Source organism: Eptatretus burgeri, chromosome 15 (genome assembly GCF_056783735.1).
Source record: "Eptatretus burgeri isolate ZD-2024b chromosome 15, Ebu_testis_v1, whole genome shotgun sequence".
Lineage (NCBI taxonomy): Eukaryota > Metazoa > Chordata > Myxini > Myxiniformes > Myxinidae > Eptatretus > Eptatretus burgeri.
Window position 1 is genome coordinate 14,167,243 of NC_140975.1, and position 60,948 is coordinate 14,228,190.

Genomic DNA, 60,948 nt, shown 5'->3' on the forward strand with positions numbered 1-60,948 from the left:
TCTCTCTCTCTCTCTCTCTCTCTCTCTCTCTCTCTCTCTCTCTCTCTCTCTCTCTCTCTCTCTCTCTCTCTCTCTCTCTCTCTCTCTCTCTCTCTCTCTCTCTCTCTCTCTCTCTCTCTCTCTCTCTCTCTCTCTCTCTCTCTCTCTCTCTCTCTCTCTCTCTCTCTCTCTCTCTCTCTCTCTCTCTCTCTCTCTCTCTCTCTCTCTCTCTCTCTCTCTCTCTCTCTCTCTCTCTCTCTCTCTCTCTCTCTCTCTCTCTCTCTCTCTCTCTCTCTCTCTCTCTCTCTCTCTCTCTCTCTCTCTCTCTCTCTCTCTCTCTCTCTCTCTCTCTCTCTCTCTCTCTCTCTCTCTCTCTCTCTCTCTCTCTCTCTCTCTCTCTCTCTCTCTCTCTCTCTCTCTCTCTCTCTCTCTCTCTCTCTCTCTCTCTCTCTCTCTCTCTCTCTCTCTCTCTCTCTCTCTCTCTCTCTCTCTCTCTCTCTCTCTCTCTCTCTCTCTCTCTCTCTCTCTCTCTCTCTCTCTCTCTCTCTCTCTCTCTCTCTCTCTCTCTCTCTCTCTCTCTCTCTCTCTCTCTCTCTCTCTCTCTCTCTCTCTCTCTCTCTCTCTCTCTCTCTCTCTCTCTCTCTCTCTCTCTCTCTCTCTCTCTCTCTCTCTCTCTCTCTCTCTCTCTCTCTCTCTCTCTCTCTCTCTCTCTCTCTCTCTCTCTCTCTCTCTCTCTCTCTCTCTCTCTCTCTCTCTCTCTCTCTCTCTCTCTCTCTCTCTCTCTCTCTCTCTCTCTCTCTCTCTCTCTCTCTCTCTCTCTCTCTCTCTTTCTCTCTTTCTCTCTTTCTCTCTTTCTCTCTTTCTCTCTCTTTCTCTCTCAGTATCCTGACAGTGGTTATGCCTGGATGTTGGTTATCTCCATACGTTTTCGAATGGTGTTTGTCTCCACACGTATCCAAATGGTGGTTATCTCGATACATGTCTGGACAGCGGTTATCTCTGGACAGTGGTAATATCCAGATTGTGGGTAGCTCCATACTTGTGTGGGTGGTGGTTATCTCCACACATATTTGGACAGTGGTTATCTCCATACCTGGCTTGGCGGTGGTTATGTCCGGTTGTGCCCTCCCCTCACACTGCCTTCCCTTGCCCTCCCCTCATGCTGTCTTCCCTTCCTCCACCCCTCCTCACTCTCCAACCCCCTCCTCACTCACGACTCCTCCCTCACTCTGTCCCTCACCTCTCCTCGCTCCCTTCTCGTCACTGCCACACTCCTCGCTCCCCCTCCTGCCTCGTTCCTCCACACCTCCTTGGTCTTCCTCCTTCACATCACCCAAACCTTCTTCCTCTCTCCCTCCTCTATCCTTCCCCTCCTTCTTACTCCCCTCGCACCTTAATATATCCTCGTCAGCGAAGCGAAAGGTTGTATTTGCTAGTAAATATATAATGGAACCACATTTATAATCCTCCATTATTCTCTTGTCTGTTTTTTTTTTTCATTTCTTAAATTCCAAATTGGTTCCAATCCCAAAATAATTTCCCGTACCCTAACCAAAACAGCCTTATATTTGGAACCTAATGAAGTTCCTTCTGAAAATCTACCAAAACTACATCAACTACACTTACCTTATCTACCCAATCATAAAGTTCTTCGAAGAACTACAATAACTTAGTTAAACATCACCTCGGTTTGGTAAATCCGTGTTTATTATCTTTCATGTTAATATTTATATAAATGGCTCCACATCCGATCCCTAATTAACATCTCCAACATCTTCCTTCCACTGAAGATAAACCAACGATTCTGTTGTTCTCTGATTCCGCTCCTGATCATTTTATGAAATAAAGATGTAATATTTACTATACAATCCTCCGATACCTGTACTGAAGATTCGTGTTCACATTATAAACATTTTTATGATTGTTATTCATTATTTTACAATAAAAACGATAATCATCATTTTGTGATTATAATGTGAAACATTCTTTGTGAACTTACCATTGACCTGAAGATTTGTTTCTTTCCCTTTCCTGACTGTAAATCCCTCATTTTCTCCATTTGATTTTGTCCATTCAAACCGACACAGGAACCGTCCCTGATCCTCCGTCTTCAGGTGACTGATCCTCACCGTCCCATCACCTGATCTTGGGTTACCTACAGGTTCGATCCTCCCTTTGAAATCTTCTCTTGTCTCGTTTGATGAACTGTTATAAACTACATTCTGTTTTGGGTTTTCTCTTATCCTTCTGTCTTTGAACAACAACAAACGTAGATCTTTGAGGATGTTTAGATTACTGTGATTAAACTGACAGGGAAGAATCACATCTTCGCCCCGCACACCGATCACCTCTCGTTGTATACAAAGTTCTATTACAATCTCTCCACCTTGACTCTCAATTGTACAGTTATCCGTGTCCAGGTTTCGTGATTCTGTGGGAAATGTAACCAACAATATCAGTTACAATAATAAACAAGACTATATACATTATGTATAAACTGTACAAACAACGAAGGTGAATGAATACAAAATAATTATCATCTAAAAATAAGTTTCGGACTTTCATGCTTGATAAAGATAAATGTGTCACGGTATAGTAGGATAATTTAGAGGTTTACATTCTCGTCCTTCTATCCTGCGTTCGAATCCAGACTCAGGTATAAACTGTAATCCCGTATGTGTGCCGTCCCTCGCATTGACTTCTTCAACATGGAATCCCGTTTTACAGGATGAGTGGGTAAACCTTAATGACCCCACGGTGTCCTCCTTGAAGAGGAGGTGAGTTATCACCGGCACCCTGAACAAATTACAAATTCTTGCCCCGATTGGCTGCCTGGAAGGCAATGGCAAACCACCTCGGATAATGCTTGCCAATCAACTGTTTCTACAGAACCAACTCAATGTGAGGAATTTGGGACATCATCATCAGCCGCATCATCATTATCGGTATCGTCGTCGTCATCATCAGGAAATGTATTCAAAACGTTCAGAATTCTCTAAATAGTGAAAACTTCAGAACAACAACCAGATGGAGATTATTTTGGTGAAGACAAAGACTTGAATGTTTGATCTAAATCCGTCTGTCGTTGACCATCAGTTTATGATGTACGTGTCCTTTGGGGTGGAGAGTGCTGTCGGTGTTGGAGAGGGCCATAGCTACAAAAGGAAGAATTGGAATGATGAGAGGAGAGACAGAAGGATGAGGCACGGTGGGAAGACTGGGTGAAAGAAGGGAACATTGGGGAGGATGTGGTTGGTATTCTGTCACATTTATAATACAAATACATGGTGATCGTGATTCTCCGGTTTTCCTGTACTACTCGGTTTATCCACTCACTTTGAGGATACTTTGTTTTGAATGTAATATTCAACCCGTTTTTCAAACAAAATGAACGTTCGTAACAAGTGCGGGGTCGTGGAGGAAATAAGAAATGTTAGAAATAACTTACCGGTAAACACAGATCCCGAGATCATGATCATCAGAGCGGGATAAATGAGAGAGGTCATTGTCCGGAGGGGAAATCAGATCCTCGAGTTGGTGCTGATATGAGATTGGTATCTGAGGTCAGAGACTATGAACCAGCACTAAATTCCAGATCCTGATATCAAACACTCCCGGTAACACCAATAGTACTTTTGGATAATTCACTTCCCATCCAATCAGAACGTTCCACAATCTCCTCCTACAATGGGAGTGGATCCTGAACGATATGGAGGATGTTTGAACAACCAACAAATAGATATTTACACCACACTCCACTTACACTTGAACACATATAGATTATCATTAATTTCATATAGTATGAATATAAACTTTATCCACAATAATAAAATTATGTATATTAATTTTAACCTGTATTTCTCAAAGAGGAGGAGGAGGAGATTGGGACCATACTTTGTACAGAGTGTTGGTGCTGCTTCAGCAGTTTCTTTGGCTATTGGGCACAATCCGGGACGGGTCACCACTCCGACACAGTGTACGAGCATGCTGACACTCATCTTGCCGACCTCGGAAGGATGACATTTCTCAAAGAGGAGTTCTTATTATCTCCATGGTTTCACATTAATCATATTATAAACTTGTGTAATGATGACAAATGGGATCACATGACACATAACCCATCCCAGGTATTAAACAGGTATGTATTTATTTAATACAGAATGAAAAACGGTGACCCGACAATCTCAACATATGGCCGGCCATCTGCAAAGTACGGCACAAAGAAAAATACTCATTTAGAAATGGTTGTTACAATTCAGGAATTAAAGTACATATTTCATATAGTTATGACAATCCGAAGTTAACACGTAAATATAACAGACGTGATATACCATTTATGAGGAAAATGATAACATCATTCCATCCATCCAATCATTCATCAGTCCCATACACTGCACAGTTTCAGTGTTCTCAAAGCAGTCGCTGGGAAATTGAGCACAATCGTGAGCATAAACACAGAATACTAGATTTGCTCAATCACCCCAGCAAGCTGGAACTTGGCACTCACTTTTCCAACCTGGATGAAGGATGACAGGCTGAGTCAACCCCACCTTGCATTAATGCGAGCAGGACTTGAACTCAGTCACAGGGATCCCAAGGCCACCACCTTAACAATTAAGACAACACCAGGTATGGGAATATTATCACGCAGTTTAACATCACAATGTGTCAGAAATATTGATGGGAGATACACATCAAGTGAGCATAGAGAACATATACACAGTTTACTGAAGGGGTTCACAAAAATCACATTCTTTCATTACACATCAATTCACTAATTACAGGTATGAAGATCTAAATATCTCATGCCCTAATATAGCAAGTCTGGCATTTAAATCTATTTCGTGAATGAATTAACACAAATATCCGCATGTGAGTGTATATATATATATATATATATATATATATATATATATATATATATATATATATATATATATATATATATATATATATACATATATATATATATATATATATATATATATATATATATATATATATATATATATATATATATATATATATATATATATATATATATATATATATATATATATATATATATATATATATATATATATATATATATATATATATATATATATATATATATATATAGATATATATATATATATATATATATATATATACATATATATATATATATATATATATATATATAAATATAAATATATATATATATATATATAAATATATATATATATATATATATATATATATATATATATATATATATAAATATATATATATATATATATATATATATATATATATATATATATATATATATATATATATATATATATATATATATATATATATATATATATATATATATATATATATATATATATATATATATATATATATATATATATATATATATATATATATATATATATACACTGTATCAGATTATACCTGACACACACCTGTTTCAAGTACATCGTTTGTTCACATCAACCAGTCTCCATTCCTATCATCAATCAACGTTGTGATTCTGGGACCCAAGAACCTGGGAATCTGAGCACTACCAAGAGCCATATCTATACCTGCCGCCATTAACACGTGTTGCCAACAAATGAGGAACAGCAACTGATGGTGACCTTTATATTATGAAGATTGGTTTCACGAGGTATGATTGTACCAGTTATGGGGAACTATCAATCTTGCCGAAGGTTTATTTAATTAACTTTTTACAGATCGTCCATGATTCAGCACCTCACCTGCTCCTGTTTCATCATGAAGATCCACCGATTATATATTGACCATAATTGTGGAGTTTAATTCCCCAACTCGCAAAGTCGAGAAATGGTTAAAAATTCGTCTTGATGTATTTGTGAATATAAAGATAAATCACCAACTGTGATGTCATATCATTCCGAACCTTCACACAGGTGGATTTAATTCCCCCTTGAATTGAGATGTTCGTTCCAGCGCCAACTAACTTGATTTAAGTGTAAATTAATTATTGTTTTTTTAAACTATTTCGTTTAAACAGCCAACCAGGTGAATGAATTTTGGTCAAATGATCGATTACGTTATTTAAACTGACAGTGTGAACTGAAACTGGTGATGAGGTTGATGTTGTTGATGAGAAATTTTCTGAGATTGTTACACCAACGAGGGCCAGTTAAAAACATAAAGGGGGAAATTAAACATAAACGGTACAGGTAGGAGGGGAATCTACCCCATGTCACTTGTAAACACAGTGAGTTGTTTCAACACCGTGGAACTGTAATGTAAAGTGAACAAACTCAGTTCTGATGATATCGTTACATTTTCAGATTCCTTTCAGCAAAACTGGACAAGCAGTCACAGGATAGCTTGATCTTAAAGCATAGTAGTGTGTCAGGACCATCCACAGTATCGAACAAAAACAGCAGAGGAGGGAGGAAATGAACAAACTCTGTTGTGTGTTTGAAAGTGTTGCAATGTTCCATTTATTTATTTATTGATTTATCTATTTTGAATACAGAAGTTCAGGCCCAAGGAGGAACTAAACGATTGATTGTATCAGCTTCATCAGCAACAGATGGTCGATTGGGGAACATGCAGGTAAATTAAAAATAGGGCCAATACCCCTGGGCGCTCACCTGGTAGGGAACCACTGATAATGAGGAAACCACTGGTCGTCATGAATGACCCCCAAAATGTGTAACGGAGAATAAAGTAAATACCTATGCATTTTATTTTAAATGTGTGAACAAACTTTGGTACATCATTGGTGATAAAGGTTGTGGTAAAGTTTAATCGAAGTTGTGGGTGTGGTTTCAGAGAACAAAGAAAATACATATTTTGGGGGGAAAACATCCAGTAGAACCCAGAGATCCCAATTTATTTATTCTGTGAACAAACTTTAGTACATTACGGGTGATGAACGTGGTGGTAAAGTTTCATCAGAATTGTGGTGTAGTTCATGAGAAGAAAGCAAATGCATATTTTGGGGGGCAACCCCCCCCATTCACCCCTGTAGCCCACATTAGACCCTAATTTTTTTTGTTGTGAACAAACTTTAGTACATCACACGTGTTGAAGGTCGTTGTAAAGTTTCATCAGAATTGTGGTGTATTTTCAGTAAAGAAAGCAAATTAATATTTTGGGTGGCAAATCCCCCACCCCCTTAGACATCCTTAGACCCTGATTTTTTAATGGTGTGAATAAAATTTAGTACATTACTGGTGATGAATGTTGTGGTAGTTTCATCAGAATTGCATGTGTCGTTTCAGAGAAGAAAGCAAATACCTATTTTGCAGGGGAACCCCGGTAGATACCTTTTGGGCCCGATTTTTTTTAATGCCATGAATAAACTTTGGTACATACACGGTGTTGAACGTCGTGGTAAAGTCTCATCAAAATCGTGTAAGTAGTTTCAGAGAAGTTGCAAGTGTTTGTGGATATACGGACGGGTGGACGGACGAACAGACTGACAGAAGGATGGACGACATGCCATCCCATAAGCTCCCCGGAACTATGTTCCAGGTGAGCTAAAATTTAAAGCAGAAACACCTTTTTATTTCCTGGAGGTTTTGGAAACGAATTTATGGTTTATAAAGAAACCTTTATAAAGATAAATATATCTTTAATAATTTATAAAGATAAATTTCTTTATAAAGAAAGAAATTTATGGTTTAGTCTGTCTGCTTTTCTGACAGTCAAACAAAATTTTTGATCATTACAAACAGGAAACTTACCGTTTTTACGGATGTCATGAAGGACACAAACAATATGCACATGTTCAATAAGGTGGTGTCAAAGACGGTGCATAAATGGTGGTAAACTTCCGAAAAACAGTTTTTGGGTTTTTCTTCTCGAGCTTTTAAAATCTTTATTTCAACTGAATTATATATTTAAACACTGCAAACCACAAATCTCCTACTTGGCACTTTCAAAAACCTTACATTTAGCACTACTCAGACAACATATTGATACTGTCTAACACTTTGAGGGAAGAGTAATTCTGAGAATCAGCATTCACGCCTTCTCATGCTTTCAGGGCAGAGTAACTGTGTGAGATTCTGTATTCAGACAAATGTGGTGGCACCTTGCGTTGTTTTGCTCTCAACGTTGGGGAATACGTATTGAGATTCAGACAAAATCACGGCTCATAGAAAATGTATGTTGTGCTAGGAAACAGAAAAGAAGAGTTAAAAAGACTCTTCCCATGTTCCTTTTCTCAAGACTGTGTGGTGTAAGGTGTTCTAGGAACTCTATATTTCCTTTTATTTGAATACTAGCAAATACAACCCATTGCTTCACTGATTAGAATATTAAGGGGGAAGGTAAAAAGGAGGGGAGGGAGAAAGGAGAGAGGGTATGGAGAGGGGAGGGAAGGAGGGAGTGACACCGATGAGGGGTGGGGGAATGAGAAAGGAGTGCAAAGGCAGCATGAAAGGAGGGCAAAGGAAGGCAGAATGAGAGGGGGGCAAGAGAGGGCAAGGTAAGGTAGTGTGAGGGAGGGTCCGTCTGGACATAACTACCATCCGGATATAACCAGCGGTCAGACACTTATGGAGATAACCACTATCCGGAGAAAACCACAATCCAGGTGTGTACAGAGAGAACCACCATCTGGATGACGGGTATACTAAGGGGGGAGAGAAAAAGAGGGGAGGAGAGAGAGGTGGAGGAGTGAGGAGGTATGTAGACCGAGGAGTTGTATGGGAGTGAAGAGGGGTGGGAGAGTGAGGAAGGGTGGGGAAGTTAGGAGGGGTGTTAGATGGGAAGGCAGCATGAAGGGAGGGAAGAGAAGTTTGAGGGGATGGGAGGGGAAGGCAGCATGAGGGGAGGACAAGGGAAGGAAGCATGTTGGGAGGGCAAGGTAAGGCAGTATGAGGGGGAGGGTCCATCTGGACATAACCACCATCTGGACACCTCCTGAGATAACCACCATCCAGACACATACAGAGATAACCACCATCCAGACATAATGACTATCCGGATACATGTGGAGATAAACACCATTCGGATCCGTGCGGAGAGAATCACCATCGAGATATGTGTGGAGATAACAACCATTTGGGCACAACCACTGTCCAGATATGGTCAGAAACAGAAAAAGAGAGAGAGGTGTGGGAGGATGCTGCACTGATTAAGGAGAGGGTGGAGTGAGGATGGGACAGAGGGAGAGGGGTTGACATATGCGTCAACATATGTCAACCTACATATGTCAACATATGTCAACATATGTCAACCTACATATGTCAACATATGTCAACATACGGAGAGGGGTTGAACATTTGACATATGCGTAAATGTCAGAAAGAGAGATAGAGATAGAGATAGAGATAGAGATAGAGATAGAGATAGAGATAGAGATAGAGATAGAGATAGAGATAGAGATAGAGATAGAGATAGAGATAGAGATAGAGATAGAGATAGAGATAGAGATAGAGATAGAGATAGAGATAGAGATAGAGATAGAGATAGAGAGAGAGAGAGAGAGAGAGAGAGAGAGAGAGAGAGAGAGAGAGAGAGAGAGAGAGAGAGAGAGAGAGAGAGAGAGAGAGAGAGAGAGAGAGAGGTGGATGTAGTTGGGGTAGGGGAGTTAGCAGAGAATATGTTATACTTTATGAACAACACACACACAGACACACACACACACACACACACTCACAAAGAGAAACATATAAACTTTGTTAAGCACACCGAGTCATATCAAATTACCATTTGCTTCAGAAACAGTCACGAGGACAAAGGAAAGCATGAATGCTCATACCTGCTGAGGTCAAAAAGTCAAAACCTCCAAGATACGGGATGAAACTTTGCCACCACGGCGCCCATAACCAAGCATCCAGGCATACACACATATCTGCAGAGAGCCCGTAAATTACAGATCCATATATACTCATATATGTACCCCTAAATTGTAGCAACTGCCGACTGTAGATCCAGATCAGGACAGGAACTGTACCGCCATTAACTGTGGCTTAAGCACTCAAGCAAGCACTCCAATTAAATGGTTGATAAGGATGGCTGGCTTGGCAAGCGCTAGTTTGGACATTCTGACATTCTGTCAGAATGTCCAAACTATGTCCAAATTGGACAAATGAACACTTTTTTTTTAGGAGTCGGGACTGCTACTAAGTTCAATTCTGGAAATTAAATTTTGTAATTCTGCTTATTTCAAGAGATTCCCGAGGTTATGGCATGTGCGGAAATGAAATAACACAACAAATGCTGGTGTCTCCGGGCATTTATAAGCATTGCAATGTCGCCAGATATTTGTAGCAATGGCGAACAGGCACTTGATAATATGAGTGAGGAAATTGAAAAAAAATGTTTTTCACAAATAAATCGTTGTGGCCTGTTCCAAGTCAAGGCATGGTTGAGTAGACAAAAAACATGGCAGCTTAGACTCCAGCGAGGTAACCCAGGATATGCCTGAAGAGCTCATATAGAGCGAGGTGGTTGAGGATGGTGCCTGATGAAGGATATAATAAAATAAGGTCGTTAATTATCTTCAAAATGGGAGTTTTACTTAACCCAAACACCCAATTTTCACTCATGTACTTCCTTGCAGTTCCTTTAGTATGTATGCTTAGTTGCAAGCTGCTGGGTTTCATGGTTTTGGAGTTATGGAAGAGACACACACAAATTTATTAGTGCAGATTTAATCTCACAAAATCCCTCTGAAATGGATTGAAACCATGGTGTTGTTAATTTTCAAATCTATAAGTTGTTTTAGTGAAACTGCATTCTTTTTGTGGTGTGATGCAATAAGAGCTGTTGATGTGTATTGTTCACGATCTATTCAAATCCTCAAGTAAATTAATCACATGAGAAAAAAATCTCTCCCTTAACCCAAAATTCCCTTTTCAAGGAAAAAAAAAAATCCGAATCTTCTTCATGTTTACCTGTTAATTGTTTATTAATGTGCAAAGATTCAGAAAATGAAAAAGTAAGAGAAAAGCCAAAAGGTATCATAAATCATTCATTCACCAGAATATGTAAACGTGATTACAAGATATTATTTAATTTACATGATGTAACTAGGCATTTTTACATGTCACTTCGATGTATTTCATCAAAAGACAGCATTTTGTACTTCACAAACATTTCTGCTCTATTCACGCTATCATTTGTCTGAGGTCATCTTCCATCTGTTTGGAAGTCAGCAAACATCACCTTCATCAGCCAATTTCTTCTTCTTCTTCTTCTTTTTCTTCTTCTTATTATCATTAGCCACAATTATTCCCACGTTCTTACAAGGTTGGCCACAGGACAAGTTTGGCTCAAGTCTTTTAGGAAACAGCTCGCCAGGCCTGACTTTCAACTCAGGTTAAGGCACAAATTTATAATTTGGCTAGGGTGCCAGCAATAGCTCGCCTACTCTTCGTGAAAGACACTGTGGGATCTTTAATGTCAACCATTAAATGCCAGCAGTCAGGACACCCAGTTTAATGATGGCATTTGAAGGTTGAATGTCCAAGATTGCAGTTTATATTTGTGCCAAGATTGGAACCTCGGCGAGACAGCTTTGTGGCAAGTGTGTGCACCTCCAAGCCATCCTCCAACCCTCTTCATCACCCATCCTTGCTGCTTGCATATTGCACTCGAAAAAAAAATTTCTGCGAAGCACTTTATTGTTTGCTTTGGTTTGAACCTCCACTTAAAATTCGTAAAATGAAACATTTTGAAAATTTTAAATTATTCTTACTCAAATTTCAACATCACCGTAATGCATATTGTTAAGTTGTTGAAACTTTCTTTATCGATTTTTCATCAATCAGATTGATTCATGTAAATAAAGTCAGTATGATTAGGGAGAATGGTATGCAGAGTTGAGTTTCATAGAAGAGCGAGAATTCGGACACTGAATGGATCAGGACAGAACAAGACAAAAGTTACAGTTCAGATGGGGGGGGGGAGACATCAACAGCAGAGTTGAAGGCCAAGATGGAGGCAGAGCTTGACAAACAATGGCTGTGGGGAGGAATGAGGGGCAGGAGAAGATACCTAAGGTGGAAAATATGAATGCAGAAGGAAACTTTCATGGGAAAAACTGCAAATTTAGAAGGATGAGGAATTGGTAGGGGGAGTTAACAAGCTGGGGAAAGATCATGTTTTTGGATTGGAGACGATCTGAAATGATGGTGAAGAGCTGTGTTGACGATGTGGAAGGAAGAATGAGATTGAAGAGAATGTGGAAGATTGAAGAGAATGGTGAAATTCTGTGACAAATATCAAAAGATCAGCATGTTTTCCATTGGGTCAACGTGCATGCTCATGGCCTGTTCCCATTTTTTGAGGTTGACTTTCCAAACTTGGCTTGACTAGAGTCAGAAAAAGCACTTCTAGTCTGGGAGGTTTGTGATGTGGTTCTGATCCTGGGCGGGTCACATTAAAGACAAAATTGGTACATACTCTTTGGCACACAACACAGAGGATGGAGCATGGAACATTTGACATATGCGTAAATGTCAGAGAAAGAGAGAGAGAGAGAGAGAGAGAGAGAGAGAGAGAGAGAGAGAGAGAGAGAGAGAGAGAGAGAGAGAGAGAGAGAGAGAGAGAGAGAGAGAGAGAGAGAGAGAGAGAGAGAGAGAGAGAGAGAGAGAGAGAGACAGAGAGAGAGAGAGATTGGAATGGATATTGTACCCACTGAAGTGAGGTACAGGTTGAGTAAATGAAAGAGGAGACATACACGTGTAAGACGGAGAGATCTAATTTACAATTGTCTCATACACTTGGGACTCAGAGATGTGGGAAGTCTTTGTCAGCCTCACATAAGTCTTGCCGTCACTCTGGTCCTGTCGCATGGATACAAGAGTTTTCAAAAAAAAGATTATTTTACAAAATCTGTGTTTAAACATCAGCCAGTATATGTTTGAATATGCATCAATAGCACATCTTTTATGAGACATAGTGAGCAGTAATTATGGAAGTGAGTATTTACCTCCATCACCAGGCACTTTTAAAAATATAGAGAAAAAGAACCACAGAGAAAGGAGAGATTACATGAGGATGAGGAGGAAAATGAGGTTGGCAGGACAAAGGACCCAGAGAAGTAAAATGAAAGGGATAATATGGAGCTCCTTTGTCCTGTCAACCTCATTTTCCATTGTTACCTTCATTTTCCCTCTACCTTCCTATTCTTTTTCTATTTTTTTTTAATCAAAGCCCTCTCCCTATACATTTACATATGTACAATGCAATCTACACCCATATTTGTTAAAATGAATATATCATGCTTTGTTAAATTTCTCTTAAAAAAATTACATTTTAAATAAAACTTTATTATTCACAAGTTAAAATTCACCTTTAGATAACTACCATGAAAAGTGTGATTATTGAACTCGATGATAAAGTGCAGGTATAAATGCAGGAGATTATGTAAATTCCATTATGGGTTTGATGAATGAAAATGACGGAGAGAAGAATGTTGGATTGATATATAGTGTTCAAGTGTAATGAAACATTGAATGGGGCTCACCTGCTCTTGGATATTACTTGTCCCTGTACGACCTACTCTTCCTGCATGATAAACGGCAAGATGAATCAGCAATTTGATCATAAAAACAAAATGCAGAAAAAATAATGGATTGGGGAAATTGCTGTGATTGGGGTCACAATGGGTTGGGGAATGTGCTGGGATTGGGTTGGTTGATTGAGCATCTCCTTCTCCTCCAAAATGTCACAAATATCACAGAATCTCAAAGAGTCTCTCATAACCAAATCCTCCTGCCTGGCTTCTCATGCCGATGTTGTTTCTTTCTAAAGGCAGAGGGTGTAGACAAGTTCCTGGCATTTTAAATCTGGGTGCTCCTGTGCGGGAGGAACACGTTAGCCATGAATGGCTTTCTGCCGAAGACAGGGCCAACTATGATGTCAAACACGGAGAGGTAGTACTCGTAAGCCTTGGTCGGCAATCTGCCTAGAGGAGGGACAACTCTGATGTAAAACCCGGGAAGGTGGTTCTTGTAAGCCTTGATCGGCAATCTGCCTCGGAGGGGAATAACTCTATCCTTGGTCGGCAGTCTATAAAAAATGGGGGTACAGGCACTATTGGAGATAGAGGCACAAAACGGTTTGCCATGTTGCTTGACAAGCAAACCCCTCCCAGCCCTTTTTGTACGGTGAAGAGACAAAAACCTTTGGAACAAACTCCTGCTTGTTCCAAATGTGGGGAAAACGAGGAATGAAACAGTTAAGGTGAGCAGTGATTTTTTTCTTAGTATGCATCTTTTTTCTTAGTATCTTAGTGATTTTTTTTTGTATGATTTTTTCTAAGTTTTCTTAGTATGCATGCAAAGTTTCAGGCTGCTAGGTTTTATAGATTTGGAGTTATGGAGGAGACACACTGACACACTGACACACACACACACACACACACACACACACACACACACACACACACACACACACACACACACACCATTTATTAGTTTCGTCTAGAAAAAAAAATTATATGATTGCGGATAGCATCCCCCATCTCAATCTCCTCATGTCTCACCAAAGTATATTTTATCACTGTCCCCAAACCTGCCATGCTGTCTTTATTATATTGTCTGTGCTGTTTTGTCACCCTACTTCCTCCGGCATGCTGATAGTCTGTTGTACCTCAAACTTTTGTCTCCTATCTTTTCCATGAGTCTCAACCGATCCATTTGAGTGCTTCATTTGGGGTTGTCCAGGTGTTGAGTCCCAAACATTTGGAGTGGTATTGAATTTCAATGAAAGGAACGTGAGCTTAAAAAGAGATGGGATTAATGAGGTTTGCTTTGAAGCAATTATAGGAAACCATCAAGTTTGGCCAAGTTTCTAATTGACATTTTAGGGATTATTCACCGGGTTAATTGTAAATGATCTCCATTTGACATGATCGAGTTACCATGTTCATTATTTGTACCTTCATTTATCCTCAGTGGATATCAAGGCTTCTCTTGAAGGAAAAGGTGAAGTTGTTGTTGTTTATATTTGTTACATCTTCTTCACCTTTTTTTTCCATTGCTGACATGAAATTTCAATTTTATTTATTTTCTCTTCCCTGTATTTCCGAGAAAATCATTGCCAAATAACTAAGAGTTTGTGTGCATGGTACATGTAGTTGCAGTTTTAAACTGGTGTTAAAGGGGAATCCAAACGATGATTTATGTTGATGAAGAAAATATCAGGTAAATGTCACAATAAACGGTTATCTGACAGCATGGTTGTGTTAAAAACTGACAGCACAGTTGGCATACAATAAGCAGCCCAGCTTTTCCTAATTGTGTCGACACTGCCAGTTCCGGTCCGACAACGCCATGGTCTGTGTTGTAAGTTTAAAAAAAGATCAGATGTATCCACAAACAACTGCACAGAACAGATTGATCATGGATTAATTACTGTTGTGTAATAACCTGTCCAACAACAACAATAATTAAATAAGTTTGTTTATTTTAATAACTGGTTTTGCATCCATACAGAAACAACAAACATTTCAACAAGTTACATTTCACGCTTCCTTGTTAGTAAAACAATTTAATGTTGTAACAAAAAGAACACTTGTGGGTCGACTTTGCGTGATCCTCAGAACACCAGATGAAGAACATTCGGACAATTTGGCAACAAATGTGAAGTGATCGATTATGTTGATGAACTTCCTTTGCGATATCTCAACATGAGGAATAAGTTCATATTTCACACTCAAAGCCTGTGAAATGTGATCCACACTGATCTTGAAATTATACAAACATAGTGACGTCAATGCTAGCTCAGAAAGGGTTAAAAAGAAACAGTGGTTTTAGACACCTGCAATTTAATCGGTGGATGGAGGTTATGTTTTCATCCCTGCCTGTTTATTTGTCTGTCTGTATTTGAACAGGATATCTCAGGTTATGGACAGATTTGGTGGACAGGTTGGGTGTGTGCCAAGAACAAATTGATTGGATTTTGGTGAAGATCTAATATCTGGATCCAGATATTAGAATTTTCAGTGATTCTTCAACATTGAGTGAAAGGGCTTAAAGCAATATATCGCCTGATACTTCAAAAAGTTGTGGACAGATTCAGTGAACTTTGGTCAACAAGTTGGGTTTATGACAAGGAAGAATTGATTTCGTGTTGGTGAAGATCCATATCTGACAATTTCTAAGTTATATTTTTGATTTAATCAGATGCAGCCTGTAACTTCTTTGCTGGATCTTTTTTGGGGTGCGTAGCCATGCCACTGATGCAATGCCCCCTATTACCAACAAGTGGAAGTCCATGCATTGCGTGTCGAGCCATTGTGCGTTTATGATGCAACATAGATGCGAAAACAGGAATCTGTATCTAAGACAAGGTTTTGATGAATTAGTGTTGTGAGATTAAGATCACAGAGTGAGTGACATGTAATGCAGGATAACAACATCAAATTCAATGTTTTTTTTTTTAAATCAAATGCTACTGACCCTAATTGTACATAAAGCAAATGTGTTCTAATAACAATAATTCCAGTCATACTTTCATACATTTTATTATAAATTAATAAAATACCAGCGGCATCCCCATACTTAGTCATATCTAACGATCGACACACAACAAAACAAAAGTTTCCAGAATTCACTGAGCATTAAACTTATGAAGAAACTTTTCTTTTTTTTTTTAACTGACGAGAAAATGGCGCTGGGCCTGGGTTAAGGCTCAGAGTCCGGCGCTTCGCGCCCTCACCGCGGCGCCCTTTGCACTCCTCATCGCTCTTCTTTTGTTTCTCTCTTCGTTATAATAGCTTTCCTTCTTGCAACTCTCTCAACCTCTGCTCTCCCCTTTTCCTTACTCGTCAATGAGACGATCAGGCCACATAAATATTCCGGCCTACAAGGCCTGACAAAACAACAAGATGGCGGCTTGTAGGACAAATCGTACGTTCTGGCGACATGACGTGCACATCTCAGAAGAAGGTGTGAAAGCAAAAAATTACGTCATCGCGTAATTTGATCCGGGATATCACAAACGTAATTATGATGGAAGATAGATGCGAAAACAGGAATCCGTATGTTAGACAAGGTTTTGACAAAACAGTGTGGTGGGATTAATTAAGATCAGAGAGTGAGAGGCATGTGAGTGAGTCGAACATAGATGCGACGTAACGCTGTGACGTAGGGCAGACGGACAATGAAAAGGAGACTGTGACGTAGAGTAGACAGACAGGACACCAAAATTTTGCCCCTCATCCCAGTGCTTATTTGATACTCGACACGCAATTAGCTGGTACTCATTTTTGCCAACCTGTCAACAGGTTGACAAGCTGTCAACATACCTGATGTTAATTCATCAATGTGACAGGGACTTGAACTCAAGACACTAAGATATTTAGCTCACCACCTTAACCTTTAAGCCAACACCAAGCTTTTCTTTTTTGTTATTCTTCACTGTTGAGAGATGGGGCCAAAAACGATACATAGCATGATATCTCAAAAAGTTGGGGATGGGTTCTGACAAAACTTGGTGGATGAGTTGGGAAAGTGACAAGAACAAGTCGATTAAATTTTAGTTCAGGTCCCGATTCAGATCTGGCCTATCAGTGGGGTACAAAACGTAAAATGTTCAGCCTGGTGGAGGTAGACGCTCCACCGAGTGCTCTTCTAGTTTTTATTGTTTTTATGAGTTCTCTACCTTTGATTTGATAATTATTGATTCAAAATCCTACATGTTTATTGATCATTTACCTAAGCACCATCTCCTTACATTCATCATTTTTTTTACTTTACATAACTAATTATAATGTGAAGGTGAAGAAAAAGGCCACATCCATATTCATTCAGGATGACCTCCTTTCATGAAGGAAGGAGAATGGTAAAAAAAAAGAGGGTTTATTCAATCGGGTCTTTAACTTCTGAAGGTTTAGGTTGTTGGTAAAACAGAGAGAGGCAGTTGAAAGCAGAGTATTATGGTATGAGTAAAGAAAGAGGAAGGACATTTATTGGTTCTGTCGAAATGTAGGTTCACACAATAAGAATGGATAGCTGATGACTGGTCAGTGGAATGAGGAACTACGGCAACCTCTTGATTTCCACCATAGTTGTGTTCTTGAAGACAGTCGTGCAAATGAAAACTAATTTCCCCACAAGAACTAATTTGAGAGGTGGAGGTTAGGGGGAGTGCTGCCTCAACCCACATTGTATTGTCCTATTTCTACTAATACAGTGGTTTATTTCATTTAAATTAAAATGTTTATTATATAAACAATGAAAATTTGTGGAAAAATTCAGCCCTGTTGCATTTAAGAAATTCTAACAATTAAATCTAGAAAATGAAAGAAAGGGGATGTTAACACTACATTTGCTACTGCTGCTGATGTCTTGTTGTTTCTGGAAGTGGTGGAGGGGAATGGAGTTGAGGAGCTATAGAGGAGGGGGGGGGTTTATCTGGGTCAGATGAGCTTGGTTAAGATGGCGACAAAGATGGTGTTGCTGATGATGGTGACAGGGGTTGAATTGGAGAGGGAATGAGATGCGGTTTAGCACTTTGACCACTAGATGTTGAGGGCTCACTGACATCGTCCTTTGGATGTTCTTACCTTCTTTTTTTGTGAAAAAAGGTAAACAGTCAATTGAGTTGCCTCAATTCCCTTTTCTTTATAAATTAACTTGAAGCAGCTGAGGTCTGCTTGGACATTATGGGCCACTCTTGAGCTGCCTTCCATGTTCGGGTCATCATCGTCGAAGACTGCAAGACCCATATTGATGCAGCGGAAAGTCTCCACCTTGCTCTTTCTACTGAGAATATGTCGTGGCTCAATCTCATCACTTTCTTTTTCTGATTCCTCCACCTGGCATTCCTTCTCCAGCAGTCAAAGATCCTCATTTGAGAGCTCCTCCTGGTATGAGTATAGCAACTCCTCCACCTCACCCTCCTCCAACTCATCAAAGGTGACAGTCTTGGCCATTTCTATGATGTTATATCGTGTTTTTGACATGTCATTAATCACGCTGAATCTCTTGAAGCCATGAACAAATTGAGTGAAAAGTTTCCCCCATATACCATTCATACAGGAACGGGTGACTTCCTTCCAAGACTCCTCAACATTACATCGAGTAGACTTTATTGTAAAGGACTTCCAGAGTTCATCTGCAGTCATCTGATTATTATCAGTTAATTTCACCACGTTTGCAAATGTTCAGCAGAAATAACATGCGTTGAATGTAGAACTCGAGTCTGTGGTTGATCAGTGCCCCAGACGAGATACACTTCTAGTCTTGGGGGATTTCAATGCATCGACTGGAACTGATAGGGATGGTTATGAGGTGTGTGTTGGTCCCCATGGGTCAGGAACTATGAACCAGAATAGCACTAAGTTCCTTGACTTTGCAAGAAGTCATGGACTTAGGGTGGCTGGTTCATGGTTTCAGCGCCCGCAAGCTCATCGCTGGACTTGGTATTCCAACGCTGGCGGTGTGGCAAAGGAGATTGACCATGTCCTCATTGACGGTCGTTGGAGGATGATCCAGAACTGCAGGGTCTACCGGAGTGCTCAGTTCCTCAATACTGACCACAGGCTTGTTGTAGCAACTCTAAAGCTGCACCTTAAATCCTGGAGAATGGTACCATCCCAGCATAGGCTGGATGTTGCCAAGCTCAGGGATGAGAGAGTAGCTGAGGAGTTTGCGAACAGGCTGAGTGGACACTTGGGGGGTCTGGGTGCTTTGGGGGTCCTGAAGAGTTGTGGAGCACCTTCAAGACCACCGTCCTTGATGTTGCCGGTGGATGCCTTGGAGTTCACCGCAGGGCAAAGAAGAATTTTGTCTCTCAAGGGACACTGGATACCATTGACCAGAGTCGCAGGGCCAGGCTGAATGGCAGAGCTGAGCTGTTCAGGGAGCTGAGGCGTAAAACTGTACGTGCACTGAGGGTGGACAAGGAGGCCTATGTGCGAGGAATCTGTGAGGGGGTAGAGCATCACCTGTGGACAGGTGATTCTCGTCCCGCTTACAGGGGAATTCGCGCATTACGTTCATCCAAGCCCATCCCTCGGAGCACTACAGTTCGAGCAGAGAGTGGTAGGCTCTTGACAGAGGAGTCTGAAGTGAAGGCCCGCTGGGCCGGTTACTTTGAGCGGTTGTACCAGGCTGATCCCCCAGCTGTCGATTTGGACGTCAAGGGTGTTACAATCCCTGTTGCTGACCCTCGAATCAACTGTGGTCCACCATCGCTTGTGGAAACACGGGCTGCGGTGAACCAGTTGAAACGGGGCAAAGCTCCAGGGATCTGTGGCATCCATGCTGAACTTCTCAAGGCTGGTGGAAATGCTGCACTCGCGTCGTTGCATGCAGTTTTGTGCTCTGCCTGGAACACAGGCATCATCCCAACTGACTGGAAGAGGGGCCTTGTTGTCCCTCTCTGGAAAGGGAAGGGTGATCGCCAAGACTGCAACAACTACCGAGGGGTGACGCTGCTCTCAGTGCCGGGCAAGGTCTTTGCTCGGATAATTCTTGATAGGGTTCGCCACCATCTGCTTGTGCACCAGCGTCCAGAGCAGTCAGGCTTTACACCAAAGAGGTCAACGATTGACCGTATCCTTGCTCTTCGTGTCCTCACTGAACGCAGACGAGAGTTTCGGCAGGGGCTGCTTGCAGCCTATGTTGATCTCTGTAAAGCGTTCGATTCAGTGAATCGGGATGTCCTCTGGAGGATTCTTGGTCTTCGTGGGGTGCCACCGAAACTGATCGATCTGATGTCTGAACTCTACTCTGGTACTGAGAGTGCTGTGAAGTGTGGTGGTACCGCCTCTGACTTATTTCCAGTTGTTACTGGAGTTCGTCAGGATGTGTACTTGCCCCCACACTTTTCAGCACTTGTATGGACTGGATTTTTGGGAGGATGTCGGAGAGATCAGGAGTTGCGGTGCATCGTTTGGCAATGTCAAGATCTCGGACCTTGATTTTGCAGATGATGCAGTCATCTTTGCGGAGACTTTAGACATCCTCTTGGGGGCCCTCGAGGTGCTGAATGAGGAGTCGGAGCCGTTGGGATTACGGATTTCTTGGGTCAAAACAAAGATCCAGGCTTTCGGTGACATCTTGGATGCTGCTGTCCTGTCTGTGTCTGTTTGTGGTGAGGATGTTGAGGTCGTGGATAGATTCACTTACCTTGGCAGTGATATTCATGTCTCCGCAGGTTGTGAGCCGGAGGTCAATAGACGTCTGGGTCGGGCCTGGGGAGTCATGGATTCACTGGATCATGGGGTGTGGCGCTGCCGGTACCTGTGCGGGAGGACGAAAGTCCGAGTCTTCAGGTCCTTGGTACTTCCAGTCTTGCTCTATGGGTGCGAGACTTGGACTTTGACCAAGGATCTGAGACGGAGACTTAATTCCTTTGGTACCAGGTCTCTTCGGAGAATCCTTGGCTATCGCTGGTCGGATTTTGTGTCCAACGAGCGGTTGCTGAGAGACTCGGATGAGATTTGTTACCTGCATAGTCCGTGAGCGTCAGCTGCGGCTGTATGGACATGTGGCTCGTTTTCCTGACGCTGATCCTGCTCACCAGATTCTCTCAGCGAGGGAGTCTCATGAGTGGATGAGGCCAGTGGGCCGACCACGTGCCTCATGGTTGCAGCAGGTTGACCATCATCTCAAGGAGATGGGGATGGGCCTGGCATCTGCCTGGGGGATGGCCAGACGGAGGCCCCCGGAGTACCGGCGGAAAGTGGACGCAGCGACGCGCTGTTCTGGCACATGCTCCCATACCTGACCTGAATGTAGAAATCAGTCCCTGCACACTGGTGGAATTAGAGATGTCATGCTGGGTGAAAGAACACCACCTTAATGTTTTCATTAAGGTCCTGAAAGGATGATCGATGACCTGAGGAATTACTGAAGAGGATGAAAATTTTGAAGCTCAAATTCTCCTTCTCCCAATATTCCTTCAACTCAGTCGGAAGCTGTGAGCTAAAATATTCACGAAAAATTTTACCTGTTAACCAGCCCTTGGCATATGAATACCAATAAACAGGCAAACATTTCGTAACATATCCATTCAGAGCCCTGGGATTATCTGAATGGTAAACCATTAACGTTTTCAATGTACAATCGCCTTCAACGTTACCTCCCAAAAGAAGTGTGAAACAATCTTTCGCTGCTTTCAATCCAGGTACGGTCTTCCCTTCATGGGAAATGTACGTCCCACATTGCATCCTCTTCCCAAATCGGCCTGTCTCATCAATGTTGAAAATTTGTTTTTGAGAATATCCACCTCCCTCAATAATGGCCTTGAGAAACGCAGGAAACTTCTCAGCGGCAACGCTGTCGGCGACAGCAGCCTTTCCGTTCATTTTTATGTTGTGATAGTTGTAATGCTTCCGGACGTTTAAAAACCACCCTGAACTCACGTTAAATGGCTTCACTTCACCTTCATCATTTATTAAGTCTTCATAAATGCTTTCTGGCCTTTGCTTGTATCACAAGCATACTGACTGGCACATTCTCCTGGTTTTGATGTTCAATCCATGTGCTGAGCATCCGTTCCATTTTTTCCATAATGGAACTTCCAGCACACAATGTCTTTGTCGCACTCAGTGATGTTCCACATTTAGAACTTTCTTTTATATTTTCCGCAATGTTTCTTATTGTTCGCAATGTGGACTCACTGAGGTCTAATGCACGCTTCATATCAGCTGTATGATCACCTCTTTCATACCGTCCTAAAACATCCATTGTTATTTCAATCGTGATGGCCTCTCTCTGTTTTTTGCTCACACTCCTAACCTTGCTTCTCCACGGAAGATGTCCAGTCATAATTGCAAGGGTTATGCTTACTGTTGCAGCACAATTTGCATGCATGACGCTAAAATGGAGGGTTTCCGGAAACTGGGAGAGGGAAGGTGATGGAGAGGGAAGGCAATCTAGCCAATCCAGGTGTTATTGCAAACATGTTATCATGTTGTTCAGTGCGAAAATTTAATCACATCATTACTCACATGCTCGAGTCGTGCAATTTGAATAGACATGAACATAAATTTTAAAAATGGTAGAAATGACAAGCGCACACCATTTTAAAAACTCTCAAACAAAACACGTGTTAAAAGCAAGCTTTCTGTATTATGTATATAGGTTGATGCAGACGAGAGAAACTGAAACTGAAAATTCTGCAGAACGGCCATGGGAATGACAATAGAAGAGGAATAGAGAGAAAACGGCTCTAAAGGGGCTGTCACACCTTGACGTTTTAGCCAGCGTATGCCGACGTATGAAAAATTTGGCGAATACGCTGGCACACGTCGAATACGTTATCGGTGAGTTTTGTATACGTTAAGAGCACGCTGAAGCACGCTGGCATACGTCGTAGTACGCCGAGCTCGTCAACAAATTTTGGGCATGCTCAAAATTTGTCGACGTATGCCAGCGTATGACTCACTCGTTCCGCATACACTGGCCATAAGTTGTAGGCACGTTACGCGATCGTTGACACACGTCGCCACATGTTACTTGTAAGTTACTCATAAGTCGAAATACGTCGAGGTAATGTTTAGCGTACCCGAAACTTATTTCTAACCTTTGAGTAATGTGCTTTGAACCTATGTGTAACGTATCTCCAATGCATATTGATGGATGTAGACATATTTGACGTCTTCCGGATGACCATGTAACTTACTGAACGTGTTTCTAACTTACAGCTACCGTATAATGGCGTATTGGCAGCGTTTAGGCGAATTGCTATATAAAAATGGGGTTCACAGGAGGAACCCGTCAGTGTTCCAGACTCCATGGTGAGTAGAGGTCCATGTCATCCGAAAGATGGAGGATCCGGCAAGGCTGAGACGACAATACCTACTAGCTGTCCTCCAACATCAACATGACCTCATCGATTTGACACTGTACCAGTTGCGTGCCAATAGAGGCAGGAGAAGAAGAGGTGAACGGAGGAGAAGGAACTGGGTGAGACCATGGATCGGGAGGCGATGGCATTTTGGCATGTATGACCAGCTCATGGTGGAACTCATGGTTTGGTGGAACCAGCATCCTCTCCGTCAGAGGGTGAGTGTGATGAGGAGCGTGTAGGTGATGATGGATCCTCCTTCTGTCCGTGTCCACGCCCACGGCCAGGAGACTTCTTTGCAGCATTCTTCGAAGTTTTCTTCGGCATGAAGGTGATGTTGACACTTCGATGTCTAATGCGGTTATGATTTAAATCGTTGAGTGGCAGCCTTTTAATGGGCTACACCACGTGATCGTCGGCGATATGCTGCCGCACGCTATGTATAAGTCAGACTATCGTTGGGCATATGTTGTGAACGCCGACAACACGCTAAGCATTCGTTGGTATAAGTTATCGAAACGTTCTGTGTACGTTACTAATATGTTATGCATACGTCCATCACGTTATTATATGCCCAAAACTGAAAAAAAATTCAATAGTTCAGTGTACGCCAGCATTTTATATATATTTTTATACGTTGCCATATGCTGGCTAAATCGCCAATGTGTGACAGGGGCTTAAGATACGTTCGATGCTGAAGGCTTACATCACATGAGCTTTGCAAGCAAATCAAATAAGGTAACTTTCACCCAATTAGGGATACAAAGAACATGTTGGAATTCCCCCCCAAATGTGTGAGGAATATTCTATCAAGGGGTGAACCTGAGTTTTACAAAGAGTTAACAGCTAGGAAGACATAAATATTTTTGGTGTTCAGAAAAGAACTCCCAAAATTAAGGAAGCCTTTCAGGTGAAAGGGAAGTCTTTCAAATGGAACTCAGATGGATCTTGCAGAAGCTAGACCAAGGGTCCTCAAAAGGTGGACTGCAGTCCACACACATCCAGACTGCAGGCATCATGAGCCTGGACCATGGAGCTAATCCTAACCCTCACCCCCTTCTTCTATTCAATCTGCCCCCAATTATGGGTTAATGGCGTTTTGTGTTTATCCATTCAGAACAACTTGATAAATGATAAATGCAGGAAGGGATTAATGCAGCAGGTGATTACTGTGGGATTAACACAGCTGCCTTGATGGTATTACAGTGGCCTGCAAAGGTATTCACCTCCAAACATCTAAATGCCACATTTAAATGAATTATGGATTCTGTCGAAACAATTTTTCCAAATGTACTTTTTTATTCAGAATTGAAGAGTTCAAACTAAACACTGTTATAGTTGGAGGAGGTTATATGTCAAGAATACTTGCAAAAAGCATGTACAAATCAAAATTCACTGGTTGTAAAAGTATTCAACCCCTTCGTTCAGTAGTTGGTGGAAGCAACTTTTGCAGCAATGACTGCAATGAGTCTTTTTGGCTTGGTCTCTACCAGCTTTGCACACCTGAGATGGTGAAATATTTACCCATTATTCACGTGAAAATTGCTTTAGTTCTGCCAAGTTTGATGGGGATCATCAATAGACTGCAATCTTCAAATGTTGCCATAAATGTTCCATTGAGTTCAAGTCAGGGCTTTGACTGTGCCACTCAAGAACATGTTCTTCTCATTCAGCCACTCCAGTATGGCTTGAGCTTTGTGCTTCGGATCATTGTCCTGCTGCAATGTGAATCTCCTACCCGGTTTCAGATTCATGGCTGATTCAAGCAGGTTTCATCAATGACTCTCCTGAACATTTCATCGTCCATTGCCCCTTCTATTTTGACAAGCTTGCCAGTCCCTGCTGATGAATAGCAGCTCCATGACATGCTGCTGTCTCCACCCTGCTTAACAGTGTGGTTGGCATTGACTGGGTGATGTGCAATGTTCGTCTTGCACCAGAACTTATGCTTTGAATTTATACCAAAATCTTCAATGTTTGTCTGATCAGACCACAAAACCTTTCTCCACATACCTGCAGTATCAATCATTAAGATTCTTTTTCACAAGCTCCATATGAGCTTTTAGATGCATATTTTTCAGGAATGTCTTCTTTCTTGCTAACCGTCCATAGATGCCAGCTTTGTGATATCCAGAGTCTCCGCAAAGATAAATGCATCATATGCAAAATCAAGGTCAGAGATTTTGACATTCCTAAATGATGCACTGCACCTTGATCTTTCCGACATCCTCTGCAGAATCCAGTCCACAAAAGGACTGAAAAGTGGGGGAGGGGGGGTATATGTGTACACACACCTGATGAACTCCAGTAACAACTCAAAATAAGTCAGAGATGGTATCACCACATCTCACAGCACTCTCAGTTCCAGAGCATTGTTTAGAGTATCAGATCAGTTTTGGTGGCACCCCACGAACACCAGGAATCTTCCAGAGGGCATCCTGATTCACTGAATTTAATGCTTTGCAGAGATCAACATAGGCTGCAAGCAGCCCCTGCCGACACTCTCGTCTACGTTCAGTGAGGACCTGAAGAGCATGGATATGATCCATCGTTGACCTCTTGGGGTGTAAAGCCTAACGGCTCTGAACGCTGGTGCTCAAGCAGATGATGGCGAACCCTATCAATAATTATCCAAGCAAATACCTTGCCATGCACTGAGAGCAGTGTCATCACCTGGTAGTTGTTGTAGTCCTGGCAATCACTCTTTCCTTTCCAGAGAGGGACAACAAGGCCCATCTTCCAATCAGTTGGGATGATGCCTGTGTTCCAGACAGAGCACAGACTGCATGCAATGACATGAGCACTGCATTTCCACCAGCCTTGAGAAGTTCAGCATGACGCCACAGATCCCTGGAGCTTTACCCCATTTCAACCGGTTCACCACAGCCTGTTTCCATAAACGAAGGTGGACCACAGTTGATTGGAGGGTCAGCAATTGGAATAGTAAGACCCCTGCATTTCCAACACGACAGCTGGTGGATCAGCTTGGTACAGCCGCTCAAAGTAACCAGCCCAGCGGACCTGCACTTGGGACTCCTCTGTCAAGAGCCTACCACCCAACGCTCTAAGTGTAGTACACCATGGGATGGGTTTGGACAAACGCAATGCGTGATTTATCCTGTAAGCAGGACGAGAATCACTTGACCACAGGTGATGCTCTACCTCCTCACAGATTCCTCACACATAGGCCTCCTTGACCACCTTCAGCACACATGCAGTTTTATGCCTCAGCTCCCCGAACAGCTCAACTCTGCCATTTCGTATGGCCCTGCAACTCTGGTCAATAGTACCCAGTGTCCCTTGAGAGACAAAATTCTTCTTCGCCCTTATATTTTAATGTAACAATATTTGAGCCCCATTCCATCCAATGACAATGATTGATCTAGAAGCCTTACTTATGTTCTGACACTAAGTTTGTGTAAGAACACCTACGTACCAAAACTACACACTCAGATTTAAGAAATGCTTTTTAAATATTATTTAAATTTATCTTCTCAATTCTGAATCCTGGATTGGGAGAGGAAAGCACACCAAATGAAGCAAAGCAAAATTAATCAAACAGAGTTGATGAACATTTATGAATGCATCAGAGAATTAATCCATGATGGTGGCACGACATAGCCATATATGGGTGGATGTCATCATGTTGATCTATCAATGGCGGAGGTTAAGATGTCTACTTTTGAACAACAGCATAGACACAGTTTTCTTCCTCGAAATCATGGGAAGAATGAACATGGTTGTCTGATTTTGTTGCTCGTGAATCAACCTTGATTTCATTCAGGGTGACATAGGTCACCTCACCTTCTTCTTTCTGTAAAAAAAATTCAGGAACAAATGTGAAATTAAAAGTCATAAATTATATGAATGCTCTTTATTTCATGCTTCCACCTTTGTCCGAGTGAAACAATGGAAATAAATGAGAAGTGAAGAGATGATAAAGCTTGCCTCTCCATAAAGAGAAGCAGCCGCCGGTATGCATACACCTTTTCAAAGCAGTACAGCCGGCTATTTTCGGAGATGAGTGGGCCCGTTGGTCCCTTGGACCAAATTTTAATTGGTCTTCACAGCCTTGTTGCATACCCACCTGCTGTACTGCTTGAGCATTAGATTACCTTTCACAAAGCCCAGGTGTGCTTGGGGACAGCATGGGGATATGTTTGTGATTATTTTTGCAATATGATACTACTATTCTTGTTATTATCGTAAATATTATTAGTATTAACTAATATATGCTTTGTTGCAATGTTATCATTACCTCCATCGCTGAAGGTGAAGGAGGTTAGGTTTTCATCCCTCTCTGTCTGTTTGTTTGTCTGTTTGTCTGGGATATCTCAAAAAGTTGTGGACGGAATCGGATGAAACTTGGTGAGCGGGTTGGGTGTGTGACCATGGTGAATTGTTTAGATTTTGGTGAAGATCTGATTCCGGATCTGGATACGATAATTATTTAATTTTTCAAGTGATTCTTCAGCATTGAGAGAGAGGGGGCCAACAACGACACATAGCATGATATTTCAAAAATGCATTGTGCCCAAAATATTCTCGTGGATCAGGCATTACATGACAGAGGTATGCAGTCTACTGAGTGCCCTTCTAGTTTATTTTGTAATCGGAATGCCATGCCGTGGTAGAATGATATATTAAGCTGCTTGGTATACCTTAACATGGCGTGTGTTTAAAACATGGGAATTCTAATGGATTTTTTGTAGTTAATTGGCCTAATCAACTCAGGAGGTCATAATGATCATTTTTGTGTTTCAAATTCCACATCAGAATGCTCTCGTGGAACTCCACAAATAACATGCCTTACACACACGCACACACTTCATCCATTTATAGGAGAGTCTTAAAGGATCTACAGGGTGTTTGGGGTCTTTTGGGTCCTTTGGGTCTTTCAGGTTTTCTGGGTCTTTTTTGGGTCCTCAGTGTCTTATGGGTCTTTAGAGTCTTTTGGATTCTCTGGGACTTTTGAGTGTTTTGGATCCTCTGGGTCTTTTGGGTTCTGATGAACTTTTGGGTCTTCTAAGGGCCTCAGGGTCTTTGGGTCTTCTGGGTCTTTTGGGTCCTTGGGAACTTTTGGGTCTTTTGGGTCCTCATGAACTTTTGGGTCTTTTGTGTCCTCTGGTTCTTTTGTGCCCTCAGGAACTTTTGGGTCTTTCATGTCCTTGGGATATTTTTGTTCTTTTAGGTCCTTGGGGTCTTTTGTGTCCTCAGATCTTTGGGGTTCTCAGGTCTTTTGGGTGCTCTGGGTATTTTGTATCCTCGGGGACTTTTGGTTATTTGGGGTCTTTTTGGGTATCTGGGTCTTTTGGGTCCTTGGGATTTTTTCGATTTTCTGGGTCTTTTGTGTCCTTGGGAACTTTTGGGTCTTCTGATTCTTTTGGGTCCTCTGGGTCTTTTGGGGCATCAGGAACTTTAGCATCTTCAGGGTTTTTTGGGATCTTCAGGGACTTTTGGGTTCTCTGGGTTATCTGGGTCTTATGATTCCTCTGGGTTTTTGGGGTCTTGAGGGCTTTTGAGTCATTGCGGACTTTTTGGGTCATCTGGGTCTTTTGGGTCCTCAGAGTCTTTTGGGTTTTCAGAGTCTTCTGGGTCCTCGGTCACTTTTGGGTCATCTGGGTCTTTTGGATCTTCAGGGTATTTTGGGTCCTTATGGTCTTTTGGGTCATCTGGGTCTTTGGGGCCTTGTGGGTCCTCGGTGTCTTTTGGGTCCTCGGGGTTTTAAGGGTATTTTGGGTCATCTGGGTCTTTCGGGTCTTTTGGGTCGTCAGGGACTTGAAGGGTCTTTAAAGGTTGAAGGGGTCTCAGTAGTCTAATCAGTCAAAATGTACATTCCAATTGTTCATAATTAATGAAGAGACTACGTAATTAATAGACACAAAAGTATGACACACACGCATGCACGCATGCACACACACACACCCACACACACACACACACACACACACACACACACACACACACACACACACACACACACACACACACACACACACACACACACACACACACACACACACCTCATACATTTATAGTTGATTAACGAAAAAAAAAAATATTTTGCATTTTTGCAACCGTAATTTAATGAACTTCGACTTCTCCCGATTCTTGTCATATCAGGTTGCATATGAATTGATATTTGTCACTATAATCGATTGCTGTCAAAATGTGATCTCAAACTGCAGAGTTTGCTGGGTTCAGAGGGTATCGGTATATTACACGTTTTCTGATCGGCTCATTGGGCACAGTTGCAGTTCGCCAGACTTCCGCTTCCAAATCTGTCACTCTTAAACTGGGCCAAGTGCCTACCTTAGGGCCCTGTCACACCTTGACGTTTTAGCCAGCGTATGGCAACGTATCAAAATGTATCTAAAACGCTGGCGTACGCTGAACGATTTATGTTTTTTTCAGTTTTGGGCGTATTCATAACTAGTTGAACGTATGCATAACGTATTAGTAACGTACACAGAACGTTTCGAGAACTTATACATAACTTATACCACCGAATGCTTTGCGTGTTGTCGGCGTTCACAACCTATGCCCAACGATAGTCTAACTTATGCATAGCGCGCGGCAGCAAATCGCCGACGATTACGTGGCGTAGCCTATTAAAAGGCTGCCGCTCGACGATTAAAATCATAACTGCACGAGATATCGAAGTGTCAACATCACCGTCATGCCGAAGAAAACTTCGAAGAATGCTGCAAGGAAGTCTCCTGGCCGTGGCCGTGGACACGGACGCAAGGAGGATCCATCATCACCCACACCCTCCGCATCACGCTCACCTACTACTACTGACATGGACCTACTATTACTACTACTGACACGCTCACCTACTACAACTACTGATACTACTGACATGGACATCTACTCACCATGGAGTCTGAAACACTGACGGGTTCCTCCTGTGAAGCCCATTTTTGAATACCAATTCCCCTAAACGCTGCCAATACGCCATTATAAGTTAGAAAGTTAGAAACTGTAAGTTAGAAACACGTTCAGTAAGTTCTGTGGTCGTCTGGAAGACGTCAAATATGTCTACATACGTCAATATGCGTTTGCGATACGTTACACAAAGGTTCAAAGCACGTTACACATAGGTTAGAAATAAGTTTCGGGTACGCTAGACATTACCTCGACATATTTCGACTTATGAGTAACTTACAAGTAACATGTGTCGACATGTGTCAACGATCGCATAACGTGCCTACAACTTATGGCCAGCATATGTGGAACATGTGAGTCATACGCTAAGCACATCGAAAATTTTTGAGCATGCTTAAAATTTGTCGACGAGCTCGGCGTACTACGACGTATGCCAGCGTGCTTCAGCATGCTTCAGCGTGCTCTTAACGTACACAAAACTTACCCATAACGTATTCAACGTGTGCCAACGTATTCGCCAAATTTTTCATACGTTGGCATACGCTGGCTAAATCGTCAAGGTGTGACAGGGCTTTTACATTGGTGAACAAAATGAAACTCGCTCGGCAAATTAGTTGAGCAGAAAGCAACAACAACAGCTACTGCAGGTGGTGATGGAGGGCTTCAACTTGAACTTAAAGGGTTCAATTATCATTGATTGGCGATCCCGTTTATTAAAAAAAATAGATGATCATCGAGATATTACTAAAACTTTCATCTTGTGTATATATATATATATATATATATATATATATATATATATATATATATATATATATATATATATATATATATATCTTCTTCTTCTTCTTTCGGCTGCTCCCGTTAGGGGTCGCCACAGCGGATCATCCGTATGATCCGCATAGTGATTTGGCACATGTTTTATGCCGGATGCCCTTCCTGACGCAACCCTGGTCGCCTCTTATGACACAGGGATATGGTACACCTATTTTAACCGGGGTATACACCGGCCCAGTACAATGGTACTCATTTTGCCGACCTCGGAAGGATGACAGGCTGAGTCAACCCCCTGGTGCATTAATTCAGTGGCCCAACGGGGCTTGAACTCAGGACCTTTTGGATCCCAAGCCGCTGCCCGAACCACTGTGCCAACACCAGGCTAATATATATATATATATATATATATATATATATATATATATATATATATATATATATATATATATTCCCAAAATACAGCCAAAACGGCACAAGATAGTGCAAAATTTTCCAGCCTACCCTACTCACCATTCTCCTGTGGTGTGCAGTAACAAGTTTCGTTCAAATCGGGCAACGAAAAAAATTATTAAAAAATAAATTCCCGATTCAGTCGAGTACTCTTCGCGAATATTTGATCATTGCAAACAATCTCACCGGTATAGTTCGCTGGAGCTATCTTTTTGTTTTTTTCTTGTAATTATTTTTTTCATCAACCGCTATCACAATGGGAACCCAACAGGTTCCCGGATCGTCTAGTAGTATACATAATTTGGCGTGGGGTTATGTGTGGTGTGGGTTTGTATGCAGTCTGAAACGGATGGACAGAATGAGCTGAAATTTAGTGGTTGTACTTCAGTTGCACCCAGGACAGTTTTACACATTAAAAAAATTAATAGTCGTGGGGGTTTGGATGCAATTTGTCCATTTAAATGTGTTTTGTGTAGCGTCGCTCCCGGTGGGAGAGCGTATTACAAGTCCCAGCGGTTTACACTGTTCTAATTGGATCTCTGCATGTAAACCTGAGAGAATCGTCAACCTTTGGCTAATTTACATGCATTCTCCATATTTTATGCACTTCAAACTCACTGGATGAAATAATTTGCAAAGTGGTGGTTGTGCTTCGGGTGTGCATGCTGACGTTCTCCAAAATTGGGATGGCCATCTCCAACTTAAATTTTTTTCTTTTTTTTCCCTAAAATGGAGACTTTTCAGAAGATGTGAGTGAATTATCATACATGTGGTGCATCACTGGACAGAACATCTTGAAAAGTGGATGCTATTGCAAAACAATAAATCAATCTCCCAGATGTTGCACACATAATTCTAAAAGATGCCAATCATATGTGTTATTCTATAATGAAAACTATAATCATCATAGATGTGGGGAATGCATTGAAACCTGCATGTCTGTTTGTTTGTGGGAAGAAATGAGTTGAAACTTGGTGGTTGTACTCGGGGTGTTCGTGGGAATGTTCTTAGTTGGGATGGCTATCAAAGGAAGAGCAGTTACGCTGAATAGAATGGTCGTGCTTTGTTGTTGCATATGAATAATAAATACCTAAAATTGAGAAAACTAACTTCTTCAACAAATCAAGTGGCCTCTGACCTCACCACCATTAGTGGTGGTGTAAAAGTATCCAATTTGTTTTTCTGACTGCTTTTGAATGGGGTGAAGGTGTAGGTGTAGAAAAAAAATGCTCGAGAAAGTAATTTAATAGCATAAACTATTGTGACAATGACTCAAACCTGATGGAGTGAATGATTAAAATGTAATGTCCACTCACCATAACATTTTAGAATTTACACCAATTCATATCAAGGGTTTGAAACATGCATTTATTATTCAGCATACAGGTATTTGAGAAAGTGTCGAGAGCCCTGATAAAGAATAACCGAAGCAGTGCTGTAACTATGGAATGAATGGTACTTACAGGATTCTGCAGAGGTGAAGTTCCTGAAATAAATCACAACAGTTAATCACAAATCAAAATCGATAAATGATGACAATTCACAGTCACACACTATATTTATCTCTGTTTAACACCCGATATTAAAATCTAACATTATATCATTCCCTTGCGGACTTCAAATATCTCACGGGGAGTTTTGAAGATAATCCGCCATTGTGTGTCCGAGACAAATTCCACATTACACTGCTAGGAAGGGAATGGAAACCCACCCAGAGTGTTTCAAGCTAGGCATGAGACTTGATCAGAAAAAACCCTTTAATGGGGGTCAGAGGGGTCGGGTGGGGTTATGACTTGGAGGATAATATAATATTGATAATCCTTGTGCAATAAATAATGTCAATTCGGCTTCAACAGTGAAAATGACATTTTAAAGGTCTGGGTGATCCTGAGTGATGGTGGTAATAACAATCACCACAATTAGCCATAAAATTAGGTGAAGACCAAAGAAGGTAACTGACACTTTCATCCTGGAATAGAAAACTAAATTTGTGAAAATGTATATCCTTTACAGTTCGTGAGTTACAGGTGAAACAGTTATGGTTTGGAAAAGGAACTTGGTTTTGATGGTTGGTGTCCAACTAAACACAGGTGGCAAGAAGATAATGACGTCAATCTGGAAACATCAACACGAAATGTTCTCATCATAGACTGATTGATTGTTTGATTTGAACAAGCGATAGAATCTTGATGAACCCAGTGCAAACTTAATGTGTGACTTATTAGAGGGTTCTTGTACTCGGAAGGTGGGGGTGGGGATTGCGGTGGTAGTGAAGAGAAGGGAATTGGGGATGTAGCGGAGGAAGGGATGAAGTATTTGCTGGACTTGCTTTCATAACCACAGGAGATGTAACATAATGTTAAAGTACGATATGACATATAAATGATGTGATGTAATATGAACAATATGATATGCTTTGATATAATATTTGTAACAGAATGAAATATAATAGTTAAAAAAACGTGCAGATTTGTCATGAAAAATGTGGATTCAGATCTTTCTTTCACCTTGGTTTTTGTATTTCTTCTTGGAGATAAAGAATCCAAGAGTGAGAAGAACAAGAAGAACAAGGCAGAGGAGAGTTGACCACAGAACTACAGTCCAGGAGACCTTTTGTGCATTTTGTTTGAAGTACACAAACTTGTGATCCGCTCCGTGTTTGTTCTGTACCAGGCACTTGTACTTCCCTTCAAGCAGATCGTTTGTGTTGATCAAACGACTTTTGATATTTTGTATTTTGTTTGGATACATTTTATCAACTAACATTTGGCTTGCATTCAGAAGGAGTCCTTGAGGGTTCCACCAGGTGATGTTTGGTTCCGGCTTGCCCTCGGCCTCACAGAACAGTTTCCAGGTGTTGCTGGAGTTCACGAACTCACTCGAGATGTTCAGGATCTTTGGACGCACTGTGGGATCAGGTTTGTACATCATACACTGTGGTACACGATATATACACTTACCATGACATGCAACACCATATAATAAAGAAAGGAATATTATTTCAAATTTGATTGTCATATGATATTGCAATGGTTATGGAAAAGCAGGTCTCTGGAGAGTTTCATCCACCGTGTAAGAAACCCTTTGTTATGGATATTTCATGAGTATGTGCACCAGGTCAGGTGCAATTATCAGTGATCTGTTGGATTTAGGGTCGGAGCGTGAGTGTCGTTTCCAAGAAAACCCTTCATTCACCCCAGCGAGCGAACTCTGAAACTGCTAACAATATCATAATTATTTTATTTAAAATAACATGGAAACTCCTGACCACAGACAAAGCTTTCATCCACAGCCTCATGTAGTACTGCTCTCCTCTCTGGGCTGGTGCTCCCACCTCTCACCTTTCTCGGCTTCAGGCTGTGGAAACCAAGGCATTTAGGATCATTGGTATCTCCCGCGTTGAGGCTGAGTCTTTGAGTCTCTCACTCTCTCACCACGGGCAGGTCTCTGGTCTTTTTATCTTCTACAGTCTCCTCTCTGGACTCCCCCGCCCCCTTGCTCTGCCTGTGATATGTCAGCCCCATATTTCAGTAGCGCGCTCAAGGTCTGCCAGCAAACCTCTTCTGGTAAAACTATCAAAATCACGAATCACTGCTCACCTTCACTCTCTCATTCCTCTTCTTTTCCACCTTTGGAATAAACTCCCTCACTCTCTTCAATCCCATTCTTCCCTCTAGATCTTCAAAACTGCTGTTCACCACCATCTGTTATCCCCCCCCCATCCAAAACCTCAATCTTTTCTACCTCCACTAATCCACCCCAAACCCACCTCCTTCAAATTCCCCACTTTCCTCCTGAAAGTCCCTGTCATGTATGGTCCTGAAAGTCCCTGTGGTGTGCATTTTGTTCACCCCATGTTGCCCACCCCCATCCCTCTCCCTTTCACAGATTCCCAAATATCACTGTTCCCCACTTTTTTCCTTCCCTCTCCCACCCCTCCTATCTCTTGCCCCCCTTGTTGTGTGTTGTGCGCTAGCTCTCATACGAGCCTCGCCAATGTATACAAAAAAACACAAAACGTTTGTCTCTGATAGTTTCTCCCTCTTGCATCGTGTCATCGCCATTTTGATTATTTTTATACATCCTCAACACCTTACATTTCGTTCTTTTCAAGTGTATCTGCCAATCATTTTCCCAATCCATTAAAGTATCCAGATCTTCCTGAATCTGATTTCCCCACTATCGGCTATCAACCTTCCCTCTAAACTTTGTGTTATCCACAAATTTGGAAAACAAACTCTTTACCACACTGTCCAAATCATTGATGTAAATTAGGAAGAAGAAGAAAGTGTTTTTTTTATCAAGGTTCTATGTCGGTGGAAATGGTAAAATGCATATAAATAAATAATGGTTCCTGAAATGCATTTATAATCCTGGATTAATATCTTCCTCTTGTTTTTAATCCAGAAATTCCAAATTGGTTCCAATCACAAAATAGCTTCCCATGCCCTCATCGAAGAGCCTTTTATTTGGAACCTTATCAAATTCCTTGTGAAAATCTACATGATCTACATCAACTTCACTTAACCCAACTACCCAATCAGAAATTGCTTGAGATAACTCCAATAAATTAATTAAATATGACCTCCCTTTGATAAATCCATGTTTATTATCTTTAATGTTAATATTTATATAAATGGTTCCACATCCAATCCCTAATTAACCTCTCCAACCTCTTCCCGACATTGAAGATAAACTAACGAGTCTGTCGTTCTCTGATTCCTCTCCTGATCATTTTATTAAAGAAAGATGTAATATTTACAACTCCACAATCCTCTGGTACTCACTGTTCATGTATAAACTCACTGTTCAAGTTCACATTATAAACTTTTTTTATTTTTTTATTCATTATTTTACAATACAAATGATAATCAACCATATTGTGATTATAATGTGAAACATTCTTTGTGAAATTACCATCGACCTGAAGATTTGTTTCTTTCTCTTCCCTGACTGTAAATCCATCTTTTTTTCCATTTGTTTTTGTCCATTCAAACCGACATGGGTACCATCCCTGATCCTCCATCCTCAGATGACTGATCCTCACCGTCCCATCGCCTGAACTAACGTTACCAACAGGTTCGATCCTCTCTTTGAAATCTTCTCTTGGCTCGTTTGATGAACTGTTATAAACTACATTCTGTTTTGAGGGGGTTCCTTTTGTCCTTTTATCTTTGGATAACAACAAACGTAGATCTTCGAGGATGTTTAGATAACTGTGATTAAACTGACAGGGAAGAATCACATCTTCGCCCCGCACACCGATCACCTCTCGTTGTGCACAAAGTTCTATTTTAATCCCTCCATCTTTTTCCTCAATTGTGCAGTTATCCGTGTCCAGGATTCGTGATTCTGTGGGAAATGTAAACAACAATATCAGTTACAATAATAATCACAGACTATGCACATTATGTATAAACTGTACAAACAATGACAGTGAATGAATGGATGATAATTCTAAAATAAAAATATGTTTAGGAGTTTAATGGTTGGTAAATGTAAATTGTGTAAGGTTAGGATAGTTTATAGTCAGAGTTCCCAAACCCATTGTCACGTCCTCAACTTGAAAAACCCTCCAAAAAATCTTGATTTTTGAAGGTGGGTTTTCGCGTCGAAAGCGTTTTCTCAAACAACCATTTGGGTCACGAGGCAAAAATGATTTAACATTTTGGTTCCTGAACAAAAAGGTTTGGGAATCACTGGTCCAGAACTTTGCAATTCTCCTCTTTTATCCTGGGTTTGAATCCCGACCAAGGTGTAAACTGTGTCATCCCGGTGTTAAACTAGCAGATTGATTCATCAATGTGTTTATCTGCTTTGTCAATCCCATATGTATCAATGATCACAGTTAAACTGAGATTCCCATCTTCCACAATTAGTTTATAAACGTAAACTTATCTTATCGTCCCCCATGCAAATCCTCGATCTTTTCTAACCCCGTTAATCCACCCCAAACCCACCGCCTTCAAATTCCCTGCTTTGCTTCCTGAAAGTCCCTGGAATGTCCATCTTCTATTCCCCATGTTCCCCACCCCATCCCTCTCTCTTCCATAGATCTCCTAATGTCTCTGTTCCCCAATGTTTTGTTCTTCCCACTCCCGCCCCTCTTGTCTCATGCCCCCCTTGCTGTGAATTGTGCGTTAGCTCTCATTCGAGCCACGACAAGGTATACAAAACAAAAAGGACCCCACGGTGTCCTCCTTGAAAAGGAGGTGAGTTATCACCGGCACCATGAACAAATTACAAATTCCCACCCGAATTGACTGTTGGGAAGGCAATGGCAAACCACCCAGGATAACCGTTGCCAATCAACTTCTTCGACATAACCAACATTATGTAACGAGTCTGTGTAGCACATCATCATCATCCTTATCATCATCCTCATCATTATCATGATCATCATCATTATCAGCATCCTTATCATTGGCATCCTCATCATTATCATTATCATCATCACCACCATCATCATGATCATAATCGTCATGATCATTATCATCATCATTATCATCATTAATCATCATTATCATCATCATTATCATAACCATCCTCATCATCCTTATCATCCTCATCATTATCGTTATCATCATCATTATTGGTATCATCATCATTATAATCATCATTATTATCTTTATCATCATCATCATCATTGTCGTTATCATTATTATCATCATCATTATCTTCGTCAACATCAACGTCATCGTCATCGACATCATCATCATCATCATGAAATCTCTTCAAAATGTTCAGAATTCACAAATAGTGAAAACTTCAGCACAGCAACCAGATTGAGATTATTTTTCTGAGGAGAAAGTTTTGGAAGTTTGATCTAAAACCGTATGCTGTGGGCCATCTATTTATGATGTATGTGGTCGTTGGGTGTGTGAGCATTGGAGAGGGCTTCAGGTACAAAACAGAAGGAAGAATTCGAATGTCAAGATGAGAGATGGGAGGACATCGGGACGGGGAACGGTGGAAAGAGTGGATGAAAAGAGGTAAAGATTGGGGATTGGGAAGGGAGGGAATGGGGGAGGAGTTGAAATTCTGTCACAATTGTGATGTCATAAATATATGGCCAGGGTTATACACTTTTTAATGATTGGTATATCCACACACTTTGAGGATACCTTGTTCTCAATTAAAGACTCAGCTCTTCTTTCAAACAAAATGAATGTTTTAACAAGTGTGGGTGTTGTTGATGAAAGCAAGACATGCAAGAAATAACTTACCAGTTAACAAAAATCCTGAGATCATTGTCATCAGAGTGGGATAAATGAGAAAGATCATTGTCAGGAGGGAAAATCAGATCCTCGAGTTGGTGCTGATATGAGATTGGTACCTGAGGTCAGAGACTATGAACCAGCACCGAGTTCCAGATCCTGATATCAAACACTCCCGGTAACACCAAGAGTACTTGTGGACAATTCACTTCCAATCCAATCAGAACGTTCCATAATCTCCTCCTATAAGGGGGTGGATCCTGAACGATATCGAGGAAGTTCGAACAACCAACAAATACATATTTAAACCAAACTGCACTTACGCTTGAACACATATAGATTATTATTTATTTAATATAGTGTGTTATAAACTTTATCCACAATAATTAAATAATGTACATATATATGTATTTTAATGTGTATTTCTCAAAGAAGAAATGAAATCGTGAAGTGTGTTCTTTGTTCTGAGAAATACAGAAAAGAGAAGGAACGAATAGGTTGTGTACACAGAGTTTGAGGAACTTGAAAAGGAAATGTTTTTACAAACATATTCCATTTAACCATTTTATATTTTTACATGTGTACCTGTATTACCAGGTGTACCTCAATAATACAAAAATGAAGTCTCAACATGAATCACTACATTATAATATTAATTCGCTTAGCCATATTTTGTGGACGTATCATGTGGATATATTGACGTCCTCACGAACCCTCAATTCAGAAACTTCGAGCGGAGCGCAGTTTTGGCTCGTTCTGATTATTCTAGATAATCAGCTCTCTCTCATCCGTCCAGGGTTTCACATTAAACTTTTTATAAACTTGTACAGGAGCTTGGACATAGATCACGTGGATGACACAGACATAAGGAGACATCAATGTACATTTACATGTTTGCAAGGACATGATTAGAGGACAAACACACATACAGTACTTGAGTACCGACAGAATGAGTCATGGTAGAGATTGAAAAATGAAGAACTCAAACCCTCTCTACTTAGCTTGTCATCTTCCACACCTTCTCAAGTCTCAGATTCTGTGCACTTTCAATCCTTTGTTTCATTTTTAGCTTACCTGGACTTTAGATCGCTTTTGCGATTGAGCAGTGTCCAAAGGTGAGCGAGTCAGTGAGTCTCGCTTGAACCAAACACACAATTTTGATGAAACTTGGCCACAAGATTCATATATGATGCCTAACGAATGTGTATTGAAGCATCAAAATCTACGCTCATTGAAGGGGTCTACATGGTGAGTTTTTGACTCCCCCCCCCACCCAAAACATAGGTATTTCCTTTGTTCTCCAAAACTACACTCACGATTTTGATGAAACTTGAGCACAACCTTCATCACAGGGACTTACCAAAGTGTATCGACCGCATCAAAATGAGTGCTCATTAAGGGGGTCTATGGGAAGGGGAGTTTGACCCCCCCCCCCAAAATAGGTATTTGCTCTCTTCTCAGAAAATATACACGATTTCGATGAAACTTGATCACAACATTCTTCACTAGTTATATACCAAAGTGTATTGCCTGCATCAAATTATGTGATACTTAAGTGAGTCTTTGGCTGGTGGAGCGAGAAGGTTCTCAAACCCCAAAATAGTTATTTGCTCTCTTCCCCGAACTACATAAATAATTTCAATGAAACTTAACCACAGCCTTCATCACCCTTGATGTACCAAAGTTTGCTCACAGCATTAAAAAAAAATTCAGGGTCTGAGTGGGTCTGCAGGGGGTTTGAGTGACTATTTCTCCTGTAGTGGGGCAACTTAGCATAACAATTGTGCATTTTGTGAGGAAAGCAACAAATTTGGCACATCGTAGCCTATCATATTATGAACAGATTTGGATGTTGGGCCATCTCAAATTCAGCCGCTGATGGCTGTGGCAGCCATTTTCCACTGCCATCAAAAATTTGAGATGGCCCAATATCGAAATCTGTTCATTATATGATAGGCTACGATGTGCCAAATTTGTTGCTTTCCTCACAAAATGCACAATTGTTAGACTATATTTAGCTAAGTTGCCCCACTACTGATCCAGATGAACATCAGGACAGACAGTCGTATGATTTAATCATCTTTGTCTCTCTCTCTCACCAACGACTTTTTCTTCTTGTCCCTTAATTATCCTGCTGCACGTTATTAATTTTACTATCTGTGATGTTTTGTTTCCTTGACCTTCATCCATCTGTACCTCACACCCTTTTGATGACCCACTGCCCCTCCAACGTTTGTCCTACAGCTCTTTCATGACCTCAACTTTTGAATTATAAAAAATGCTTAAGGTTTGTCCAGGTGTTGAGTTCCCCTCATTTGGATTGTGAATGGATTTTAAATAAGAACATATTTAAATTAAGAAGATGGGTTTAATGATGTGTGATTGTACCAGTTACGGGAAACCATCAACCTTGCCGAAGATTTCTTGAATTAACCTTTTATGGGTCCTCCCCTGCCCGATCCCTTCCTACTCATCCCTTCCACCAGACATCCTATCACTACACACAAGTTTATTTAATTGTCCCTTAGATTAAGATGTTCGTTCCAGCATCAAATAACTTAATTAAAGTGTCAATTAATTTAATAACTAAAACCTTGTTTAGTTTAATCAGTCAAGCAGGTGAATGAATTTTGGTCACATGATCGATTACGATATTTAAACTGACAGTGTGAACTGAAACTGGTGATGAGGTTGATGTTCTTGATGAGAAATTTTCTGAGATTGTTACACCAACGAGGGCCAGTTAAAAACATAAAGGGGGAAATTAAACATAAACGGTAGAGGTAGGAGGGGAATCTACCCCATGTCACTTATTAACACAGAGCTCTTTCAACACCGTGGAACTGTAATGTAAAGTGAACAGACTCAGTTGTGATGATATCGTTACATTTTCAGATTCCTTTCACCAAAACTGGACAAGCAGTCACAGCATAGCTTGATCTTAAAGCACAGTAGTGTGTCAGAACCATCCACAGTATCGATCAAAAACAGCAGAGGAAAGAGGAAATGAACAAACTCTGTTGGTTGGTTGTCAGTGTTGCAATGTTTTATTTATTTATTTATTTATCTACTTTTAATACAGAAGTTCAGGCTCAAGAAAAAACAAAACGACTGATTGCACCAGGTTAATCCCCATCAGATGGTCGATTGAGGGAACATGTAAGTCAATTAAAAATTGGAGCAGAAATACCTTTTTATTTTTGTGTGGTTTCATTAAGAAACTAATTCGTGGTTTATTAATGAAATAACTTCTGGGGTTCAGATTTGAGATGTGTTTGACAATGTAGAACTTGTGTTTGTGTAGTCACGTGATTCACCAGCAGAACAAAGGTCATGTAAGCTGTCTCGCAGGTATTGAGACCCCGCCATCTTTCTTCAATACCTGAGTCCTTTAAACTCTGGTCCTGTATGTTCTTGTTGTTTATCTGTCGAGATGGAACATGTTGACGACGATGATGCTGGGATTAAGTTTCCCACCCCACCAGCCTTTTTATCAACACCGGGTGTGGAAAAGGTGATAGAGTTGCTTTCAGACATATAGTACGTTGTTGAAAGTAGCCTCGACAAAAGAGAGAGAGAGAGGGAGAGAGAGAGAGAGAGAGAGAGAGAGGGAGGGAGAGAGAGGGGGAGGGAGGGAGAGTGAGAGAGAGAGAGAGAGAGAGAGAGAGAGAGAGAGAGAGAGAGAGAGAGAGAGAGAGAGAGAGAGGGAGAGAGAGAGAGAGAGAGAGAGAGAGAGAGAGAGAGAGAGAGAGAGAGAGAGAGAGAGAGAGAGAGAAAGTGAGAGAGAGAAAGTGAGAGAGAGAAAGTGAGAGAGAGAAAGTGAGAGAGAGAGAGAGAGAGAGAGAGAGTGAGTACCTCCCGGAGAAGCGCCATTCTCATCCATTGCTTCGCGCAAGAAGGCCAACGGATATTTGCAACGCTGGACAATACCGATAACTATGATGATTCTGTTATATCTTGAGAGGTGCATTTTGGACTGAAACAAAATGTCATGATTGAAATGTACAGATTCCTCAACATGGGCAGAGACGATGTGAAACAACTCATGAGTAATTCGTCTGATTACATTAACTGTAGCTCGGTGTAAGTTTGGAACTTTTTCACTTGTAAGCATTGTTAATGAAACTGTTATCATGTGCATCCATGTTCCTAAAATGTTCCCTTAAGAATCACAAACTGTCGACTGCCGATCGCCCTTTTCCCAGTTGAAACAATTCCCCGACATTAGCGGACTCAACATGAGCAGAAACGTATCCCCGGTGAATGTCGGGGTCTTACTGCACGTGAACAAAACATTCATGACATCTCATGCCCTGAAGGAAGTGGAACTCTGAGAATCATCATTCACACCTTCTCATGCTCTCATGGCAGAGTAACTGAGTGAGATTCTGAATTCAGACAAATATGGTGGTGCCTAGCGTTGTTTAACTCTCACCGTTGGGGAATATTGAGATTCAGACAAAATCACGTCTTGTAAAAAATATAGGTCGTACTCAGAAATACAAAAGAAGAGTTTAAAAGACGCTTCTGTCCCTTTTCTCAAAACTGTGTGGGGTAAGGTGTTCTATGAACTCTCTATTTCCAATTATTTTGATATCTTGTTTTACAAGATCCCTCTGAAATAGATTGAAAGCATGGTGTTGTTAATTTTCAAATCTGAAAGTAATTTTAGTGAATCCACATTCTTATTGAGATGAAATGTAATATTGGAACTCAAGCCTAACCTGTTGATGAGTATTATTGATCACAATCTGTACAAATTCTCAAGTAATTTAATAACGTGACATAAAATCTCTCCTTTTACCAATGATTTCCTTTAGAAAAAAACAAACATCGGAATCTTCTTCATGTTACATGTTAATTGTTTATTAATGTGTAAATATGCAGAAAGAGAAAAAGTTAGACAAATGCCCAAAGGTATCATAAATCATTCAATCAATAGAAGACGTAAACATGACAACAATATGTTATTTAATTTACATGATGTGACAAGGCATTTTTACCTGTTACTTCGATGTATTTAATCAAGATATAGCATATTGTACTTCACAAACATTCCTCTGTATTCACCCGAACATTTGTGCAAGGTCATCTTCCATCTGTTTGGAAATCAGTGAACATCACCTTCATCAATAATAAAATTATTATTATTGTAATTATCGCCCACAATTATTCTTATGCTGACCAAACGAATGCTCTGAAACCACAAAACATCAAGTTGAAAGTTTGCAGACAGTTTAGACATCGAATCCAGACAAGACAGTTCGTCGGTCAGTGTGCAACATGTGCGCCATCCTGTCAGTGCATGTTTTTCATGAAATAGGTTATTCCTGTTTCTGAAACACATTTCAGAAACAGGAACATTTGTCGCCTGCCCTATTTTGTTGAGTTTCGTCTTTTTTAGAAGTAAAAAGTGAAGTGTTTCAAAGTTTTCCAAAACCAAATCACCAAGTCAGCCATCACACGACCATGTTGTAACATTAGAATTAAAACTGCAAGCCATGATCCTGATGTTCAATCAAATTGTTTGGATCATTTAAACACTTGCTGCTTACAACAGATTCCCATGAGGATAATAAAATAAAACTTGAGGATAATAAAATAAGGATAATAAAATTCCATGTTAGAGAACTGTGATTGCAACATCATGGATGATTCTTACAACATAATGCTTATTTTCACAGATCACGATTAAATAACCACATTGTATTGTGAGAACCACCACCCAGCTAAAAACTGTCATCCTGATGTATCACAGGCAGGGGGATTCATCAATGTGTGTTGGCGGTACCATCACTCAGATGGACAATAAACTGGAATTGTATCTGACAACAATAGTGGGTGGACGTTAAGGACCTCACTGTGTCATTCCAGAAGAGAAGGTGACCCACTGCCAGTACCACGGCAAAATTCCATATTCCCGCCCTAACTACTGCTGGTGATGGATAACAAGCCGCCCAGCAGGACTCTGGCCAGTAATCTGCTTTGGCAGAACCAATGCTCAATAACAGAGTATGGTACATCGTATCGGATATTTTGAGCAAATAACAATCGATCAGCACTTTTTCTATTGGGTCAACACGGATACTAATCATGTGTTCCCATCTTTGCAGGTTGGCTTTGCACACTTGGTTTGACGAGTTAGAAAAAAAACACTCCATGTCTAGAAGGTTTGGTGTTTGATTCTTACCCTGCCCAAGTCACATGAAAGACAAAAAATGGGACATACTCCTTGACACTCAGCAATTGGAGGCTCGAGTATGGAACATTTGACATATTAATTACAAGTGTTAGCATCAATGTCTGAGACAGAGAGAAAGAGACAGAGAGAGAAAGTGAGAGAGAATCTGGATATTGAACCCATTGTATTGAGGGGCAGGTTGAGTAAATGAAAATGGAGAGATAGACGTGGATTACGGACAGATCTATTTCACAATTCTCTCGTACACTTGGGACTCAGAGACGTGGGAAGTCTTTGCCAGATCCATATAAGTGCTGTCCTTGCTCTGCTCCTGTTGCATGGATACAAGAGTTTTCAAAAATGATTATTTGACAGTATCTGTGTTAAACCATCAACATGTTATGTTTGGCTGTATATATATATATATATATATTTATATCTACATATATATATTTATATATATACATATATATTTATATCTATACATATATATATATATATATATATATATATATATATATATATATATATATATATATATATATATATATACACATCTTCTTCTTCTTTCTCTTTCAGCTGTTCCCGTGAGGGGTCGCCACAGCGGATCATCCGTTATGATCCGCATACTGATTTGGCATAGGTTTTATGCCGGATGCCCTTCGTGACGCAACCCTCATCTTCTCTTACAACACAGAGATATATATATATATATATATATATATATATATATATATATATATATATATATATATATATTTCTATATATGCAGAGATCAATATAGGCTGCAAGCAGCCCCTGCCGAAAATCTTGTTTGCATTCGTTGAGGACCCAGAGAGCAAGGATACGGTCAATCGTTAACCTCTTTGGTGTAAAGTGCAACTGTTTGAGTGCTGCTGCTCAAGCAGATGCAGATGGTAGCCAACCCTTTAAAGATTTATCCGAGCAAAGACGTTGCCCGGCACTGAGAGCAATTATTCTTCACACTTAAGGAACCCACTCTGTGTGTAGTTTCGGACAGAAAGCAAATATTTTTTTTGTGGTTGGTGGGGGGGGTGGGGGGGCGGGTCCCCAAACTCCCCTTGACCCCGATTTTTTAATGTCATGAACAAACTTTGGTACTTCATGAGCAGTGAAGGTTGTGGTCAAGTTTCATCAAAATGTGTGTGCGGTTTCAGCAAAGAAAGCAAATGAATTTGGGGAGGGGGGAGGCAACCTCCCCCCCCACCCACACCCATAGAACTGGTTCGACCCCAATTTTATTTAATGTCGTAAACAAACTTTAAGGCATCACAGGTGATAAAGGTGGTGGTGAAGTTTCATCTGAATTGTGTGTGTAGTTTTTAAGAAGAAAGCAAAAGCATATTTTGGAAAGGCAACCCCAACAAAGACACCATTGGACCCAGACTTTTTAAATGGTGTGAAAAAAACATTGGTACATCACAGGTGATGATAGTTGTGGTCAAGTTTCATCAAAACTGTGTGTGTAGTTTTGGAGAAGAAAGCAAATACATATTTGGGGAGCAATCCCCCCCTCACCCCACCCGCCCCGTACACAACCTCAGACCCAGATTTATTTTTTTAATGTCGTTAACAGTCTTTGGTTCATCAAGGGTGATGAAGGCTGTTGTGAAGTTTCATCGGATTTCTATGTGTAGTTTCTGAGAAGAAAGCAAATACCTATTTCGTGGGACAACCCTGTTGATCCATGAAAGGCCCAAAGTTTTTTTAATCCCATGGACAATCTTTGGTCCATACATTGTGATGAAGGTTGTGGTAAAGTTTCATGAAAATCATTTGTGTAGTTTCAGAGAAGAAGTTGCAAGTATTTGTGTACGGACGAGTGGACGGACTGACGTTGCACAATTCCAGAATCTCGCTGGAACGATGTTCCAGGTGAACGAAAAATAGTGCTAATATTTTTACCTGTTACCGAATATTTTTACCTGGGTGCTCACCTGGTAGAATAATGACACTAAGGAGGAAGTCAACGTGGGACAGAATCTGCAAAATGTACTAATGAACCAATTTTATAGCAAATACCTATTTGGGGGCAATCCCCTCTCCCTCCCAATAAATCACCTTAGACCAACGATTTTTTTAATGGTGTGAACAAACTTTGGTACATCATGGGTGATGATGGTTGTGGTCAAGTATCTTCAAAATTGGGTGTGTAGTTTCACAGCAGAAGTTGAAAGTATTTGTGAACAGACGAACAGATGGGCGACGCGCCATCCCATAAGCTCCCCTGAAACAACGTTCCAAGTGATGTAAAAATAGAGAAAAGGAACCACAGAGCAAGTTTAGATAAAATGATGAGGGTAAGGAAGAAAAGGAGGTTACCAGGACAAAAAAAAACCCCCAGAGAAGTAAAAGGAAAGGGATAATATGGAACTCTTTTGTCCTGTCAACCATCTTGTTCACCCGTCACCTTTATTTTATCTCTGCTTCTTCTGTTCCATTCTTTTTCTAAAAAAAAAAAAAATCTCACAACCTTCCTCCCACTCCTCCATCACTCATTTGCATATTCATGATGTGAATTTCTCCAAATATCAAACTTGTTAAAATGAATATACTACCTTGTGATCAGCGTGATAATACTACCAGAGGATGATCACACTTCCTCTCCAGTTTAAATTCACCTTGAGATATCTTTTTCAGAAAAGTGCAGCAATTGAACTCCATGATAAGGTGCAAATGTGCAGGTATATAAATAAATGCGGGAGATAAAAACACCAAAATAAGTTTGATGAATGAAAATGAAGGCATTAAAGAATGTCGGATTGATTTATAGTCATCGTGTTCATTTGTGATAAAATATTAAATGGGACTCACCTGCTCTTCGATATTGCTTGTCCCTCTTCGACCTGCTGTTCCTGCACAACAAACAGTTAAATCATCAACGATTTGATAAATAACAACAAAACATCACAACAATAACAACAATCACAGCGTCATGCATTGTCAAAGACTGCATTGTGCAACTCAATGATGCGAACATCATAAGCCCAGTTTTTGAGCACAAAACAGGTGTTCGGGACATAATTATAAGGAACACTTTTATTGAAGAAGATACATCAGGATGGTCTCATCGTCCTTGAATCGAAACAAATCAAATTCAATCCACAGGTGGGCAATGAACCTTGGACGACCCCATTAACTTTTGGGTCCAATTTGATCAAAGGTCAAGGTCAAGGTCATGAAAAGATCAAAATTGTTTTTCGCTCATAATTTCGTCAAAAATGATCTGATTTAGTTCAAACTAAGCTTATAGTGAACCTTACTCTATTTGTCACTTATAATCCCACCCATTCCTTCAGTGAGAAATGCATATTTGTGAAGATCGTTATGTCCGAAGACTTTATGCCTTAAATGGGCGGGATTTGTTGTGCCTGGCACCACTTGTTAATATTGTTATGGACGCGGTGTCTGTGGTTATTATGAGAGAGAATGTCTTGGTCTCTTCCCGACCTCCGATCCTGCATGCCGTTGCGCAGCTGATAAGTCTGCGACCCGACGGGTTGTGAAGCAGCTGTGAACGTCGATTAAATTGGCCAAGCCTGGCACGTCCACCGTCTTTTTAAATATTTACCTGTCTGTTGGATTGGCCCGAACAATGAAGTTCATGCCCTCAGTGTGCACCTACCCATTTATTATGTGCGGCCAAGCATAACCATGAATACACACACTGGATAATCGCAGAACTGAACAATGGGGCAGAATTTCCCGTTTATCTAATAGTGTAGACTATGTTTGACCAATACAGAAAAACAAACAGGAGCAAACCAGAAACGTCTAACAGTTTAACAAGCACATTTATTCAACAAGGACAACAAAGTTTATTCAAGCAGCAATGGCAGATATTTAAGATAGTAATCATGAGCATGTATTTACAATGGATGGACAGAAATAACAATAAAAAGGCAGAAGAGAACAGCAATTATTTGTAACGCTTACGGAGCCCACTTACACGTTCTAATTAGTGCTAGACACAGGAAATGGCCATCAATCATTCCAGAGACAACTAGAGGGGAAGAAGAGTACACATGTAGTGCAGAGTGGAGCATGGGAACAGTTCCTCCTCACCTCACATGGATACGTGTAAGCTAGTAGTGCGTACAGACCCACACAATGTGCCAGTTCGTACTGTGTGCAGACTCCCACAGCATGCAGTGTGCAAGCTTATACCACATGCAGGCTTCACCTTGGTGGCTCTTGCGGTCTCACCAGGTGAGCATGACTGCAGGCTTGGTCAATGGACTCATGGTAAGGAAAGCTTGATTTACGAGAGCACGACAAAACAAAAGCCCCAGCCCGTGAGATGAGTCAAGAGCGGAGTCGAGACCACTCCGGTCAGGTGGCATGTGCTGGATCAGACGCTTGGTACACGGGAGTGCTTGCTGTCCACATGTAAAGGATGCTTGAATGTATCTTGTTCAGTCGCTCTTCCACGAACATCCACTCTCCTACGGAGTTTAAAACCATCGGCTCTAACAACCAACTTGATTCACTCGTTTGCACATCTGCTCTCACTACAGATGTCAAAATGATTTACTCCCTACAGAGGTTAAGCTGTTCTGTCTTCCGGAAGCGACTTCACTCGGTTTTACATCCTCTTATTCCAGAGGTCAACGTGATATGCTTGTATGGAGGTTTAGCTGTTCTGTCCTCCACAACCGTCTTCACTCGGTTTCACATCCTGTCGCTACAGAGGTCAAAACTATCTGTTCTGTTGTTGTCCGTGGAATGCACGATGATGCTGTTCATTGAATGAACGTACAAGATGAAGTCAGTGGCAGCAAACAGCTGCAACGTTAATTACCTTTAGCTCTTAATGTGTTGTTTTGTAAGTAAATAGCAGAATGAAGACATCACTGCAGAGCTAATGATTGAATCGATTGTGTCCAAATGGGTTTTTTGTTTTTTTGCAGGAATTTAATAGAATGAGTCTATTCATTTTCCACGTCCAATTAAGAATCTTTTGTACGAGTCAACAGGTAATTCTGGTCTATTAATTTGAAGTAAAGGTGATTCGTGACATATGGAGTCGTGACAAGGGGGATGGTTTGAATGTGGAATGAAAAGGAAGGAGGGATTTCAGATGGAGGAACGAACGGGTGGTTTCATGTGAAGCGCGAAGGGGATTGAATGCAAACATGGCGAGGGACTGGCGATGAATGGGCATCTGGAGCCAATGAAGCATCCAAAGATTGATTGATAGATGGAGGGACAAACAAGAAATTGAACATTTTAACTCATGAAGCATCTCGCTTCCAAAGTCCTTCTACAAAAAAAAGGTAGGAAAATCTATCTCATATAAACTCAAGAAATATCTGACTGGGGAAAATCCTATGAGGTTTCCTCCTTAACTGCAACTTTATTGAATGACAATCTGAGTTTTTGAATCACTCATTTGCTCAGAATTTTGGTAACATCTATTGTCGAGTCAGGGGTCCTGTGAACACATATCCTCTCAGCCGGAGGACTAAGACCTCCGAGAATGACCAAACAATGTCCAAATTCACACTGTTCTTTTATTAAGCGAAATTGTGTTAATTTACAGTTCAGTCTCCAATGGATCATTCAAATGCGTTCCAAAACTGAGAATTGATCACACTGGAAGGCAGAAACAAACGTTTCTTACAAATAATAGTGTATTGAAAATGAACACAAGGAATACGGAAGGACAGGACACGATAAATATATGGAACAGATCTGACAGTCCATTAATCCATCCATCCATTGGGATCATACACTGTGCAGAGCGTTGGTGCTGCCTCAGCAGTCTCTTGGGCTATTGGCCACAATCCTGGACGGGTCGCCACTCCGACACAGGATACCAGCAAGCTGGCACTAATTTTGCCAACCACGGAAGGATGACAGGCAGAGTCATCCCCACCTGGTGTTATTTGAACAGCCGAGTGGGATTTGAACTCAGGATCCTGGGATCCAAAGCCCACCACCCAAGCCATTAAGCCAACACCAGGCATGTAGATCTGGTGGTCAACAAACACAAACATTGAAGAAAAGAGGCAACACTTTAACTTATAACCAGGAAAACTAAAACAGGATTGCTTTTAGAAACAAAAGATATAACATAATATCAAATATATTATGTGATTGTAATATGATACGATATATATGATGTGATATAATATGCTGGGTAGGATATGTTATGATATAATATCGATTACAGAATGAACGAGAACGGCACTCTTACAGTGCATAGTCTCGCCTCGCACATTCATTCTGAACAACAAAAAAAATACCAATATTATGGTCCAAAACTACATACACCCATATCATACATGCACCGACCCTATTATCTCACAGACTTTCTTGGCATGGGTTATGAACGTCATAAAATTAATTATTCACTTACATCAGATATATGAAGTTTCAGAATTTTAGGATAAGAATTTCAATTCAACTAATTATGGATGGAAACACTTCTTTGATGACATCATTGCTATAACTCTGTTTACACCGTGGAGTGTTGATGACGTAGTTTCAATTTTTTTCATTGAGTGGTTTTGGAGAAAATGATGCCCAATTTTTTTTGTTTAATCCAATATGTCTGCCACACCATGTGACCGACGATATCAGCATCAGCAACAAAATAGTCTCCATGTGGAATCCTTCCTTTGTTTAAAGTATCAAATCGATTAGAAAAGCAATTTCAGAGAGAACCATTTTTAAAGCGAAAATATATAGACGCGGACACACAGACACACACAAGACAGGGCATTCCAATAGTCTCACATACCCTTCGGAGCGAGACTAAATATAATCACATATTAATGAAGCTTAGTTCAGGTGCACACAGATTTGTAATGAAAAAAGTGGATTCAGATTTTTCACCTTGGTTTTTGTATTTCCTCTTGTAGATAAGGTATCCAACAATGAGAAGAAGAACAACAACAACATGGCCGAGGAGAGTTGAGCAGAGAACCACAGTACAGGAGACCTTTTGTGGTTTTTGTCCGAAGTGCACAAACTTGTGATCCGCTCCGTGTTTGTTCTGTACCAGGCACTTGTAGTTCTCTTCAAGCAGTTTGTTTGTGATGATCAAACGACTTTTGATATTTTGTGTTTTGTTTGGATACATTTTATCAACTAACATTTGGCTTGCATTCAGAAGGAGTCCCTGAGGGTTCCACCAGGTGATGTTTGGTTTTGGCTTGGCCTCGGCCTCACAGAAAAGCTTCCAGGAGTTGCTGGAGTTTACGAACTCGCTCAAGATGTTCAGGATCCTTGGACGCACTGTGGGATCACATGGTCAAGTTTATACATCATTCACCATGGTACATGATACATACACTTGCCACATGACATAGTATCCGATATCATAAAGGAAGTAATAGGATTATCTCTGCCACCAAAGGTGGGTGGAGGTTACGTTTTCACCCCTGACTGTCTGTCTGTTTGTCTGTAAACATGATATCTCAAAAGTTGTGGACGATTCATATAAAATGTGGTGGACAGGTTGTGTGTGTAATAAGGATGAAATTATTCGATTTTGGTGAAGATCCAGATCGGTATCCAGATACTATAATTACCCTGCACTCGAGAAGAGAAGTGCAAGGTTAAGTGACTGGTGGCATACGTAATATGGCGCAAGTACATATGACGTATGTCATACGTACTTGACTGCATTTTGTGAATAGCATACGTAGAAAATCATTCAGAGGAGGAAACTGAAGCTTTACCACATGTTATATGACCATGTGGTATGGCGGTCACTATTTTGAGGTAAACGTAGGCCAACGGTCAACATAGGCCATTTCTCTAAAATCCCCAATTTTCATCCGATTGACAAGAAATTTGAAGAGGATTTCCAGATCAGTTCACTAAATTCAACCACCAACTATTTTTGAAATCAACATGGGCCAAATTCCTAAAATTGGCGATTTTCAACCGATTGACTTCAAATCTTAAGAAATTTTGCATATCAGGTTATTGACTACAAACACGAACTATTTTTGAAATCAACTATGGCCAAAAGGTCAACAGGCCAGATTTCTAAAAATTTCAATTTTCATCTGATTGACTCAAAATTTGTGCCTGTTGTTGTCTTAATGGTTAGGGTGGTTGGCTTGGGATTCTAACATCCTGAGTTAAAATCCCACTCAGCTGTTGAATTATTTTTAAGGTCAACATAGGCCAAAGGCCAAAAGGTCCTCCATAGGCCAAAAGGTCAACATAGGCTGGATTTCTAAAATTTTAAATTTTAATCCGATTGACTTGAAGTTTGAACAGGTTTTTCAGATCATCTCACTGAATTCAACCACCAATTATTTTTAAGGTCAACACAAGCCAAAAGATAAACAGGCCAAATTACTGATGTCCTCAATTTCATCCGATTGACTTGAAATTTGAAAAGGATTTTCATAAAAATGACCATCATGTTTCATGTGGTCTGTCAGCCATATTGGATCAAATAGAAAATCTTTGAAAATCCTCATAGGAGAAACCGCTTCCCAGATCAATGCAAAATTTAAAAAATTTTTAAAAAAACTAATCGATCAACTACCCATAGGAAATATGGTTTGATTAAGATGACATCATCAGCCATGTTGTCTGGCAGCCATGTTGGATCAAAGCAAAAAAAAACATGAAAAAAAACAAGAGTTGGCTCACATCAAGTCCTTCTCAAGACTGAAGACTGTGCGGGGTATGTAGCACAAGGAAACAAAAGGAAATTAGACACAGGTGGAGGCCATTCAGCCCATCATGCCAACACCACATCAATACCACACCAATTTATCAACACCAGATCAAAAAATAAAAAACGCAAAATGTTTTTTTTTTTTAATTAAGTGCTTCTTGTGGGGTTTTTTGTAGTTTTTGCACTTTTTTTCTTCTTTCCAGAGGAAAGGGCATGGGCTTGGGTAAAAAACACACACACAACATGAAGCACGCAACACCCCTGGACAAGACCCCCACCAACAGCACTCCGTACCCAAGCACACAATCACCCATCAATGCTCAAGCTACCGAAAAGTACTCTCAACATCACTATACCCCTCGACCTCCATAATTTCCAGGTACCTATCTAATTCCAATTTAAACTTATCAACTGCTTCTGCTGCCACTACCTTTCGAAGGAGACCATTCCATGCATTAACTACTCTCTGAGTGAAAGTCCCCTGCCTCACAACCATTTTAACTCTCCTCTTCTTTACTCTCAGGCTATGGCCTCTGGTCCTATCACTCACTGTCTACTCTGCTGAATCATTCATCTGCATTTATTTTATCTTTACCTTTCATTATCTTAAATATCTCGATCATATCTCCTCGTAACCGCCTTCTTTTTGGTGTATAAAGCCCTGTCTCCTTCAACCGCTCCTCATAGCTGAGTCAAGCTAGGCCGGAATCAATCTAGTAGTCCTGCGCTGAACTCTCTCTCTATGGCATTTATGTCCTTCCGAAGTTGTAATGACCAAAACTACACACAATATTCTAGATGTGACCCTCACTAAATTCCTATACAATGTTAACACCACCTCTTTGATTTATAAATGATCCTTGGATTTCCTTGTGTAATCATTTTTCTTCTTTGAGTTGTGATTAACTTCTATGATATATTGTGTGTATTCTATGAATACTCATTTAATCATGTATTCTAGGAATAACACCTCGTTATTTTTTAGTGCTTCTCTACCATTGAGAGATAGGGCTAAAAACAACATACAGTATTACATGATATCTCAAAAATGTTATTACGGATTTGGACAAAACTTGGTGGATTGGTCGGGTGTGTGAAAAATTAGTATTGATTCAACTTTGATAAAGAGGCGGATCCGGATATGAGAAATTTTTAATTTTTCAAGTGATTCTTCACCAGTGAGAAATGTGGCCAAAACGATATATAGCATGATATTGTAAAAAGTTATGGACAAACTATGACAAAACTAGGTGGATGAGTTGGTTGGGTGACAAAAACAAGCCGATTAAATTTGGCTTCAGATCTGGATCCAGATCAGGCCTCTCAGTCGGATAAAAAACGTAAACTCTGCAGTCTGGTGGAGGTATCCGTTCTAATGAGTGTCATTCTCGTTTCAAATATAATGTCGTATGATATGATTATTTCATTTAAATTAACATGTAAACATTTATCCCTGATAGTTTCTCCTTCTTGCATCATGTAATCCCTACTTTCATTATTCTTATCCTTCCTCAACACCTTACATTTCCTAAGGTTAAACTGTATCTGCCAATCATTTTCCTGATCCATTGAAGTATTCAGACCTGCTGAATCTGATTACCTCAATCTCGGCTATCCACCTTACTTTCAAGCTTTGTGTCATCTGCAAATTGAGAAAGCCGACGCCTTCACCTCATTATCCGAAATCATTTATTTAAAGTAGGAATAACAATAAAAAAAATTATATAATTTTCAAGGTTCTTTGTCAGTAGAAATGGTAGAATGTACATTTATCTAGACTAAAAATGTCAGAGTGTGTGTGTGTGTGTGTGTGTGTGTGTGTGTGTGTGTGTGTGTGTGTGTGTGTGTGTGTGTGTGTGTGTGTGTGTGTGTGTGTGTGTGTTGTTCATAAGGCATAAAATTTACTCTCTGTTAACGCCCCTCCACCCAATTCCCACACCTGTCTCTGTCTCTGTCTCTGTCTCTCTCTCGCTCCCCCCCTCTCTCTGTCTTTCTCTCTCTCTCCCTCTCTGTCACATCCTCACTCCACCCCTTCCTAGTATGCAGTGCATCTCCCTCCCGCACATCTGTCTTCCTCTCTATCTCTCTCTGTCTCCGGATGTATCTGGGTGGTGATTATATCTGGATCGTGTTTGTGTCCGGACGTTGTTTATCTCCAGAGAGTGTTTGTCTCTGGACGTGTGCAGGTGGTGTTTGTGTCTGGATGGGAGTTTGTCTCCCCCTCCTCACTCTCCCTCCTCTCTCACTCTTCGCCCTCTTTTTCTCCCCCCCCCCCCCCCGCCATCAGTATTCCAGTCAGCGAAGCAACGGCTGGTATTTTCTAGTTTATAATATTAAATGTCATTGTGTGTCAGTCAGTCATTGTGTCTCCTCCATAACTCTAAAACCATGAAACCTTGTGGCTCCAAACTTTGCATGCATAGCAAGGAAACTCGAAGAGAATGCAGGAATGAAAACTGAGTGTTTGTGTTAAATAAAACACCCCTTTTGAAAATAGTTAACGGCCTTGTTTAATTATCCTTTATAAAGGCTTCGTCCTTGGTTGTTGGGGTCTTAATTCACCATTTTTGGGGAGGGGAGGGGGGCTGTTCAGCATCACCTTGATTTTGAACGTGCTGAGATGATTTCTTAATGATAAAGTGCTCAAAATTTCGTTGGAGTGCTTTCTTGAGTGCATAATAGTGGTCGGTGGATCGATTCGAAAGTACTCGATTCCAACCATGGAACCAAGAGGAATAGAGTAGTGAAATGGAATCGACATCAATTCCGAGTAATTCCAACTTCAGAGAAGTAATCATTTTTTTGTCCCTGTTGGACATGTTCCAGTTACACATGGCCTGTAAATGTGTTTATTGAAAAGGAACACATCCCTGTCCTGGGGCATCCCATTTACAATATAGCAGCAAAAGAAAGTCACTTTGCAATGAAACATGCCGCTCGGGTGTGTTTGTTATCAATGGATAGCAAGGTATTTAGACTTGGCGGGGAAAGATTGATTTGCTGATGGGCGAGTAGGCAATACATTGACTGATAAAGTTTTGACAGCATGTCAATCAAAAGATTCAGAAGTACAGTTTGGAACTATTTTGGGAAGGTTAAAGAAGACAGTCCAAAAGCTGCATGCTCACATTATTCAATCGTCCTTGCTCATCACAATATAATATGTCCAACATGCTGAAACATTAGAAAACCAAACAACAGAGAGAGAGAGATAGAGATAGAGAGATAGAGAGATAGAGATAGAGATAGAGATAGAGATAGAGATAGAGATAGAGATAGAGATAGAGATAGAGATAGAGATAGAGATAGAGATAGAGATAGAGATAGAGAGAGAGAGAGAGAGAGAGAGAGAGAGAGAGAGAGAGAGAGAGAGAGAGAGAGAGAGAGAGAGAGAGAGAGAGAGAGAGAGAGAGAGAGAGAGAGAGAGAGTGTACGTATTAGTGATGGTTGAGCACCTATTAGAGAGAGTACCTGCACGCTGCCTTCCCCTCCCCTCACAGTCTTCCCCTCCCCTCACAGTCTTCCCTTCCCCTCACAGTCTTCCCTTCCTCTCACAGTCTTCCCTTCCCCTCGCACTGCCTTCCCTCCCCTTCCCACATGCTGCATTCTCTCCTTTCCCCCTCACTGCCTTTCCTCCCCTCCCCCTCACACTTCTTTCACTCCCTCTCACACTTCCTTCCCTCCCCCCCCACCCCTCGTGCTGCCTTCACTCCACATCCAGTGATGCTGCCTTACCTCCAATTCCCCTCAAACTGCCTTCCCTCCCCTTACCTTCAAGCTGCCTTCCCTCCCTTCCCCTCACACTTCCTTCCCTCCTCTCCCCCTCATGCTGCCTTCACTCCACATCCAGTGATGCTGCCTTCCCTCCCCTTCCCCTCATATTGCCTTCCCTCAACTTCAGCTCATGCTGCCTTACCTCACCTTCCACACATGTCACCACTTCCCTCTCCCCCTCACTTCCCCTTTCTCCACCCCTCCAACTCACTCCTCCCTCCTCTTTCTCCCCTCACTCCTCGTCAATCACACCTCCTTCCTCTTTCTCCCCCCACAACCATCCTCACTCTCCCCTCACTCCCCCTCTCTCCCCACTTCTCCCTCTCTTCACCGATTTCTCTCTCCTCCCTCTTAATATTCCCATCAGTGAAGTGACGGGTGGTATTTACGAGTCTCAAAATAATTTCCCGCAACATTATCCAACTGCCTTCCATGTGGAACCTCATCAAATTCCTTCTGAAAATCTACATAAACTACATCACCTGCACTTACCTCGTCTACCCAATCAGAAACTGCCTCATAGAACTCCAAAAAAATAGTTAAAGATGTCTTCCCTTTGGCAAATCCGTGCTGAATACCTGCAATGACTTTGTATTAATTTTCATGATTCTCATTCCGATCCCTGAATAATGTCCCCACACCTTCCACACAGGTGAAGTCAAACGAACAGATCTATAGTTCGTTCCCTGAGTTCTTCTCGAGATAATTTATGAAATAACTCGCAGGATATCCGGTATGCACACTCGCCTCGAAACTGTCACACGGGTTCGAATCCCGACCGAGCTGTAAACTGTCATCCTAGTGTTTCACAGTCAGGGGAACTCATCAGTGTGTGTGTGTGTGTGTGTGTGTGTGTGTGTGTGTGTGTGTGTGTGTGTGTGTGTGTGTGTGTGTGTGTGTGTGTCGTCCCTTGTATGGACGTTCAACTGGCATTCCATCTGCCTACATTAGTTGGTGGTGTTAAAGACCCCACGATGAAGAGTAGGCGAGCTATCGCCAGCATCATGGACAAATTAAAAATTCCGAACCGAACTAGTTCGTCGAGTGTCACGCCTGGCTAGCCAGTTCGTGAAAGACTTGCATGATAGACTTTCCCTGGCCAACACCACAAGAACGTGGGAACAATTCTGTCAATTACAGAGGAAGAAGATCCTTTAGTAAATGAAGGTGTTACATTTACTACTTTACAATCCCATGGCACTTGGCCTGACTCTCATACTATTTGTGTTCATGAAATAAACATTTCTATTTTTGTTATTCATTATTTTACAATAAAAACGATAATCATCATTTTGTGATTATAATGTGAAGCATTCTTTGTGAACTTACCATCGACCTGAAGATTTGTTACTTTCCCTTCCCTGACTGTAAATCCATCTTTTTTTCCATTTGATTTTGTCCATTCAAACCGACACATGTACATTCCCTGATCCTCCATCCTCAGGTGACTGATCCTCACCATCCCATCACCTGAACTTGGGTTACCTACAGGTTCGATCCTCCCTTTGAAATCTTCACTCGTCTCGTTTGATGAACTGTTATAAACTACATTCTGTTTTGGGTTTTCTTTCATCCTTCTGTCTTTGAACAACAACAAACGTAGATCTTTGAAGGTTTTTAGATTAGTGTGATTAAACTGACAGGGAAGAATCACATCTTCGCCCCGCACACCGATCACCTCTCGTTGTACACAAAGTTCTATTTCAATCCCTCCACATTTACTCTCAATTGTACAGGTATCCGTGTCCAGGATTCGTGATTCTGTGGGAAATGTAAACAACAATATCAGTTACAATCATAAACACAGACTATGTACATTATGTATAAACTGTACAAACAATGAAGGTGAATGAATACAAAAGAATTATAAACTAAAAATAAGTTTCGGAGTTTCATGGTTGATAAAGATAAATGTTTGAAGGTAAGATAGTCTCGAGGTTTACATTCTCGGCTTTCTATCCTGGGTTTGAATCCCGACCCAGGTGTAAACTGTCATCCTGGTGTTTCACAGGTAAGGTGATTCATCAGTGTGTGTGTTGTCCCTCGGATTGACGTGTTAAACTGGGTGTCCAGTCTTCTGGCGTTTCATACTGAGTGTTAATGACCCCACGGTGTCCTCCTTGAAGAGGAGGTGAGTTATCACCGGCACCCTGACCAAATTACAAATTCCTGCCCTGATTGACTGCTGGGAAAGCAACGGCAAACCACCCAGGGTAACTTGCCAATCATCTTCTTCGACAGAACAAACGCTATGAAGGAAGTATGTATGGTACATCCTCATCATCCTCATCATTGTCGTTGTCACCATCATTATCATCATCAACATCATTCTTATCCTCATTGTCGTTCTCATCGTCTTCATCATTTTCATCATCAAAACGAAACCTCTTCAAAACGTTCAGAATTCACAAAATAGTGAAAACTGCAGAACAACAACCAGATGGAGATTATTTTTCTGAGGACAAAGGTTTGGAAGTTTGATCTGCAATGTGTCGTGGACCATCTATTTAATACGTACGTGTCCGTTGGGTGTGTGTGCGTTGGAGAGGGCCATATTATAGGTACAAAACAAAAGGAAGAATTAGAATTACGAGAGGACACGGGGACGGGACACGGTGGGAGGAGTGGGAGAAAAGAGGGGAATTTTGGGGAAAGGGAGGGAGGGGATGGGGGAGGAGTTGGAATTCTGTCACATTTGTGATGTCATAAATATTTGTCAGTGATTGTATTGTACAGTTTTTATTGATTGGTTTATCCACACACTTTGAGGATACCTTGTTCTCAATTAAAGACTCAGCTCTTTTTTCAAACAAAATGAATGTTTGTAACAAGTTTGGGTGTTGTCGATGAAAGTAAGAAATGTTAAAAAAATAACTTACCGGTAAACACAGATCCTGAGATCATCATCATCAGAGCGGGATAAATGAGAAAGATCATTGGAGGGAAAATCAGATCCTCGAGTTTGTGCAGATATGAGATTGGAACCTGAGGTCAGAGACTATGAATCAGCACCGAGTTCCAGATCCTGATATCAAACACTCCCAGTAACACCAAGAGTACTTGTGGATAATTCACTTCCCATCAAATCAGAACGTTCCACAATCTCCTCCTACAAGGGGGTGGATCCTGAACGTTATGGAGGATGTTCGAACAACCAACAAATAGATAATTACACCACACTCCACTTACACTTGAACACATATAGACTATCATTATTTATTTAATATCGTGTGATTATAAACTGTATCCACAATAATTAAATAATGTATATTAATTT

The 60,948-nt window shown here is 40.9% G+C and overlaps 3 protein-coding genes across 6 annotated transcripts in view; all 3 read right to left on the reverse strand.

Annotated features, from left to right (window-relative positions):
• Positions 1 to 5,561, reverse strand: part of LOC147011570 (uncharacterized) — a 20,982-nt gene extending 15,421 nt beyond the window's left edge. Inside the window, exons 1-5 of one of the 4 annotated variants that reach the window (XM_085857056.1) lie at positions 5,436 to 5,561; positions 4,487 to 4,585; positions 3,874 to 3,986; positions 3,428 to 3,519; positions 1,979 to 2,410 (exon numbers count right to left, since the gene is read on the reverse strand). In XM_085857056.1, coding sequence (XP_085713182.1) covers positions 1,979 to 2,410; positions 3,428 to 3,485 — 490 coding nt within the window. In that variant the 5' untranslated portion in view covers positions 3,486 to 3,519; positions 3,874 to 3,986; positions 4,487 to 4,585; positions 5,436 to 5,561. Of the gene's footprint in view, positions 1 to 1,978; positions 2,411 to 3,427; positions 3,680 to 3,873; positions 4,586 to 5,435 lie in introns of all 4 variants that reach the window. The other 3 variants (XM_085857054.1, XM_085857055.1, XM_085857053.1) reach the window with 3 other exon arrangements.
• A 19,363-nt stretch (positions 5,562 to 24,924) lies between these two features.
• On the reverse strand, positions 24,925 to 39,290 carry LOC147011571 (uncharacterized). Its single transcript, XM_085857048.1, has 5 exons — positions 39,057 to 39,290; positions 36,748 to 37,182; positions 34,338 to 34,736; positions 33,294 to 33,316; positions 24,925 to 27,529 (listed from the first exon to the last, which is right to left on the reverse strand). The coding sequence occupies exons 1-5, from the start codon at positions 39,112 to 39,114 to the stop codon at positions 27,392 to 27,394; spliced, it is 1,053 nt and encodes a 350-aa protein (XP_085713174.1). The 5' UTR covers positions 39,115 to 39,290; the 3' UTR covers positions 24,925 to 27,391.
• A 4,598-nt stretch (positions 39,291 to 43,888) lies between these two features.
• LOC147011572 (uncharacterized) lies at positions 43,889 to 60,743 on the reverse strand. The gene is made up of 5 exons (XM_085857058.1): positions 60,551 to 60,743; positions 59,001 to 59,432; positions 52,091 to 52,492; positions 48,065 to 48,105; positions 43,889 to 45,559 (listed from the first exon to the last, which is right to left on the reverse strand). The coding sequence occupies exons 1-5, from the start codon at positions 60,606 to 60,608 to the stop codon at positions 45,473 to 45,475; spliced, it is 1,020 nt and encodes a 339-aa protein (XP_085713184.1). The 5' UTR covers positions 60,609 to 60,743; the 3' UTR covers positions 43,889 to 45,472.
• Between the last annotated feature and the right edge of the window lie 205 nt (positions 60,744 to 60,948).

Coding starts and splice junctions, on each gene's coding strand:
- LOC147011572 (XM_085857058.1), bottom strand. CDS start 60,608: ATGATCTTTCTCATTTATCCCGCTCTGATGATGATGATCTCAGGATCT. Junction 59,433..60,550: donor CTCAGGATCTGTGTTTACCG/GTAAGTTATTTT, acceptor CATTTCCCACAG/AATCACGAATCCTGGACACG. Junction 52,493..59,000: donor AACAAATCTTCAGGTCGATG/GTAAGTTCACAA, acceptor GTGATCCCACAG/TGCGTCCAAGGATCCTGAAC.
- LOC147011571 (XM_085857048.1), bottom strand. CDS start 39,114: ATGATCTTTCTCATTTATCCCACTCTGATGACAATGATCTCAGGATTT. Junction 34,737..36,747: donor AACAAATCTTCAGGTCGATG/GTAATTTCACAA, acceptor CTGATCCCACAG/TGCGTCCAAAGATCCTGAAC. Junction 33,317..34,337: donor GAAGAAATACAAAAACCAAG/GTGAAAGAAAGA, acceptor GATTTATTTCAG/GAACTTCACCTCTGCAGAAT.